A 72,089-nucleotide genomic window follows, 5' to 3' on the forward strand; every position below is an offset into this window, starting at 1 on the left:
CAAATGTAATCATGTGAAATATCATTATCAAAATTCAAAATCAAGTATATACAATTATGTACACCAACTAAACAAGTCGGGTTAGTGCACCAATCATTGTTCATGGAACATTGGGCCCAAAATGCATGGGCGAGGCCCACACATGATACCTGACTCCAAACGGAGAGAACACTGGAGGGACATCAGATAGAAAATAAACAGGTACCTCACGGGGAGGGGGAGGGGGGGCACCTCAGCCTGATGAACGCACGACGCCACTGCTCCATGAGGGGGCTCCATGCCCACTGCTTTATCTGGGGGAGTGCAAAGCCACAGTCTCTCAAGTCTTTCCAGTGGGTGGTTTGCCCACTGCTTTATCCTGGGGAGTACAAAGCCACAGTCTCTCAAGTCTTTTCAGTGGGTGGTTTGCCCACTGCTTTATCCTGGGGAGTGCAAAGCCACAGTCTCTCAAGTCTTTCCAGTGGGTGGTTTGCCCACTGCTTTATCCTGGGGAGTGCAAAGCCACAGTCTCTCAAGTCTTTCCAGTGGGTGGTTTGCCCACTGCTTTATCCTGGGGAGTGCAAAGCTACAGTCTCTCAAGTAGATAACAGTCTCCACTAGTTCTGGAGGGGGCATGGTGCCCAGAGTGCTTCATCCTGCCAAGGACTGAGGTAGTGGATGTATTTCTCCACTGGTTCTGGAGGGGGCTTTGTGCCCAGAGTGCTTCATCCTGCCAAGGACTGAGGTAGTGGATGTGATACTCCACTGGTTCTGGAGGGGGCTATGTGCCCAGAGTGCTTCATCCTGCCAAGAACTCAGGTAGTGGATGTGATACTCCACTGGATCTGGAGTTGGCTTTGTGCCCAGAGTGCTTCATCCTGCCAAGGACTGAGGTAGTAGATGTGATACTCCACTGGTTCTGGAGGGGGTTTTGTGCCCAGAGTGCTTCATCCTGCCAAGGACTGAGGTAGTGGATGTATTTCTCCACTGGTTCTGGAGGAGGCTTTGTGCCCAGAGTGCTCCACGTACAGTGTGGCGGGAACAATACACTCGCCTGGGTGTGTGTGCCACAAGATTGCCGAGGTACAGGTATCATGATACGCCATGGAGGCAGAGACATACCCCACACTGCTGTGGCTTCGCATTCCATATGCAGGTGACAACTGTGATGACAGTGATGCTTCATAGAAGCTGCCCAGGGTCCTGGAACTCACCACCAGAACACCAGCCGCAGACGACTGACCACTGGGGATGGTAGCGATGTCTGCGGTGGTCCTCTGTCTGAGGATGTCGCGGGGCCACTGGCGGTGCTTGAGGCGGTGTCAGTCACGGCGGTGCTTGGGGCGGGGTCTGTGGAGGTGGTGCTGGCTGCGGGGTCTGTGGCGGCGGTGCTGGCTGCCGGGTCTGTGGCGGCGGTGCTGGCGGCAGGGTCTGTGGTGGCGGTGCTGTCGGCAGGGTATGTGGGGATGCAGGTGGCGGTGCAGGTAGAGGTGCAGGTGGCAGTGCAGGTGGCGGTGTTCTCCGCCATACAGGTTGGCGTGGATGTGGACAGAAGGTATGACACTGGTCCCTCAGTCGGTGCCACCATGCCCTCTCCTGACCTGCCCTTCAGTTTTTGGCCCTTCCCCACCTTTGATGGTGGCGCAGCTGTCTTGCCACTATCCCCTTTCGTTTTCCCTGATCCCTTGGTGGCAGGTGTTTTCGGCTTCTCCCTCCGGGATGGGGCTATTTTTCAGCTTGGTAGGTGGTGGAATGTCCTTGCCCTCGCTCCGTGGCAGACTGACAGCCCTGACGGTTGGCGCATACCATGACTCCGCAGTTCCTGGCACCACTGTGCCTGGGGATGTGGTGGCTGAGGTGCTGGGCTGGGACCTGGAAAGCCTGGCCCTAGGGGAAGGACAGGGGGGGGGGTGTAGGGAAGAGGTCAATGTTAGCCAGGAAAAGTTTTTTAGACACACTGGGACGGGTAGATGGAGGGGGTTTGTGAGTGAAGGAAGAGGCAGTGGTTGTAGGAGGTATACGTCTGCTGATTTTCGGTGAAGTTGCATGGGCTGGAGGCTGTTGTGAGGTGGATGGCTGTTGGGTGGGTGTGTGCCTGTGTTTGTGTAATTTGGGAGGAGGGCTCACTGACACACTGGGAGAAGGCACTGGGGATGTGTGAATGGTAGTGGGGGTGGTGAGTGCATGTGAGCGGTGTGTGGTGATGGGCGTGCTGGTGATGGAGGTAGTGGCTGAGGATGTAGTGCATGCAGGTGAAAGTGGAGACAAGACTGGGAGGGAGGAGGGAGACGTAGAGGAGGGGAACACAGTGGGGGAAGTGGATGTTGGTATGCATGCATGGCTATGATGCTTGTGTGAGTGCCTGTGGGATGTGTGGTGCTTATGTTTGCCTGAGCCACTCTTATGTGTTGAAGTGTGTGCATGCTGGTCTGATGGTGTGCTTCAGATAGGCTGAGGTACAGGGGATTGTGTCTGGGTGGAGGAGTTTGGAGGGGGGAGGCTGGACTCAGGGACAATAACTGCCATCAGTGCTGAGGCCAGACCCTGAAATGCTCTCTGTTGGGCTGACTGGCAGAATGAATGCCCTCCAGATATGCATTTGTTTGTTGCAAATGCCTCTCAACACCCTGGATGGCATTCAGAATGGTAGACTGCCCAACAGTGAGGGATCCCAGGAGGTCAATAGCCTCCTCACTGAGGGCATGCAGGGCTGACTGGGGCAGGGCCTGAGGTGCCTGGGGCGAAGGAGATGCCCACCCTTCTGGGTGAGCGGGCACAGGACACACGCTGAGGGGCTGCTGGGAGAGCGGAGCTGGTAGGGAGGGTGGCGGCTGTACCTGTTGATGCAGGGGGCACAGAGGGGCCTGCCACCACAAGTGAGCTCCCATCAGAGGAGGAGTCGCTGTCGCTGGTCTCTGCTCCTGTCCCCGCCGTGGAGCTCCCCTCGCCCTCCTTCCCACTGTGGCTTCAGGCTCCATTGTTTTGCCCTCCAGGGCCAAGTAGGATGCAGCTCTCCTGCTCTGGTGCCAATGCTCCTCAGCCTGATGATGCTATTGCAGACAAGAACAGGGAGACCACAAAAAGGGGGGGGGAGACAGGAGAAAGACATGTTCCGTGCATTCAACACCACTACTGTTGTCGGACACACCAGACACATCAGCCCTCTCCACTATGCCATGCACTTATAGTTCCTGGATTAATCACATGCCCATGGGGTACAAGACCTAAGCCCGATTGCTGCACACTTGGAAGTCACAGGAGCCTGACTAGGTGTAGATGGCACTAACCTCTAGTGGGGTTGGGGTGCCAAAGAGCCTGCCTCACAAGGGACCTTGCCTACCAAGATCGTCCTGGCCTAGGGGAACCCACTTCCCACCTCCCCCACCCAGACACCTCGTAATGCGTGCAGAGTCAGCTGAATGAGACTGTACTCACCCCCTTGTGGCTGCTGTGATGCCCTCAAGCTCCCATCCAACTCTGGATACGCCACCGACAGGATCAGGAACATCAGGGGAGTCATGGTGCGATGGGCACATGGGCACCCCTCCCACGTTGGGAGGCCATCCCCAGCTGGGCCTCCTCCGTCTTCTTGCTCCAGCGGCGCAGGTCCTCCCATAGTTTACGGAAGTGGGTGCTCCGTCTGTGGTGGACCTCCAGGGTCCAGTCGTCCTTGGCGATGGCACACCAAATAGCATTCTTCTGGTGGGCGCTGACCTAGAGGAATAGTACAGGGTGAAAGGTAATTATTTACCCGTTCGACCATCATACTCATTGGCCCACGTTCCCACCCTTGCCCTGACGCACATACACTCACCGTCTGCACATGCAGGCCTCAGCGCCCCCCATTTATCTTCCATCCACACCACTCAAAACAGGCATTGCCCATGCAGCATGCTCACAGTGTACTCACCTGTTTGTCTGGAGGAGCGTACATTTGTGTGTACTGGGGGAGGACCCCATCCACCAGTTTCTCCAACTCCTCCGAAGTGAAGGCAGGGGCCCTTTCCCCAGACACTGTAGCCTTTGTCGCTTCCAGACTGAGGTCACAGCAGCACTTGCAGTGTAGGTCCTCTCCTGTTGAAGGTCAGGTATCAAGTGAGTGAACAGACAGAAAATGGCGATCACATCCGCGCCAGTGCGTACCATCACCGCCAGTGTACATCATCATTAGCTCCTCGGACACATAGGGTCCAATGTTAACCAAAGCTCGAATGCGCCACGTTCTTCGACCGCCCACCGCAATGGTAAACAATGCCAGCGCAGTTACCTCATATCCCCTTGTCCCACCTTACAAGTCAGGCTGCCGCCATTTCAGGGGGCCACATGGCATTAATATTAACTGCGTCACATCAAAGTAAGCCTTAAATACACACAGTCACAGGCACATTGAGGATTAATAAATGTGTGCAAATTACATTTTGTGATACCTCAGTGTTGGCTGACTCTCTGCTCGCTGTTCTCCTCCATAGTGCACGTCTGCTGGGGCAGTTGATGAGATGTCGGCATCTTCCGTTGTACAGACCGCTGGTGGAACTGTTGACAATGGAAGAGACACACATATTAGTCACCTACAGACTTGATCGTGCAACAATCCATGAACTGTGTGCCCAGTTCGAGCTAGACCTGATGTCAGCTATCCGCCATCCTACAGGGATACCCCCTCTAGTGCAGGTCCTGTCAGTACTCCATTTCCTGGTAAGTGGTTCCTTTCAAACAACAGTGGCCATTGCATCAGGGATGTCCCAGCCAATGTTCTCTAACGTGTTATCCAGAGTGTTGTCTGCCCTGCTGAAACACAGCTACATCGTATTCCCTCAGGTGGAGGATTTGCCCACAGTGAAAGGTGACTTCTATGCCCTGGGACGTATCCCCAACATCATTGGTGCCATTGATGGGACACATGTGGCATTGGTACCCCCCACAGGAGTGAACAGGTGTACAGAAACCGGAAGAGCTACCATTCTATGAATGTGCAGATGGTGTGTTTGGCAGACCAGTACATCTCCCATGTGAATGCCAAATTTCCTGGCTCAGTGCATGACGCTTACATTTTGAGGAATAGCAGCATCCCTTATGTGATGGGGCAACTCCAGAGGCACAGTGTGTGGCTAATAGGTGAGGACAAGGACCCTATACAGTGTGAATAGGTGTCTGGTATGTGGTTGTCCCTATGGGTTAGTGTGTGTCTAACAGTTGTCCCTCCATATTTGCAGGTGACTCTGGTCACCCCAACCTGTCGTGGCTACTGACCCCAGCGAGAAATCCCAGGACAAGGGCAGAGGAACGCTACAAAGAGGTACATGGGCGAACTAGGAGGGTGATTGAATGAACCTTCGGCCTCCTGAAGGCCAGATTCCGGTGCCTCTATATGACAGGTGGTTCTCTCTACTACTCACCAAAGAAGGTGTGCCAGATCATCGTGGCCTGCTATATGCTGCACAACCTGGCTTTGCAACGCCAGGTGCCTTTTCTGCAGGAGGATGGGCCAGATGGTGGTCTTGTGGCAGCTGTGGAGCCTGTGGACAGTGAAGAGGAGGAGGCAGAAGAAGAGGATATCGACAACAGAAACAACATAATCATGCAATACTTCCAGTGAGACACAGGTAAGAAGATGTCACTGCCTCCCATATCTCATACTATTATTGGAGCTAGGATGAGTCTGTCATTTTCACTCAATGTATGGACCCTGACTTGTCACTTTGCATTTCCATTTCACAGTTGTGGGTCCCACTTTGTGTCTTCTGCTAAATTTCCTCCAGGCCTACAGCTGTGTTACATTGATATGTGCACATGTAAATTGACATTACTATATTTCATGGTTATTGCAATTTCACGTTTGTGAAAGCACAGACTGACTCCAGATTGTTTTGTGATTCAAGTGTGTTTATTTCTGTGCAAACAAGTGGAGGGGGTTGTAAAATGGGCAGGAGGGATGGTGGAGGAATGTCCATGGCAGAGTCCAGTCTATTTGTTTCACAGGTGCTTTGTCCAAAGGGACTTCGGAAGTGGAGCAATGGCAGTTGAAGGATGGACAGGGTGACAAAGTGGGACAGAAGGGTGACATTCAGGGGGGTCTCATTTACTGGCGGGGGTCTTGGCAATGTTCTCTGTCTTGTTCCTGGATCTCAGGGACTGTTTGCGGGTGGTTCTCCATCTGCAGGGGGTGGGGTGCTGGTGTCGTGTTCTTGTGGCGTTGCCTCCTGTCCACTAGCGTCGGCGGAGGTGGAGGACTGGTCATCGTCTAGGCTAGTGTCAGGGGCCCCTTGTTGTGCCACAGTGTCCCTCCTGGTGTTGACAAGGTCTTGCAGCATCCCTGCAATGGTGACCAGGGTGTTGTTCATGGACTTCAGGTCCTCCCTGATCCCCAGATAGTGTTCCTGCTGCAGCCGCTGGGCCTCCTGAAACTTGTCCAGTACCGTTGCCATCGTCTCCTGGGAATGATGGTAAGCTCCCATGATGTTGGAGAGGGCCTCGTGGAGAGTGGGTTCCCTGGGCCTGTCCTCCTCCTGTTGCACAGCAGTCCTCCCAGCTTCCCTGTTTTCCTTAGCCTCTGTCCCCTGAACCCGTGTGCCCACTGCCACTGCCCCCAGGTCCCTGATTTTCTTGGGTTGGTGGGTTTGCCTGGGTTCCCTGTAGTGGTGGACACACTGCTGATTGACGTGTCCTGGGGACAGAGGGATGGGCCCGCTGGGTGGGTGCTGTGCTGGTGTTTCCTGAGGGGGAAGGCTCTGTGGTGGCTTGGGCCAGTGTCAGGGGAACCGACTGTCCCTAGGTACCTGCTGGGCCAGGCTGGTCATCTTGATCCAGTTATGCAGAGCTGCTGTCATCACTGTGGGTCTCTTCTGTGGGGGGACTGGATATGTCTGGTACCTCCTGTCCGGTGATGTTTGGTTGGGGTCATGCAGGGGTGTAAAGGCATGATTATTGCATCTGTGTGTGCCATTGTGTGCAAAGGGTGAGTGACCCTGTACTCCAGTGCTTGCATTCTTGTCTTGGTCCTTGTGTGATATTTGGTTTGGGGTCCGTGTTGGTATCTGTAGTGGACATACTTTGGTGATGGGTGTCCATGCTTTGGTGTTGCATGCAGGGCTTGGTATTGGGATGGGTGGGTTGTGATAGTGGGGCATATGTGAGGTGTTGGAGTGATGGGGGTGAGGGTGGGAGTATGTGATGGCATGCAGGTAGGGTGGGGGGATAAGGTAGTAAAGATTTGACTTACCAGAGACCAATCCTCCTGCTACTCCTGCGAGGTCCTCAGGATGCAGTGTTGCCAAGACTTGCTCCTTCCATGTTGTTAGTTGTGGGAGAGGAGGTGGGGGTTCAACGCCAGTCCTCTGTACAGCAATCTGGTGTCTGGAGACCACGGAACGCACCTTCCCCCGTAGGTCGTTCCACCTCTACCTGATGTCATCCCTAGTTCTTTGATGCTGTCCCACTGCGTTGACCCTGTCAACAATTCTGCACCATAGCTCCATTTTCCTTGCAATGGAGGGGTGCTGCGCCTGTGATCCGAATAGCTGTGGCTCTACCCGGATGATTTCCTCCACCATGACCCTGAGCTCCTCCTCAGAGAACCTGGGATGTCGTTGAGGTGCCATGATGTGGTGTGGGTGATGTGTAAGGTGGTGTGTGTTGTGATGTGTGAGAGGATGTGTTGTTGTGTGTTGTTTGAGGTGCGTGGATGTTGTGTAAGTGATGGTGTTGTGTGTCTGTGGATGCTGGTGTTGTTTATGGTGGTGTCTCTCTCTGGCGTGGTTTCAGAATTCTGGTAGTAAGGGTTTGTAGGTGTGTACTTTATATTGGATTGGGTGTGTGGGTGTGGTGTGTGTATGTGTATCAGGTGTGTGTATTTTGAATTGTCCAATGTGGTTGTGTTTTGTATATGTGTGTGTATTTTGAGGGCAGCGGTGTGTACCGCCAATGGATTACCACGGTTGAAAGACCGCTGCGTTGATTTGTGGGTCATGATAGTGTGGGCGTATTCCTGTTGGCGTGACGGTGTTGGTTTTGTTATCGCCAGTTTATCACTGACCTTTGGTGTGGCGGACTTGTGTGGGTGCCTGTATTATGGCGGATTCCGAGCTGTGGGTCGTAATAGCTGTCGCGGAATTTCCAGGCCGCAGCGGTATGTTGGCAGTCTTCTGCACGGCAGTAAGCGGCATTTACCACCAGGGTTGTAATGAGGGCCAATGTCTGATTATAGTGTAATAGTACAACTATTACATTTTAAAATATTTATTTTACATTTGTTCTTGACATACAAAGTTGTGTTTTTTTCCTGATTTATTTGTGTGTTCCTGCTAGTATTTTCTGTTTTTGTTTTTAGGTTTTCTGTTGGGATTTTTGTAAAGTTGGTCAGGTGACTCCTTTTATTTTGGGGAAAAATAATGTAGTTTTCGATTTTGCCAAACATTCGTTTGTAGTTAGCTAGTGTGAGCTGAAGGAGTTTGATTTCGTTTTTAGGGTTTTAGGGTGAGTTGGTCTTTAGAAATATTTTGTATTTACTTTTAGTGCGCTGTTTATCAGGTATGTGATTTCTGTACTTTTCAGTAGATCAGTAGTTTCTTGATGGTGTAATAATTGTAATTGTTTTGTAGCAGCTACAGTTTAAGAAAAAAAGAGATTTTGTTAATTATTTATTATTTTACTTTTTAAAATTAAATAATATATGTTAGTTTATGTACTTACTTCAGAAAGTAGCTGTTTTCAGATTGTCTTTGGCAAATCCAACAGCGTATCGTTGGCCTGCAGCTTTCATAGTTTTTGGTGAAGTAAATTGTCACATTTTGTGTTTTTATATTGTCAGTTTAATCGACAATATAGTGCTATTGGTTACTTTGCTTTTGTGATTTGTTTTTATCGGTTAGTGGTTGTTTAGTTTGAACTCTTTTTAAGTTATTGCCTTTTATGGTGAATGCTTATTAGTGTTTATTTATAATTTTGAAAATGTATTTCTAGTTTTTGTGTAATTTTGGATATATTATTTATGTATATATTTAATTTTGTTTTGTTTACTAGTTCATATATGGCACTGTTGTAAACATATGTTTAATTTCATTTTGGTGCATTCAAGTGAGCTTTTTGGGGGGATCACTTAGGTTTGTTTTAGTGATAAAATTGTTAAACTGTTGTTAGAATATTTATCTTTTTATTTTTTGGTTATTGTAAAATCCTGTTAATTTTATGGTTAGTAATGAAATGTTTATTCTTTCAGGTGATATCAATGTAGTTGATATTGTGTGTTGCAATTTGTATGTCAATTTATATGTTTATATAAAGATGACAATATGTTTGAAACTGATGTTTTTATAATCAACATAAGCAAAAATTGTTTTTTAACTCCAATATTTTGCTTGTTGATATTTGTGTTTTTAAGAAGGCAATAGAATAATATTTATTTTCTGATATTTTTGTGAACTGGTATCTTTGTTATTGACTTTGGGTCAATGATCCTTTAAAACTACCATGGTCATTTGCTCACCCCATCCTCGGTATACTGCCTGGGAGCCTTGTAAATCACTTAGTCCATGGCTTCCATTTGGCTATCAATGGGCCACCAGGCATTTTTCAGGATCTGCTTCCCCATCCATCAGTCATTGATTGCTAAATAAAAATAAAAAAATAAAAAAGTCAGAGCAACTAAGGTGTTACCTATAAAAGCAGCAGTGACTGACCAGACACTTTTTTTGTTGTTACAGCCTCTCATAAAACTTTATTTTTCAAGATTAAACCCCCTTTCCCCATAGTGGAAGTTTATTGTTTTAAAAAAATCAGTGTCACAGCCTTGCAGGGAGTTTTGTTCCTTTTTGTGTAGGCCATTGAATTATTGCACTGCAAAGGACCATCATGCCTGAAAGGATGGTGCCAACTGACCCTTCACTAGTGTACCACTGAAAAGTAATATAATTTATAAATTAAATTCTAAAATTTGAAAAATGTTAATAATCTACATGAATTTAAAATAATTGTGTTTGCATACAAAATAAAAATGTAGCTTTGTGTAATCAGTATTTCAATTATAGCACACCCTGAACATCAACATCATAAATTACAGCTATATTTATGAGGAACAAAAAATGGCTTTTAGGTGTGCAACAGAGTTATTTCTCCTTCCATTTCTGCTCTCTTAAATGCCTCTGAATGGGGCAATACCTTTCCCGAATTTCCCAGAGTTGCAAACTACTGAGATAATAGCCAACTTTCCAGACCACAAATGTATCGGAAAGTTAATAAAACCTGCTTTTTCACAGGCTCCTCAAGATGAAAGAGAGAGGCAGGTGAGGGCCAGGCATGATGTAGGAGGATTCAGGAACATTAAGAGGATCAGGGATAGAAAGATGGAGACTTCAAAGATGGGTCATTCAAAAATATGTTAGAAGAGAGGAGTAAACAAGTAGACGTCCACTAGTGAGGTGTAGATCAAAGATTATACCAAAAGAAAGGATTCTGTCCCAGTAACATATCCTGTGAGAACAAGTGACTAGGATCCAATAACTACCTAAGAGGAAGCAACAGGACACAGCTCCCTCTTTAAATGGGTGCTGAGTCCTTGATTATGTTATAAGAATGTCTTGGACACCAGGTATTAGTTGTTTTAATATATATTGAATTGATAAACTAGTGGTGTTCTGCTTATCTCTAATTCTTATAAAGCGTGCCTCCATGTGGCAGCTGTCATAAGTGACAATTCTGACAATTAAGTGCCAGTGCTAATCACCAGAAACCACTAGTTCAAATTAAGAAATGTCCCATCAGAATTTAACCTCGTTCTCCCTCTTCACACCAAGGGAGAGAGAAAACACGAAGAAAATGCAAATAGAGATAATGGCGTTCCCAATTTGAAGTTAACTAGATCTTTAACCAAAACCATAAAGTAAACTGCATTTAAAGTCAAACAAAACAATTTGCTACAGGTGAGCCATATGTTGGAGTCCAATTGTATTCAGTTTCATTAAAATAGTTTACTAGTTATTGGTAGAGTCATACATTTCTGAAGCACTCTTTTTGATTTTTTTATATTTGTCCATGTTTTATTCGTTCAAAATAAATTGTTTTTTTAATAATTAATTCAGTAGAGATTATCGTATTTCTTTTAAAATTGTAATTTGCTTGAGGTACTTCCAACGTTCACCTGTAGTTTTTAATACATGAGTTCCAAAGACGTGTGTTTTGTAAAGTAAAAAATATTGCCCCAAACTGAATGAATATGCACAAATTCATCAAGAGAGAGTGAAGATTGACATGTTTTAATAGGCATGTAAACATACTGTTTCTGTGCTTGTATTTTAGTTTCAGATTTACTTAATAGTATGTAAAAAATATGTTGTACTTCCCCAAATGAAAACAAAATTCCATCTAACAAGGTAATATTTCTTATACATACAGAAATCCCAATGTAAAGCACTTATCTCATATATTGCCTGATAAAATTCACTCCACAAATGATTACTTTACTCAATTCCTTGATTGGATAATTTTAACATCAAAGAACCGTCCATTTAATTTAAGTAGTAAAATTGTATTTTGATGTATTAACTCTCGATCAATAAACAAGCAGTTTGGAAATGTAATCAGGAAATGCTTCCTATTGGCTGACAATGTATCAAAGGCAGCGCTTCAAGGCAACAGCATGCTGTAACAAGCAATGTATTACCAGTAGCTCTTACTGACATTAGTCAAAACCAAGAAAGATAAAATGGAATAAGAAATGTAATGCTGGAAGAGCCTTGGGCGCTGTGTTCGCTCCTTCCTTTTAAAAACTGCAAGTCTGTCTTTGATATGATAACAAATATAAACTGTTTAAGAACACCGAATGCAGGGAAACGAAGTCAAGCCTGTCATGAAGTTAATCCATTCTCGAGTGACACACAAATAGGATGAATATCCAGCGGATATATGTTATGGAAATATTTAGAATTGAATTTACATGTATGGAGCAAATTGGAACTTTGATTTTGTGATATCTTGTAAGAGGCATGATCTTGTATTAGCCTACTGTAATCCCATTTAAAGATAGGGATACCCAACAAACTCTACATTGTTAGACTACGTGTAAACTTGTTTGGCCCCAACACTTTTCGAAACGGAAATTACCAAAAGAACACTCAGTCAAGAAGAGAGCTTCTAGGGAAACCATTTATGTGTTTTTCACCAGGCAACTGTACTGCCCCGACTTTCTGCAGCTGTTGCCTTTACAGTGTTAATGCACTCAGCCCATTTCCTTTCAGAATGTACTTGTGTGCACTACTGTCCCAGCCGTGACACTAACAATGAAATATGCCGATTTAATGAAAATGACATAAATGAATATATTGGTAATTGTTAGATCATTGTTTCAGATCATTACTAGAAAGTAATGCCGTGATTCATCTATAAGCATCCATTTAGTATAAGCAAATAGAAAAAATATAAATACTCTCAATTGTTTACAATTTGAGCAATAACTGAATTGAGTGAATTTAGGTTTAAAACATAAACAAAATCATTATTCATTTTATCTTATGAACAAAACGTACATAAACATTTTCAGAATCATACCAGGATCAAAAGCTAACTGAAATATATAGGTGTCTGTGTGTGTGTGTGTGTGTGTCTGTGTGTGTGTGTTTATTTATTTTAAATTGTACTTTTTACTTTCTTGGTGGGAACATCCCAACCCCCACCACTTTTTAAAGTATTACTAACCTGCCTTTACCACTACCCACAAATATATCCTAAACCCATACCTCCCTTTATTACTACCCACGCTAAAGCTTACAATTAATATTTCATTTAACTTTTCTATAAATGAAGAATAGGAACAGCCAATATTTGTGAGATTTTTTAGGACCTAAACCTGTCAAAATATTTTGAGGAGATTCATACTAAGGTGGCTTATTTTTACCATTTATTTATTTAATTGTTATTAGCCTATCCGGCCTTAACAATAATCACACAATAGATATCAATCCCTCGAACTCAATAAAAATCACATTAAATAAAACATCTCAATAAAAGGAACTATGCTTGAATTTGATTTAACATGTGCCAAAATGTATCCAATTTACCATGCATTATCGTAAAACCTGATTTGACCATAATTTACATAAAAACTTAACTTATTCTAGAAAAACATAATGAGTCTAATATTTAAAATGTCTTATTATGGGACGAGTCATTTGGGGCCTTGCGTTGCCTTCCAGCCATTTAATAAAAGCCCGAGGCCTAACCCAGTTTACACTACCCTGCACCGATTTCCCAAGCTAAATAGGTACGGGATAACATAGGCTATTGTGCCTGTGCCAACTGTAGGTGCATTGATAGACGTAATTTCCATGCTTCCAAGATATAGGTTGAGACCTTTGTCACAATGTATTTCTCATCTGAACGCATACATAGCGCTTCCGCCTCCTTGCACTTCCTAACTCCGGAAGTTCTGAAAAGTGGGCGAAGGTACAATTTACGGAGTCTGAGCGTAAAGTGGCATAGTAAAAGGAAGTGGGAAAGTGTTTCCGGACCACCATGAAGGCATGGACAACATTCTAAACTACTCGGAGGAGCGGATTGCCATCTGTTGACCACCGCTGTCACTGGTAGTGTGCCCATACGGAATTTAAAGTAGAGAGCCCTTTTTTCCTCCGGATAAATACTGTCTATGAATGATGCTGGTTTAAGCTCTTGGTTAAACAAAATATACCGCTTGAATAAAGGGCTAAATGACTCGCACATAATCTCTGTCTTTCGCTCCCAATATGCCTTTTTTATGACAGCTAGACTAGGCCTTCCGATTTTTTCTGGATGGAGCCAAAAGTCATCCTGGCCGATAGCAGTCAGGATAGTTGAGATATGTTTGAACCAGGGCAGTTTCCGATGGTTTGGCAGCTTCATGATATCCTTAAGTACATCTCTGAATGGTTTAAGAGTCTCTTTTGTCCAAATACGGATCCAGTATCTTACTGGAGCCAGAGCGATGTAGTCCTCAACCTTTCTCATCTGTAGATCAATTCTTATTGCGTTCATTGGTGTAGCATTACCTAGACAAAGTAATTGGCGTAAAAATTTGTTCTCGGTTACTTGTATTGATGGAATCTTTCTGAATCCCCAGATCTCTGCGCTGTAAAGTGCTGCGGCTCTTGCTTTTGTTTTGTATGCAAGCAGTGCAGAGCTCACGGAGTGATTGCCTGTAGCCTTGGCAAATCTGAGTACTGCTCCGGCTTGTTGGGCCAAGGAAATTCTGCTTTTGTAGATTTGTGGTTTCCATGTCTGTTTTTCATCTAATCTGCAGCCCAGGTAATCATAGGTGGCCACTCGGGCCAGAGGCTTATTATTTACCCTAAAAGTCGATTGCAACGTCTGTTTTTGGTTGAGAATCATAAACTTTGTTTTCCCCTCATTGATTACCATGCTCCTTGAGGTACAGAAAGATTCAAAGCCCCTAAGTAGACCATGCATTGCTATCTCTGTTCTTGCCAGTAATACGGCGTCATCAGCAAAGAGCAAGATAGGTATACTTTCATTGGCTAGTTTTGGCACGTCCAGATTTAATTCCTTCAAAACTTGACTTACTTTATTTATATAACAATTGAATAAGGTTGGGGCCAAAACACAGCCTTGTTTTACACCTCGCTCAATTGGAATTTTGGCCGTATAATCATTTCTCGTAGAGTATCTGACCCTGGCAGTGTTTCCTGTATGCAATAGAATTAACAGCCTTAAGATTTTTCCCTGTATGCCCATGTCCGACAATAGCTGCCATAATGTTTGGCGATTTACGCTGTCGAAGGCTGTTTGGAGATCCACAAAGACCAGGTATAATGGACTGTTTTTAAGGGTGGTGTATTTAGCACAGATCATGTTTAGCTTAAAAGTTGATCTGTTGTACTTTGGCCTCTCCTAAAACCAGCTTGGTGTGTTGATATTAAATCTCGTCCTCTAGCCATTGGTCTAGACGCGACTGAATCAATTTGGTAAAGATCTTTCCAACACTATCAAGCAGTGAGATAGGTCTATAATTGCTCACCATGTCCCGAGGCCCTTTTTTGTGAATTGGAACGATTATAGATTCCTTCCAAGAAGGAGGGATTGCCTCATAATGCCAAACACTGTTGAATAGACGGGCTAGAGCAGGTAACCATAACGTTAGCTGGTTACGGTAAGCATCTGAAGGGATGCCATCTGGGCCTGCAGCCTTATGCGGCTTTTGAAGGAGGATGACTTGTTTAATCTCTTTTTCACTGAATTCCGGTATTAACTTCATTGCACGTGGAATGACGTGGGCTACTTGCGTGGAATTTGTGCTGGAAAATTCGTTAGAGACTAGTGCATTCTGGATTCCGTTTACCGATCTAAAAAGACAATTTGAAGATGCTGCGTGGGTCTTTTGAAGAGGAAATACTTTGCTTAATCTTTGATTTCTGCCTCCCAGCCCTTGAGTGAGGATGTTTGGGTTAGTGGCCATCCCTGGTTCTGTTTTGGCCACTTCCTGATACAAGGCAGTAAAGTGCTTTACCCAAAGTTGAGGGTTAATATTCAGTTCTAGGTTTTTCGGGGGGCCTTCGCATCCCCACCTGACTATCTCCCAAAACTTTTTGGGGTTCCCTGCCGTTATTGCTTGCAGTAAAGTTTTCCAAAGTTTATGTGGAAATATCTTCCTTTTGTATCTTAATAATATTTTGTACTGTTGCCTACATCCATGAAAATGTTGCTCGTTGGAATCATTCAAGTGCCAGTTCTTCAGTGCTTGTGATAAGGTCTTTTTTAGCTTTAAACACTCTTCATCGAACCAGCCCTCCATCATTTTAGGATTGATTTGAGGATGCTTGATCTTTTCCTTTTTTGTTTGCAGTAGCAGATTATTAAAGTTATGCAGGAGGGGTATAGCGTCATTATCTGATGGGTTTAAGAACGTGCTAAGTAATGACAACCAGGTTTGGCTGGGAACACTCATATAAGGTTCATCCTCATTTGACCTTAATATGTTTTTCCTGTTTGGTCTCATAGTTATTGTTAGGCTATTTCCGTTGAATGGAGACTCCGCCTTCCCTGGGCTCGCGTCCGGATGGACTATCTCCATTAGCAGTGGGTCGTGATCACTCTCGATTCTGTCCCTTATTTCCATATCGATGACATAATGCCAGGCTTCGATGTTTATTGCCATATAGTCAATTATGCTTTGCCTTTTTCCAGTTCGAAAGGTAGATTTAAAGGTTTTATCTGACTTTGTTCTCCCATTTAATGTGCGAAGTCCTCCTTCTATTAATGCTTCAAAGATTAATTCTCCTTTCTTGGAGTCATTACAGCGTTGGATAAGAGGCGTTGGGATATTCCAAGCATAATCTTCCTCTGCTACTTGTTCGTCCCAGAGGATAGAATGAGGTTTAGTGTTCTAGGTGGCTTATTACAGAATGGAACTTTCTGGAAACATCTGCAGTTCTCCCTGACCCTAAAGGCTATCCAGAAAATGAATAATTTAACTGGCTTTCAGTAAACCGATTTCCTTATCTGTTCCAAAAAATGAAAATGCACTTAATAGCATATTTATGAGAGGCTTGGCATAAACCTTTCAACCATATTTAAGGTGCCCTTTCCTGCACAAAAACAAACCTGCATGCAACAAAGGCACCCTTGCACCATGTTGCAATGGTGCCTGTGTTGTCTTTAGGCTCCCAAAAAGGCACCAGCACAGGGGGAAAGGACAGGAATTTGCTGTATGCCATAGATACAGTGCACTCCTGCCCTTTCAGTTGACACAGGGCAACACAGCAAGGTGACTTGCAGTGCTGCCATCAGCCAAATCCCCATAAATCTGGGCCTTAGGACAGGAGAGCAGACTTATATTTTAACCAGCTATAATGTAGTTTGTTCAGATTTGCTCCAGGTTCAATATTTTGTTCACTATTGGCTATCTTAGAAATCTTATAAATCTGCACATTTGTACTACTTGTCAATCTCTTACTCTGGTGGGTGTAATGGAAGCTGGTAATATTAGAAAGACTTGCTCTGATGTGCAGTAATGCAGAAAATAGAGACTATGATATTGGGTTAAATACAATACCTTTGCTGCTTTGCATGGGTGGCTTTGTGGTTCAGAGTAGATCTGGAATTATCAATGATGAGGTTATTAATTGCCCAGAAGTCACACCCACAATTGATGAATGGTCTCAAACGTAATTTGGTAATGGAACTTGACATGTTATATTAGAGCTGCTTTGGTTAAGTGCTTTAAAAAGAATATGGGTCTTGGGTGTTCCACAGTTTGAGTGAGTGAAGGATCTGAGAACATATATGATAGTTAATGAAACGTGTATATAATTATGCAACTCATTATTATAATCTATACCTGAGACTAATATATTTCTAGATGCAATTTACAATTTTGAACATGTCCCCGGGTAAATATGGACTTTGATGTTGGATGCACTCCTGTTGTCCTTTCCTTTAGCTGTCAGATAATGCATTCTCTAAACAAGCTATTGTGATTGGAAGAGATACTGGGTGCTAACTGAAATGATGAAGTCTATATATTCCTGAAATGAACTTTCAGAAGTAAAAATGTTTAGAGAGCAAAACTGTTAGCAACTGCAGAAATTATTATGAAAAATAAGGCTGTTTAAGTAATTTCACTATTTATTCAATGTGGAAAGCAATCAACCTTGACTGGAACACAGATTATTTTCATGTGTGACAACTAAAATCTGAGTTGATTATAATGTTGCAGAATAGAAATTAATATTGCCAATCTGTCTTCAATATGCAAAGTATGTCTATGCATATCTATTACTTTCCAAATCTGCCTCATTGAAATGTGTGTCCAATGAATCGGATTGCATCAGTGCAATTTGGGTATGGAGATTATTGCCCTTATTTATAGGCAATTGGCGTAGGGCAGAGCCACAAGTCAATGTAAAAGGGCAAGAATGCAGTGTATGTCTGAAATATGGTGCATTCCTGTCCTTTCCCTCTGTGCAGGTGCAATATTTGATGCCTAGTGACAATGCAGGACTCTGGGGTAAGTGTGCCAGCATTGCATGCAGAACTGCTTTTGAGCGGGAAAGAACACCTTCCTGCACAAAAACAATCCAGAGAGGCATTTACCTCTATGTGTGCTGCAGAATGCAGCAAAGATAGATTAAGGAAAAAACAAAGAAAAATAAAAATATTTCTCCTTGTTATGCCATCCCTGGGGAGGTGTAAGGTTTTGGCGCTGTCCTAGCTTTAAGTCATTAAGTAAATCTGGGGCAGCGTCAAAATCCATTGGTTTTCGATGGAAAACCCTTCTCCAACACCCATGGAATGCCCCCCTGGTGCAGAGTAAGGCAATGCAGCAACTTGCGCTGCTTTGCATTACTCCATATCTATGAGGCCATGAAAAGCCACTCAAAATGTCTTTGCATGGCCTCATAGATACGGTTGAGAGACTTGCACCACCAGAGCATCACAAAAGGGACCTATGAGTCATATAATTTGGCACTGCATACATTTGCATTGGTTTTAGACAAATGTGTTTCAAAAAAGTAAAGTACTGGCAAAAAGCCCAAAACAATCCAAAATCTCTTTAGAGAAAAACAGATGAGCAGATAGCATTTAGCTGCCAACTAATGACCTATGCTCGAATTACAAAATATACCAAAATTAAATGTATGGGTAGGGCAATTAGTTTGAAGCAGGATGTTTTTGTACACATTCAGTGTGAAATGTGAATTCACCTGAAATTCAAGGAGGCCTTGGTGCCACTGTAATTCATATTTATGAACATCGAACGAAGAGTAGGGAAGTGCAGAGTATAAGGCAGTGCTGCTTGAAAAGGAGGATGACAGAATGTAAGAAGTAGTGCAGAATACACACATAGAGTGAAAAAATGGAGCACTGAGTTCAAGCTTTATAGGCAGACTTCAGAGTGCCTACACTGCTTATACTCTCCCAAATTACATAATTCATGACATGTTTGATGCCAGCATTGATAATATTAGTGTTGACATCTGAAGTAACATCATTTGCGACAACACTGAGCCTGGCGGAGGCATAAGTGATAGTTACTTCATGGGACTAGTTATAATTACGTCTGTTGATAAACTGATGAATTTTAGTGGGTATTTTTTGGTTTAAAATGGTATGTTACAACTGACATTGTCACCTAACAATAACATAACGTCAACTTTTGTTTTTAGTGAAACAAAATCTATCTATCTATCTATCTATCTATCTATCTATCTATCTATCTATCTATCTATCTATCTATCTATCTATCTATCTATCTATCTATTTTGTAAGCTACAAGATAGTAGCACCCCGAGGGGATTAATGACTGTTTATTGTTGATTCACAATACAGCTAATGTGTTTCTACTAACACAGTCTTGATCACAGCTGTTAATCCTTTTTAATCGTCATCTTTTATAGTTCCTTTACCACAACAATGTATTCTGGTACCTATAGCTTGACCCAACCACCTTAAGAACTAATGTTATCCCAACCTTATTTCCAAAAATGAATTGACAAATAGAACTCAATTTTTATACACAATTCATCACTTCCAAATCTGTATTCATATGGCATATTAACCAATTTTATCTTTATTTGACAATACCTCTACAGCCTTTAAGTGAGGAAATATTAGAGAAAATAAAAATTGGACTACTATGTTCCTTCAGTGGGAGCCCAATCTACATAGTCCTCAGATGCCTATCATTTATATGTCAGTGTCAGTACAATTATATCAACCTTTGCGAACACATTAATTTTCAATCATTATATATTTACAAAAAGTTCTTCACATCATAATACAGGCCATTCAGGCTTTTTGCTTGAGTCTAATAATGTATCTATCTCTATATATGTATCACTCTAGGTAGTTATAGTTAGGACCTAGTTTCTGTAGAAAAAACATTTTTTTACTTATCCATATCTTTGGCGCCGCTTGATGAAATCTACACAAAACCTTCCAACAATATTGACAGTCAGGTCAGCTGTAGTCTGGAATGTTTCAGGTTGATCCATCCTTGGGGCAGAGACAAAGGGGGGCTCCCAAAACACATTTTTCACATTCATTATTCCATAGAGATTTTGAATAGCGATAGCTCCAAAACTACTGGATGGAATTACACCAAATTTGGCAGAAAGGTAGGCCCTGGTCCAGAAGGAAACCCTTGTTTTGTTTTGGTGTGAGTTTGTTCAGCAGTGTTTGAGAAATTAAGGGTAAATCAATTTATATACCTAGGGATGCAAAGAATGTGCAACCCCTCCCAATCTCGTGCTGAGATCTGATTGGCTGACAACTCTTCATCAAGGAAGTGTTGTCCGCCATCTTGGGACTCGGCAGCCGATTCTTTTTTAAAAATATTTGCTACGATTCACAGCAGATCTGGCAAAAAAAAATAATAATTAAGTGCCGGCTTACATCAGTCTTTTTTTTAAGCCCTTGGGTGGGCCACGTCCCAGGGGCATTTGTTTTTCAGAGTGCAAAGGGGCTGCTTGGCCCCCCTAAGCACTGGGAATCACCACCTCCCTGGGGCTAAATCAAACTGGTGTGGGGGAGCCCCGTTATCCTCCCCCACTGCCCCGGGAACCACCACCTCCAGGGCAAATAATGTACTATGAGAAGGGGTCCGTGTGGGCCTCCCACGGCCTGGGGACCACCATCCCTGGGGCAAAAATGGATTGTAACATGGGGGAGGCCCAATGGCCTCCCGCACAGCCCCAGGGATCACCACCTCCCGAGGCATTTGTGCTCTTGTGTGCAGGGGGGCCACAAGGCCCAATGGCCTCCTGCACAGCCCCAAGGACCACCCCCTCCCCGAGGCATTTGTGCTCTTGTGTGCAGGGGGGCCACAAGGCTCCCCTCCTCCCCTGGGCACATAATAATGACAATAATGTATCATTCCCTAAGGCTATGCACGTTGGACACGGTCCGCACTGCCCTCCTCATGGAGCCACAGATGGCCCTGGGGGTGCCAACTCCTGGGACATAGCTGTTTGTGGTGGCTTAGCTGCAGTTTTGCAGCTACAGTCAAGTAACCGCAAACACTTTGGTTTTTGACAGCAGGACCTGTCAATCAGGTCCCGTTGTCAAAAACCAAAGCTTTCGTCTCTCTTCCCTGCATGTGTGAAGGGACCAGAGATGAAATGCTTCAGCAAGCAGGGAGCTGCTGTTAAATGGGGGTGAGCAGGAGTTATCTTAGCTGTGTGGCTCCCTTTCCCTGACTAAAGTGAGGGTCCCTACTTGGACAGGGTACAAACCACTGCCAAATTGAGACCCCATTCATATATATATATATATATATATATATATATATATATATATATATATATAACATAATTGGGCTGGGACCTGGGAGTTGGGATTCCCGGGGCCAAGATCGACCTGGGGAGGAGGGGCGTGCGGCCCACCCCAAAATAAAAAAATAAATGTATAGGCTGTCCCCTGAGAAATGGGGTTCCTGGGGCTGAGATCAGCCCTGGGGAGGGTGGGCACTGGGGGATGGGGTCACCCCGGGGTATGGGGTTCCCGGGGCTGAGATCGGCCTGGGGAGAGGGCCCATGTGGTATTGGGTTGTTATAGGGCTTGGCTTCAGGGAGTCTGAGGCCAAACATCGGCACTCATAACCAAAGACTGTGCACGGTGTTGGTTGGATTAACGTATAGTAATGAAAAGTACTTTACTATAAAATAATTCACTGAAAAAAACAAAGGTGATAGGGACATTATAGTTAGGAAATAGAATTAAAAACCTTAGACATTCACTGCAAAAAACAAAAGTTACAGGGACGTTATAGTTTGGTTCTGAATTTACTCGTACAAAATGATAGAAATTCAGCAGTTATAGTTAGAGTTCTTTCAAGCAACTATAACTCACACCCTAAGTAACTATAATTTGCGCCATGCACTGCTAATTTCCCCAATATGTTACAGCACTCATGACAGCTGCTATAACATCATTTAAAATATAAATAAAACATTATCACTCATATTATTGAAGAAGAAACTTTGGCCCTTATGATGACCCTGCCGGTCCACTGACCGCCAGGGCCAGTGTGGCAGTCTCACTGCCGACAGGCTGGCAGTGAAGACCGTTACATTTTGAGTGTGGCAGGTTGGCCTCTGCCATCCCGCCACATCTCTGTTCAGACAACCAGGGTGGTCGAACCTGCTGGGCCGCAGATGTGCATCTCCGACCCGGCAGTCCACAGAAGACCGCCGGCAGTATTAGGAGCGGGCTTGACACCAGGGTTTCCGTGACAGTAGCACTGCCACGAAAACCCTGGCAGAAAGGCTATAGGTGAAAGGGAATTTCTTCCCTGTCACCGGTAGACAATTCCCCAACCCCCCCAGCAAGCACAATACCCCCGCCCCCTTCCAGGTACAGCGCACAACTACCCCCACCCCTCACACCCCCTACCAGGTACAGCGGCCACCTCTCCTTACCCCACACCCCCCTCCAGGTACAGTACCCCCCACCACCCTCCAAGTATAGTGCCCTCTCCCTGCATACATTCACATGCACACACACACAGATACCCACATGCACCCCTCATACACTCATTCACCAACACTGACATACACTCATCCATCCATACACGCATTCACCACAACACTCATACTCGCGTTCACCACAACACTCATTCATTGCAACATTCATACACACATACACACACACTTACATTCATACACACACTTACTTCAACATTCATACATGCATTCAACCACACATACACAGACTCATGCACACATGCATACATACATGCGTGCACACACACATACACACACCCATGCACACACACAGACAACACCCACTCACACATGAACACATGCATACACACATATATGCACACATGCAGATAACACCCACTCACGCACGCACGCACACACAATAGCCCACACCCTCTCTCTCCCCTCCCTTGTATGATGCCTGACTTACCTCGTCTGGTGATGAGGTTGTCCGGAAGGGAAGGGGCACTTCCACTGCTGGCAGCGCTTCACCATCAGGATACCACCAGGCCATATTGCAGGTTGTAATATGGCTGGCGGAGTCCTTTTGGCGGGCTGGGCCGGTGGTGAAACCGCTCCTGCATCTCCGCCCACCAGCATGACTACTGCTGGATTTCCACTAAAAATGTGGCGGGAATCGAGCAGTACTCGTAATATAGTGGGCGGAAGACCGCCAGCACTGGCAGATTTCTGGTGCCCGTGGCTTTGGCGGCCTTGCAAAAAGACCACCAAAGTCATAATGAGGGCATTTGTGACGAATCATCCAATAGCACCAATGATATAGACAAGTCAAAAAACACTTTTTCAGTAGCTACCTACTGGTGACCACCGGCAGTACGCAATATGTATAAAATATAAATATATATATATGTATATATATATACATATATATATACACATATACACACAGACACACACTCACATACATTTTTTAAGCACCTTGTTATATGAGAAAAGCCCTGGTACATTCTACCATATTTCCGTCGATGCTCAGACTTAGCGATATGAGTATGTTGCTCCAGTAGTTGCCTTGGACAGACATGATAGTGACACTAGTCCTTTTTAAATATCACCCAAACATTGTACTGTAAGTTGATCTCTGACACTTTTGATCAAATGGTTCCTGTAGTTGTCTCAAAGGAAGAAATATTAAGTGATGTTGAATAAGACTGAGTGTAGCATACTGGTTATTATAATGTGTTTTTAGTTTTTTTGAGATATAAGCACAGACACTTTACAGTAAATCTGACCAAATAGAGGTAATATGCACCTGTGCAAAGTAATTAGGTACTCTAACATTTAATTAGATGATCGTGGTCCACGGTGAAGAGCAATACCATGGACATGTAAGAATTATTGTAATGCCACCACTTGTTATGCTACAAAAGTGACTCCTCAATAAACATTTGGTTTGGTCATCTAAAGAAGTTCATTTCTGGTAATTCTAAATAAAACTGAAAATTTAAGAAATGTTCTTTAAGACAGGAGTATAAGCACTTTATGGTACCTTTGGGGCAATAAAAACAATGTGTAAAAAATAGATTCTTTACCTCCTAAGATTTCTTCTTGCTAGAAATGGAAATGTTTTACAATTCCTTTGACGGTTATATGTAAACTCCTTTTAGGAAGCAATGAAAGTGGAAAAATTGTTGAAGAATTAAAAGAGTTGGTATTGCATTGATTGTCAGTCTGCCACGTGCCACCATATTATTATGGATGCCTGTACCAATAATCAATATATTGCATAATGATACATGCCACTTCTCAAGATTAAAAATACAATGTTTACCTCAAGTGCAGGGATTCCTCTGATAAACGAATCAGAATGACAAAAATATTATGAACTTTAACAAATGGAATTCTCACAGTAATGGTTCCAATGTTAAAACAGCAATGTTTGAAAGGTTAGCGGTCTATTTGATTTTAGAAGGTGTAGTAGATTGGATAATTTCACTTTTAAAAGACACTCTATACTGTGAAACGATATGGCCAATTGAAGGCTCCAGCTGTAATGTGTTGCCATGGTTGCTGCCACCTGGTATTTGTTAATGGAACGTCACCCAGAGGATTGGTTGGGAGTTAAGGTGGGGAAGTTATGTTTTGCCTAATACATACATATATATATATATATATATATATATATATATATATATATATACATATGTACATGTGTGTGTCTGTGTTAGTGTGTGAGTTAAACTCCTGCAAAAGCCCTTATGTACCCACCACTCACATACAGTGACTCAGTCACACATGCATAAAACCATTCATACACCCATTTACTCACCTATACATCCACCAACATTGTCATTTACACACCTATGCAGACACTCTCACACCTACTCACGCACCTATACAGCTATTCATGTGCTCAGAACTCAGTCAGTTATGCACACACTTACACACCCATACACGCAGTCACCCACCCATACATCCACTCACATACCTATTCACAAAACCATAGAGCCACTCACACACCCAGTCAGACAGTGACAGAGGAACACACATACACTCACAAATCCCACAGCACTTATGCATCCACCACTAACAGAGCCACTTTCACACACAGTTACACACCAAAACACCCAGCAAAGTCCCAGGAGAAGGGGAAGAGGGAGCACAAGTGTTGCTTTAGGAAGGAGGAACATGACTTCCTGGTCAGAGAGGTGACGGAGCACTAACACCAGCTCTTTGTCACCTCTAAATTGCCAGTCGGTAGGAGATACGCAATATGGCATGCAATAGTAGACAAAGTCAACAGCGTGGCAGAGGTGAAGAGGACTATCACTGATTGCAAAAAGAACTGGCATGATTGAAGGCAGGACTAAGGAGAAACTACCCAGGAACTGAAAGGAAGCACTGCTCACCACTGAAGGACTTAGATGAGCTGGAGGAGATGGTTCCAGAGGTCATCCCGGAGGAGCTGGTCACTCAAATCACAAGACAGGGCAGTGCAGACTACCAAGAACTACCACAAATGCAGGGTGAGTTGCTGGGAGGTAGTATCTGGAATTCCACAAATGGCAGAAGGGGGAGGTACATAGGACATACTCAATGCATGCTAGGGGGTTGAATCGGGACGCTTTCACCCTGAATGAAGATGCTTCATCCCAACCCAAGTCACATATGTACTGATGCTGTGGTTGTGCAATGCACTCCAACAAATACACAACTTGGACATGAGCCACTCACTATGCCTATAGTCCAGTATGTAAATATGCAGCACATTTCCTGGAAGCGACGTCCAATAGTGTGGCTATGGCTGTACCAGGAAAACACTCATTGTATATTTTCAAAGCATCTGATACTACACAACTTGTACATCAGAGACTAGGACTGAAGTCAATACCACCCCAGGGGTGGTGTCTGGGTGGTGTAAGAGGCCAAAATGCTTCCCTTCCTCCTTGTCTCATTGCCCTTCTCATGTGTGCTACATTTTCCAGTACACATTGAAATGCCACCATAGCAAAAATAGCTTGTACATGTGTAGGAAAGGATACCTCTCTGCCCATAAACAGATTATCCCCTCAAGGCAAGCACCTCTTCCTCATGCTGCAACAAAGCCTGTGTTGGTGCAGGGAGAACAAATCTGTGCAGGCTCAGGGCATATTGCAGGGGTGTACCGTATTCCAGTAAACATGGCACATCCCTGCATTTCTAAACAGGTGCAGCGTCATCCAACACATATTGCTGCTTCACTGATCTGTGCCACTTGAGAAAAATCAGGACTAAAGGGTACAACCTGTGGCAAGCAAACCACACAGGGTGAACCCACAACAACTCACGCACAAAACCATGCACAATATGGGAATCGCCACATAATACAGCACATATAACACATGGAGCATGTCTGTGTACATCATGTGTGCAGCTGTACAAGTAGCTGCAATCTCACCATCCGACAAGAAAGAGGTGGTCATTACAACATTGGCGGTAAAAGCCGCTTACCGCCATGCAGAAGACCGCCAACAAACCGCCGATGCCGCGGAATTCCGCCACAGCTATTATGACCCACAGCTCAGAATCCACCAAAATTCAGACACCCACACAAGTCTGCCACACCAAAGGTCAGTGATACACTGGTGATAACAAAACCTCCACCGTCACGCCAACAGAAATACGCCCACACTATCACGACCCACGAATCCACGCGGAAGTCTTTCAACCACGGTATTCCATTGGCGGTACACACCGCCGCGCTTAAAATACACACACATTTACAAAACAAAGCCACATTGGACAATTCGAAATACACACACCTGATACACATACACACACCACTCCCACACGCCCAATACAATATAAAACACACACCCACATCACCCACAAACCCTTACGACAACAAATCACGAACGAAGGCCAGAGAGAGATACCACCATCAACAACACTAGCCTCCACAGGCACACAACACCATCACCCACCTAACTACCACGCACCGCACACTACACACCACTAAATATCATCACACTTATCACCCCACACACCACCCTGCACATCACCTACACCACCCCATGGCATGGCAAAGATACCCCAGGTTCTCGGAGGAGGAGCTCAGGGTCATGGTGGAGGAAATAGTCGGGGTAGAGCCACAGCTATTCGGAGCACAGGTGCAGCACACCTCAATTGCAAGGAAGATGGAGCTATGGTGAAGAATAGTGGACAGGGTCAATGCAGTGGGACAGCACCCAAGAAATCGGGAGGACATCTGGAAGAGGTAGAACAACCTAAGGGGGAAGGTGCATTCCGTGGTCTCAAGACACCACCTGGCGGTTCAGCGGACTGGCGGCGGACCCCCACCTCCTCCCCCACAACTAACAACATGGGAGGATCAGGTCTTGGTGATTCTGCATCCTGAGGGCCTCGCAGGAGTAGGTGGAGGAATGGACTCTGGTAAGTCAAATCTTAACTATTACATCCCCCACCCTACCTGCATGCCATCACATACCCCACCCTCACCCCCATCACTCTAACTCCTCACAAATGTCCCAACATCACAAACCACACATCCCAACACCAAGCCCTGCATGCAACAACAAAGCATGGACACCCATCACTAAAGCATGGCCACTGCACATACCCATACACCCCCCTAAACCATCATCACACAAGGTCCCACACAGGAATGCAAGCACTGGGGTACACGGTCACCCACCCATTGCACACCATGACACACACAGATGTAATAACCATCCTTTTGTACCCCTGCAGGACCCCTACCCAATGTCACCGGACAGGAGGGTCCACACATGTCCACACCACCAACAGAAGAGGCCCATAGTGATGACAGCACCTCTGTCCAACTGGATCTAGATGACCAGCCCGGCCCATCGGAGACCTCTGGACAGTCGGTTCCCCTCACACAGTCACAGGCCACCACAGACCTTCACCCTCTGGAAACACCAGCACAGCACCCACCCAGTGGGCCCATACCTCCGTCCCCAGGACACGTCAATCTGCTGTGTGTCCACCACTACAGGGAACCCAGGCTAACCCACCACCCGAACAACAACAGGGACCTGGGGGCAGTGGTAGTGGGTACACGGTCCAGGGGACGGAGGCCCAGGAACACAGGGGAACTGGGAGGGCTGCTGTGTTACAGGGGGCGGACAGGCCCATGGAACCCACTCTCCACGCGGCCCTCTCCTCCAACATGGGACCCTACCACCACTCCCAGGAGACGATGGCAAAGGTACTGGCCAAGTATCAGGAGACCAAGCACCTGCAGGAGGAACAGTATTTGGGCTTCAGGGAGGAACTCAGAACAATCAATTCCACCCTGGACACCCTCGTAGGGGTGCTGAAGGAAGTACTCAACACCAGGAGGGACACTGTGGCACTACAAGGGGCCCCTGACACGAGCTTGGATGATGAACTGCCCACCATCTCTGCCGGCGCTAGTGGACAGGATGCCCCGCCACAGGACCACCACACCAGCACCCCACCCCCTGCAGAGGGAGAACCACCTCGCAAACGGTCCCTGAGATCCAGGACAAAGACAGAGAACGATGCAAAGACCCCCGCCATGAAATGAGACCACCCTGATTGTCATCCTACTGTCCCAGTTTGTCACCCTGTCCATTCTTAAACTGCCCCAGCTCCACTTCCTATGCCCATATGGGCAATGCACCTGTGAGACTAATAGACTTGACTCTGCCATGGACATTCCTCCACCATCACCCCTCACCATTTTACAACCCCCTCCAAAATTGAGCATTTCAATAAACACCCTTAAAGCACAAAACAATCTGGAGTGTGTCTGTGATTTCGGAATACTGTATTAGCAATAACTGTGGCAAAAAGCTTTTTCATTGGTAATGTCAACATACCTATGCCACACAGCTCTAGTACATGAGGAATCAAAGCAGATGTCACACAGTGGGACCCAACTGTGACAACTCAGTGACCATACACTGGGTGAAAACGACAAACAGTAGAGAGGCAGTAGTGTTTTAGTACAAGTAGTAGGCAGGTCTGTATTCTTACCTGTGTGTTACTGGAAATATTGCTGGATCACTGAGTCCCTGTTGTCTATGTCTTCTTCCTCTGCTTCCTCGTCTTCACTGTCCACAGGCTCCACAGCTGCCACAACACCGCCATCTGGACCATCCTCCTGCAGAAAAGGCACCTGTCGTCGTAAAGCCAAATTGTGAAGCATACAGCAGGCCACGATGATCTGGCACACCTTCTTTGGTGAGTAGAATAGGGATCCACCTGTCATATGGAGGCACCGGAACCTGGCCTTCAGGAGGCCGAAGGTCCGCTCGATCACCCTCCTAGTTCGCCCATGGGCCTCATTGTAGCGTTCCTCTGCCCTTGTCCTGGGATTCCTCACTGGGGTCAGTAGTCATGACAGGTTGGGGTAACCAGAGTCACCTGCAAATGGCGAGGGACAACTGTTAGACACACACTAACCTGGAGGGATATCCCCAGACAACCATTCCCACTGACTAGCTTCCAGGTGCTCACCTAATAGCCACACACGGTGCCTCTGGAGTTGACCCATCACATAAGGGATGCTGCTATTCCGCAGGATGTAGGCATCATGCACTGAGCCAGGGAACATGGCATTCACATGGGAGATGTACTGGTCTGCCAAACATACCATCTGTACATTCATAGAGTGATAACTCTTCCGGTTTCTGTACACCTGTTGACTCCTGTGGGGGGGTACCAAAGCCACATGTGTCCCATCAATGGCACCTATGATGTTGGGGATATGTCCCAGGGCATAGAAATCACCGTTCACTGTAGGAAAATCCTCCACCTGAGGGAAAACTCTGCATGTGTTTCAGCAGGGCAGACAACACTCTGGACAACACATTGGAAAACATAGGCTGGGACATCCCTGATGCTATGGCCACTGTTGTTTGAAATTACCCATTTGCAAGGAAAAGGAGTACTGACAGCACCTGCACTTGAGGGGGGATTCCTGTGGGATTGCGGATAGCTGACATCAGGTCTGGCTCCAACTGGGCACACAGTTCCTGGATTGTGGCACGGTCAAGCCTGTATGTGATTATCACATGTCTTTCCTCCATTGTCGAAAGGTCCACCAATGGTCGGTACACCGGAGGATGCCGCCATCTCCTCATATGTCCCAGCGGACGGTGCTCATGAAGGACAACAGCGAGCACAGAGTCAAACAACTCCGAGGTACATACTCACAGCATACACAGAACACCATTCATAATCTTAAGAGTGGCCTGTATGTGTGTTGAGTCTAGGCCTAGGTATGTGTGACGCAGTTGAAATTGTAGGCATGTGGGCCCATGAAATGGCAGCTGTCTGACCTTTAAAGTGGGACAATGGGATGTCAGGTAACTGCGCTGGAGTTGTACACCGTCGCAGAAGGTGGTCGAAGACCTTGGCGCAATGCTGCATTGATTAACATTGGACCCTATGGGTCCCAGGAGCCAATGACGATGTACGCCGGCGGTGACGGTATGCACCGCCACGGACGTGACCACCATTTTCTATCTGTTCAATCATTCGATACCTGATCTTCGACAGGAGATGACCTACACTGCAAGTGCTGCTGTGACCTCGGTCTGGAAGAGACAATGGCTCGAGTGTCGGGGGAAAGGGCCCCTGCCTTCACATCGGAGGAGTTGGAGAAACTTGTGGATGGGGTCCTCCCCCAGTACACGCTACTCTACGGTCCTCCAGACAAACAGGTAAGTACACTGGGAGCATGATGTATGGGCTATGCCTGTGTGGAGAGGGGCGGATGTAAGAAGGAAGGGGGGAGAGTGCGGCATGCATGAAACAACGGTGAGTGCATGTGCCCTTTGGCAAAGGTAGGGATGGGGGCCAATCACTTTGACATTGCAGTTGGTAATAACTTTCTCTTCCCCATGTGCAAATCATGTAGGTCAGCGCCCACCAGAAAAAACATATTTGGCGTGCCATCGCCAAGGATGTCCGGACCCTGGGGGTCTACCACAGACGGAGCACCCACTGCCGTAAAAGATGGGAAGACATTCGCCGCTGGAGCAAGAAGACGGCGGAGGCTCAGCTGGGGATGGCCTCCCAGTGTGGGAGGGATGCCCGTCGCACCATGACCTCCCCTGATGTTCAGGAGCCTGGCGGTGGTGTACCCGGAGTTGGATGGGCGCTTGAGGCCATCACAGCAGCCACAAGGGGGTGAGTACACTCGCATTCTGCTGATTTAGTGCGCAGTGGAGGTGTCTGGGTGGGGGAGGTGGGCTGTGGGTTCCCCTAGGCCAGGGCGAGTTCCGTAGGCAAGGTCCCTCCGTAAGGCAGGCCATGTGGCACCCCACCGCACCTCTGTAGAGTGCCAACTACACCTAGTCATGCCCCTGTGTCATCCATGTGTGCAGATGTCGTCCATAGCCTAGTAGGCCATTTCCCAGGAATTGAACAGTGGAGCCCAAGAGCGCGGCGTAGTGCAGGGGGCTTCTGTGTCTGTCGTGTCTGCCAATGGTAGCGGTACTGCATGCAATCAAATATCTTTCTTCTGTCTCCCCCCCCCTTTTTGTGGTCTCCTTGTTCTTGTGTGCATTAGCATCATCAGGCGGAGGAGCAGTGGCACCGGAGCACGAGGGGGCTGCATCCCACATGACCATAGAGGGCCACACTATGGAATCAGACTTCATCAGTGGGACAGAGGGTGAGGGGAGCGCCACGGCGGGGATAGGAGCTTAGACCAGCGACACGGACTCGTCCTCTGATGGTAGCTCCCTTGTGGTGGCGGCAACATCTGTGCCCCCCATCTACAGGTACAGCCGCCACCCCCACTACCAGTACCGCCCTCACAGCAGCCCCTCAGCCTTCGCTCTGTGCCCGCTCACCCGGGAGGGTGGGCATCACCTTCGCCCCAGGCACCTCAGGCCCTGCCCCAGTCAGGAGGCCATTGACCTCCTCAGGGCCCTCACTGTTGGGCAGTCTACTATTTTGAATGCCATCCAGGGTGTAGAAAGGCAGTTGCAACAAACCAATGCATTCCTGGAGGGCATTCATTCTGGTCAGGCGGCCCTTCAGCGAGCTTTTCAGACTCTGGCCTCAGCACTGATGGCAGCCATTGTCCCTGTGTCTAGCCTCCCCCCTCCAACTTCCTCCACCCAGGCCCAATCCCCTGCACCTCAGCCTAACCCAAGCACACCTACAGACCAGCATGCACACACGTCAACACACAAGGGTAGCTCAGGCAAACATAAGCACCACACATCCCACAGGCACTCACGCAAGCATCACACACATGCAGACACACCAACATCCACTGCCTCCACTGTGTCCCCTCCTCCTCGTCTCCCTCCTCCCTCCCAGTCTCGTCTACACTCACACCTGCATGCACTACCTCTACAGCCACTACTACACCAGCACACCCACCAGCACACCCCGCTCACGTGCAGTCACCACCCCCTCTACCATTCACACATCCCCTGTGTCCTCTCCCAGTGTGTCTGTGACGCCCCCTCCCAAGATACGCAAACGCAGGCACACACCCACCCAACAGCCATCCACCTCACGACAGCCTCCAGCGCATGCACCTTCACCCAAAGTCAGCAAACAAACACCTCCTACAACCACAACCTCTTCCTCCACTCCCAAACCCCCTCCAGCTACCCATCCCAGTGTTCCCAAAAAACTTTTCCTGTCCAACCTTGACCTCTTTCCCACACCTCCCCCACCCCGTCCGTCTCCTAGGTCCCGAACTAGCACCTCAGCCACAACATCTCTGGGACCAGTGATGCCTGTAGTCACCGGAATCTGGAGTGCACCGGCCACCAGGGCAGCCAGTGTGGCATGGAGCCACAGCACACACAGTCCCCCACCTGTCAAGCACCAGAAGTTGGCCAGTGCCCGACGGGAGAGGGGGAAGACTCCAGCCACCAAAGCCGCTCCCAGGGGTACAGGTGGGAGTGTGGATTCAACTGCGACACCGCCAGCACAAGCCCAGCTGCCCAGGAGGCCACCGCCAGCAAAAGCCCCGATGGGCCATGAAGGACCGCCAGCAGCTGAGTCACTGCAATGGAGACCGCCGCTCCAAGCACCGCTGAACAGGGCACCGCCGTCTCATGCACCGCTGAACAGGGCACCGCCGACTCAACAACCGCTAAACAGGGCACCTCCGCCTCAAGCACCGCTGGCTCATGAGCACCAAGGGCACTGACGCTACTAAGTCCGTCAGGGGCAGGATGAAGCACTCTGGTCACCATGCCCCCCCAGAACCAGTGGAGATATCCATCCACTACCTCTGTCCTTAGCAGGATGAAATTCTCTGGGCACCATACCCCCTCCAGAACCAGTGGAGAGATCCATCCATTACCTCTGTCCATAGAAGGATGAAGCACTCTGGGCACCATGCCCCCTTCAGAACCAGTGGAGACTATTATTCACTTGAGAGACTGTGGCTTTGCACTCCCCAGGATTGAACAGTGGGCAACCCACCCACTGTAGAGACTTGAGAGACTGTGGCTTTGCACTCCCCAGGATTGAAAAGTGGGCAACCAACCCACTGTATAGACTAGAGAGACTGTAGCTTTGCACTCCCCAGGATTGAACAGTGGGCAACCCACCCACTGTAGAGACTTGAGAGACTGTGGCTTTGCACTCCCCAGGAATGAACAGTGGGCAACCCACCCAGTGTAGAGACTTGAGAGACTGTGTCTATGCACTCCCCAGGATTGAACAGTGGGCATGTGGCCCTCTCGTGCATTTGGCGTCGTGCACTCAACTGGCTGAGGTGCCCCCCCTTTCCCTCCCCCTGAGGTGCCCTTTTTCTTGCTCTCTGATGCCCCTGCAGTGTTCTCTCCGTCATGGTCAGGGATCTTGTATGGGCCTCGCCCATACCGTGTGGGCCCAGTGTTCATCGGACTTAATTGGAACACTACCTGGACTACTATGCTTGGTATATATTTTGTACATGGTGTATATATATATTTTTGCCTACTTGATTTTAATATATTACAATGGTTATACTCATTTTCTGTTGTCTTTGCATTCTTCCGGGGGGGTTGAGGGGGTAACTGTGATGTATCAATATGCATTAGCGTGTGTGTTGTAGTGGATGAGGGTGGGGGTGGGGTTGTTGCGTGTGTGTGTCACTCTCTTTTCCCCCCTCCCCTGTGTCGTAGGTGCAGTACTCACCGTGGTCTTCGCCGCCGGCGTTCGTGCTCCTGGTAGAGGAGCAGGAAGACTATCGCAGGGAGAATTTGGAGTTCCGGGTCCATGGTGTCCTGGTTCCTCATGGGGTGTGTAGAGGTGAGAGTTTTCCCTTCGGAATCCTGTTTCTGCCATGTTTTTATCAGCGGTGAATCCGCCCCGGAAAAGGTGGCGGATTGGTGAGTTGTAATAGTGTGTGCGGTACATTGTCCTCAGCCTGTCTGTTGGCGGTGACAGCCGCGCTGCTTGTTTGTACCGCCGTAATTGCAAAATTTTTACCACCGGCCTGTTGGCGGTCTTGCCGCCGCTTTAACACCATCCGCCAGGGTTGTAATGACCACCAGAGTGTCTTGTATGAAAGGTAGGTCTACTACTTAATGATACAATCAACATGCATGAGAACTGGCACAAGTGGCATTAGTGTTGCACTACCGGCACAATGTCACTAGCCTGTAATGGCACTGTATCATCAATCAAATAATAGCTGATGTGGAACTAAGCTGTACATTCCCCTCGTGCCACATCTACAAAGTCACAAAATGCATGCATTGATCCACATTCAACATCCTTACACCATCACATGCCTGTTGCTGATATCTTGTATGCAAGAAAATGTTCCAAATCTACGGAGGTACAATCGAATGGGGCAGAAAATCCATAATGGTTGCACTGTCCCTTCCAATTAGCACATGTGTGGGGCCTGCTACAGGCTGATGAGAATGGATCTATCTGTGCTATGCTGCACTAGTCCCATCATTCATGGTGCCAATGCATCATTGCACCAAAATAGTGACAGCACACATTACACTACTGTGGCAATGTTCACCATGGTGACTTGGAAGTCTAATTACATGCCACTATTGTGTTGGTGGCAGGGACATGGAGTCTGCAAGGAAGTAGGTGGTGTGAGTTAAAATCACGAAGGCCCAGATGTATTAGGAAATGATGGTGTGCCACACTACCCCAAATTTAGCAGTGTCACTCACTGTCGTTTTCAAAATTCACTGATGACCAGTATTCACTAGAATAGGGGCACCCCTGGTTCACTCCCTGTGTCAGGGATTAATTAGCTGACCTGGGCCAATGTAGCAAGCCTTGCACCTTAGTGCAAGGACTTCTGTGTTGAGGGGGAGATTGCTTTTTGTGTAGGAAGGAACACCTTTCTGCACAAAAACATTCTTAAAAGGCCATTAGCTCTGTATATGTATGCTGCTAAATGCAGCACACATGGAACAAGTTCAAAATGAGGAGAAAACATGATATTTACTATCATTGCACCATGCCAATGCCACCTCTGGGGAGCTGTGATATTTTGGCAAGGACTCTGTTTTATAAAAAACTGAGACACTGTCAAAAAGCAATGGGTGGCACACCTACAGCAGCACCCACTGCACGCCCCTACCACGCAAAGTGTTGCGTCTGACGGGGTCTTTCTTTCAAAAGGGCCCTTAGCCACAATAAGTCACTTAGCACCACACAGTAAAACCATCACAGGGCATTGCGCAACCCGGGCGTCAACTAAAAGAAATGCTCAGGTGGCACTAGGGTCACCTAAATATGCCCCAAAATACCTTGTGCGCTTGACCCATGTGGAATGCACAATGCTACACATTATATTCAAGTACAACCTTGGGTCAGTAACACGTCACTGAGCCTCCAGTAGCAAGTAAATGATGTGCCATGTCAACAGCCACCACAATCCAAGATTGACTTTTTGCTATCTCATTGTAGAGAATGATGGCGTACCTCCTGCCGACCTGCCTGTCCTGGATTTTACCAATGACATGGATGACCAGCTGCTGACCATCAATGAAGTGACTCTCTAGGATGTCCTAGGATCCCTCCAGACACCACCTCCAGTCACAGGGAGGACACTCAGGCCCATATTTATACTTTTTTAATGCTGCATTTGCGCCGCTTATGTATTTTGTAAGTTTGTGCCACTTTTATGTCAAAAGGTGGTGCAAATGTGGTGCTAAACAAGTATAAATATGGGCCTCAGTGTTAGGGATCTCCACATGACCCACCCATCAACCAACACACACCATTAGCCTGTACTGACACAGCCATGGACTCCAAAGACCCAGACATCACCTTCCAGAGGACAGTGGTAGGAGTCCAGTGGGAGGTGGCCAAGCAAGTGCAGGTGGGGATGAAGACCATGGCAGGCAGGCTAGAGGGAGTGCAGAGGTGCCCCAATACAATTAAGGACAACTCAGCTGCCATCAGAGGCACCCACTCCCTGCGATGGGGACTCCAGCAGTCCTGGCCTACATAGCTGCTGTCAGGAGGCAGAGGCTTCAACAATTGCCCTCACGAATGTGGCAGCAGCATGATAGACAACAGGATGGGGACTTTACAGAATACCCTGGAGTTCATACAGGGGGAAGCGGCCTCCCTCATGGAAAACATGGCTGCCTTCCACTGTGATGTTAGTGCAGTGTTGAAAAATCAACAGTTCCTCCTTGCTGCAGTGATGCTTTATGTGTTCCCACAAATGGCAGCTGCCGGGACCTTTGACTCCACATCTTATCTCCAGGTGTGTGTGTGGCCTCCTCAACCTCAACAACAGCACTACCTATGGCACATTAATGCACCACACACAGTACAGGATGAAGATGTGGAAGGAACAGCATTCACAAGGAAAACCACCCGGTGGCACCAGTCTGTACCACATGGACAGTATCTCCTTAGTTCTGGGCTTAAGATGATGCCAGTGTTGTGACTGTAGGAAATGTGCTTTCTTCACTTAACCACTGTTGACTTGTCTGCTATGTACTGTCATTGTCTCTATTCTTACATATTGGCAATTTGAAACCTCCTCACTAATATGCACTTCTCATAACCATGTCTCCTGACATGTCCCTCACACCTGGACTCTGATTGTACTACAAATGGCTAAGGTTCTCTCATGGGTCTGTGAACTGGACATTGTATAGCATTTGAAATTACACTTGCACCTGTAAATAAAGCACTTTGATTACATATAACATTTCTACGTTTACTGTGACCCGTCAACTAAGCTAAATGATTGCATTGTGTGAATCCATGTCAATGAGTACAGAACATCATTACATGAGTTCATTACTGTCAGACCCAATGCCACATACTAGGATCTTAACATGAGAAAGGTGAATTAAGTATTCTATACATATATTGAACAGAAATTCTTGGAAGTTGACACACAGCATGTGGGTGGGGTCAGAACCAACTGGGCAACTTACCCAGATGGGAGTACTAGTACAACTAATATGTGTGGTACAGAAGAGGCTAACCTTATCTGTGATGGGCACCTGTCAGTGTTGCATGGTACAGTGCCAAATGTTCCTGTTGTCATATGTGCCACACTTGCCAACAATGATACTGCAAGACCGCACCAATGACCGCTGAAGTTTCATACTTACCTGTACAAGATAACATATACATACACAATGTGAATGGCTGGAACAGTGGGTGGCAAATGTATGGACTACTTGATGTTATTTAGCAGCCAATCTGACAGCTTCTTGGTCATAGAGGATGCACATGGTAATCCATGGAAATCAAGACAGTAATCATACCCTTAGGCATTCTTCCAACTTTGCTAGTGCACACATGACAACACCCAGACACTCAATCAACATGGCAAAAACAAATAGTCTTCTTCTAACAAGATTTATTTTAAAATAATTAAAACTACATACCTAAACCTATCCTAAGAACTATCCTATGCTAAACTAACCTAAACTAACGACCTCCATCTATACTTACTCTAACCTATGCCTACCCTAAACTATTTCGCTATTTCGCTAACCTAACACCACCCACCGAAAGCCCAACCTAAAAAATGTATCAACTGTAAAAGGGAGATGTGACACTGTTCTGTTCCTACATTACTTAAACACCACTTGATAACAGCCCCTCCTTATGTATACCCACCTTGCATACATCCTGCCAAGCTTGGTGATGATGTGGGGAAAGGGCTAGGAACTATCACTTTGCCCACTTGATGGCACACTATATGTTGTGGTGCAATGATCTAGGCCTTCAAGAGTCAAATGCCCATGAGTTACGTGACACTGATTTGTGACCTGGAGGCAGTAGACCATATTACATCATAAACTATCTTGCTACCATACTGGTAACTGCTGTGTTTCTTTCCTGCTCTCTGAGGTTTAAGTTACATTCCAATGGTATATGTCAAGGAGAATGAGTAGATAATGGAGATTCAGGTGCAAAGTGTTTTATTGGTGTTATTTAGAAAGTGATAATAATTGTACAGTGACTGTGTAAAAGTTCTTTACAATGTGTAGTTTCCTGCAAACTCCTGCAGCAGTGTTTTGTATTTCCCCCTCCAAATTTGCTTCACTATTGTCATCCACCTCCTTGTTAGGGAATCTACTTGTTCGCCCCAGGGAACATTGGTCCGTATACATATATTATGCAGGATTACACATAACAGTATGATCTTACATTCCAATGGTAGAGCATACAACAGGCTTCCTTCGGTCATGGCCAGGCACCTGAACCTTGACTTCAGAAGCCCAAATGTCCTCTCCACCAATGCCCGCCCTTCCATCATTGTGGGATTGCCAAATGGAATCATGACCCATGGCGGTATGCCTTAACCTTGATCAGCTGCAAAGAAATGAGAGAAGATGTGTTGTAAAGCTTGATAGTGGTTTGGTCTATACCATGGGAGTTAGTTGTAGGTGGAATAGTGACTCAGTCTTGCTTCTGGTATAGTCTATGTACCTGTTTTGTGAAATAGTTTCATAGGTCTGTGTTGAGGGACATGATAATTTTGGGTTGTGGCTCAGAGACTTGGGGATTGTAATATTCTATACAAACAGATGGTTCTGCCCTTGCGAATATGTGTTGTGTCGGCCCTAATTTTGTCAGTGTCCTATTATTGATGGATCCTTCCACCTCCTTGCACCACACTGGTGTCATATGTAGAAACACCATGGTAGCCCCACAAAGCCAAACTCTGGCTGTGTCACTATGCATGAAGTGTAACACATAGTGACCCTTTGTGGCAGTTGGTTGAAATGCCAGCCATCAAGTGTACTAGGGTGTGAATCACATATTTGTACGATGATCAAAATTAGGTACACTGGAATCCATAAAATTCCCATACGTGATTTATGACTGACTCTTTCAAAACACATGCACAGTGCAGGGATTGGAAGGAGGCACACCATTCTTTTACATTGATCCCTATGCACGGTGCATGAAAGGTCAGATATGTCCACTATACTCCTACGAGGTCCAACAATAGCATCCATGAGCTTTACAGTATTCCACAAACTCTGTGCCGTGGTGGGCTGTTTCTTGTATACAACACCCACATGGTGGCTTTAGGGGGCGCATGTGAGGTGGCACTGGACTAGGTTTTGCACAACTTTTTGTCATTCTGCCCTGTGGTCTTTAATGGCAGGTAATCTTGTATTCCTATGTGTGTGTGTGTGTCACAATGCAGCAGACCGGTGAATGTGCACACTACATGTATGCCAGGTATGTGTAGGTGATATTTAGTTGGTCATGGCAACAGTTGGGTGGCATGTGATATTGTTGCCCCCAGATGCTTGTACCCCATGGCTGATGTGGGCTTGTGCCTATGTGTGACTTTGTTAACATTGACATGGCTATGCCATTCACATTGCTGAGCTAAACATTGTTAGATGTAATGTGTGTGGGATCTGTATTTAGTTGTCAACCAGTGGACACTTGTAGTGGTTTGTGTCCAGCTTCTGTATGCAAAGGGAACATAGCTCCACCTGTCCTCATGTGGTGTGTCAGTCAGGTTTTGGCTATATTATGTACATGTGAATGAATATTTATGTGTGATGTGTAATGATTGTGGTGTAGTGTGGCATGTGACATATGTGTTCTTGCCTGGACATCTGTGTTTCCCTGCCTATGTGTGTCTAGTGTGGTGTATGTCTTGTTTGTCCTACATGGTGGGTGTGCTGTCTGTGTACTGTTTGGTATGGTGGCTTACCAACGAGTAGGCCATTGCCATATGGGCCATCCTGGAACCACTCACTGAAGGTGAGTATGTATGCTGCCGGGGTATTGTGCAAGGAAGTTTGAGAAGAACCCATGGTGGTCCAAAATGGCCTGCACATTTATGGAATGGGTGTGCTTGCAGTTCCTGAATAGGTGTTTGGTTGCTGCAGTTGGCACCAGTTGGACATGGGTGCAGTCCATTGCACCCAGAACATGCGGGAACCCAGAAGTTCAATAGAAAACCTTCTTGGTCTCCTCCTGCAGTTGCTGGGTGTTGGGGAAGCAGATGTGGTGGGGTCTGAGGCACATGGTTGCGTCCAGAACCTTTGGAAAGAAGACTGAGAAGGATGGGTGGGAGATACCAGACAATTGTACACCCGTTGTCTGAAAGGATCCAGACACCCGCATATGGAGGACAGCAAGAGGTTTGGTCATTGGTGGTATGTTTGTTGGAGTTGCCACCCTTGCAGCGATGTCTGGCACAATGTGGTGCAGCAGGTGTACAATTGACTCCCAGTTCAGATGGAAAGTCCTGATGACATCTGGTTCCCTAGTTCAAGGATGGTTTTACGCTGTTGAAAGATCCTCTCCCACCTTCTGTGCTACCTTTGTGGCTGTTGTGGTGGTGTTTTGATTTGCCGCAGTGGTGGTGGAGGGACCTGTTGTCATCGCTGACATCTGCGGCGTGTGCAAAGCTGGAGCAGTAACACTTCCATGTTGTCCTGGAGGTTGCAAATGCTCCTACTGTGTGTTTTCCTTAAGTGGTGGTGTGTGGGCCTCTTTTTAATTCCTGATATGACCAGGTGTAAAAATTTGACGCGAATCAACCTTTGCATCATTTTTTGGTTCCGCTTCTCTAGTGGGCGTCATTTTTGCATTGGGAGGTAAATATGGTGCTGGAGGGCTAGTGCCATTTTTTGGAAGGAAACACCTACCTTGTTAATCATTGTCACAATACGATGTAAGGTGGGTTAGCGCTCCCAAAAAATGATGCTTACTTGGTTATTTTGACGCTACATGGGTCTAGTGTCAACATTTAATATGGTCTTTTGTGTAAAAAAATGACGCAAAGGTGGCACAAACTTTTCCTAAATATGATCCTTAAACTTTAATGCATACTTCTTTTGAAGAAAAGGCAGAAAAGTGATGGAGCGTCTCCAGAGAGATGTGAAACCCAAATAACTGATTTTGGATGTGGTTTCCAATGTGCGTGGGTAGAGACTTGGGGGCATATTCGTCAGAGGCTTGGTCTGCAATTGTGTCACTTTTAGTGATGCAGTAGTGACACAAACCTCTAAACCATATCTATGGGGCCACACAAACTTTGATTTTATTTGATTTGATTAGGCAAAGCAGCGCAAGTGGTAAAGTTGCCTTACTTTGCGCTAGGGAGGCATTCCATGTGAATTAGGGTGGGTTTCCCCACTCAGCTCTTCAGGGCTTTGACGCATTCCCAGATATATAAGGAATGTAAACTTGGGAATGTTTCAAAACCTTATGCCTCCCAAGAGCAGGTATAAAATCTAGAAATATTTGTACTTTGTATTTTCCTCTTTCCATGTGTGCTGCATTCTAGAAAGAGGAAACCACCTCTATGGATTTTATCTGTGCACGAAAGTGACTTTTTCTGTACAAAAAAAAATCCTGCCGATAACTCAGGCACCCTTCCACCATGGTGCAAGGGTGCCTGTGTTGGCACTAGGCTGCCAGAATGGTCTCAGCACAGGGGAAAAGGATAGGAATGCAACCAATTGCATAAATTTGGTACATTCCTGCCCTTTCAGTTTGGTGTAGGGCCGGGCAGCAAGGTGACCTGCTGTGCTGTCCTCCTCTAAATTCCCATGAATATACCCAAGAATGTATCCAATGAGAGGTTGAATTTGGGTGTACTCCTGGAATTGTGGCAGATTTGTGGTGGCATTGTGGCAGATCCGTAGATCCATAAAATAAATACAAAAAAGAGAAAGACTGGTTGTATTGCATTTATGGAAAGTTTAGGTTTTAGATTTGTTAATTGTTACTTATAAATGTTACTTTTAAAATGTATAATCATAATAAGTGTGTTGATTAATGTATTTATAAACTTGTGAAAATGTATATTACTGAATTGAAAGTAAGGGTGAACTTGTAGCACAACTGTTAAATTGACTACAAAAACTAAGATTAGAGGGACTTTATAGTTAGGAAATAGAATTTAAAAAACCTTAGAAATTCACTGAAAAAACAAAGGTTACAGGGACGTTATAGTTAAGTTCATATTTGTTCACAGAAAACCATGGAAATTCAGTGGTTATGGTTACCTATTCTAACTATAACTTAATCCCCCACAGTGCAATACTTATGATCTCACATATTACATCACTTATGACAATGTCTGTGACATCACTGATGACACCTTAAATGAAATCACTGATAACATCTTAAATGACATCACTGATTACATCACTGATGACATCTTAAAGGACATCAATGATGACATCATCCAGCAAAGTAAACTTCAAAATACGTGATCAAATACCATTTAAATTAAAAAAAGATAAGACTCAGGTGAGATACGTATAGCACAGAGATACGTATAGCTCACTGTAACCTTATCAACCACTACACTCACTTATCCCCTAAGAGACAGTTCTCAGCGGATGGTGCTGATACTTCTGAACCACTACTCTAAACACTAATGACCAAAGTAAAGTGTCTAACATTATAGGCTAGTCTATTGCAAACCACAACAACACCATTCATTAAGCTGGAAAGACGTTAAAGTGCAAATGTCAGATTTACACAGCCCACTACACCATTACCACTAGAGACGTCTTAGCAAACAGGCCACTGTGTCACAAACCACTAGTAACATTTTTCTTCACCTTGGAAAAAGATATAAGCAATCAATTAATCAACAAGCAACATCTATAGAGCACAACGTATCACCCATAGGGTTTCATGGCACTACCAGGGCATGTGGGTTAGTCAAAGAGCCAGATCTTGAGGTCCTTCCTAAACTGAGCCAACAATGGGGACTTCCTGAGGTAGAGAGGAATTGTGTTCAAGAACTGCGCCATAAGGGAGGAGAAGGATTTTCCTCCAGCCGTGTTCTTCCGGATCCTGGGTATGGTAGCGAGGGCCAGTTGTGATGAATGGAGTTGCCTGGAAGGGGTGTAGAAGGAGAGGCGGTGGCTAAGGTAGGCAGGTCTGACGTTGTGGAGGGCCTTGTATGCGTGGGTCAGGAGTTTGAAGGTGATGCGTTTGTTGACGGGGAGCCAGTGTAGGTCTCACAGGTGGGAGGAGATGTGGCAGTTGCTGGGGATGTCCTGGATCAGCCTAGCTGTGGCGTTCTGAATTCTCTGGATTCTTGCCCTGAGTTTTTTGTTGATTCCAGCATAGAACACATTGCTGCAGTCAAGCTTACTGCTGATGAGTGCTTGGGTGACTGTTCTACTGTATAAAGGAATTCACTTGAAGATCTTCCAGAGCAGGCAAAGGGTGTGGAAGCATGAAGGGGAGACGGCGTTGACTTGGCAGGCCATGGACAGTGATGTGTCAAGGATGATGCAAGGTTGCGTGTGTGGTTGGTCAGACTTGGGGCAGTTCTGAGGCAACTGGGCTACCAGGAGTCATCCCAAGAGGAAGTGGCGGGCCCCAGGATAAGGATCTCAGTCTTGTCAGAGTTGCGCTTGAGGCAGCTGCCCCTTATCCAGTCTTAGTAGTTGATGGTCAATTGGTGAGGGAGAGAATGAGCTGTATGTCGTAGGCCTATGAGACGATGGTGAGCCTGTGGTGTCTGACGATCCTGGCGAGCGGGCCATGTAGATGTTAAAGTAGATGGGACTCAGGGAGGAACCCTGGGGAACTCTGCAACTGGTTTCTGTCGGCTTTGAGGTGAAAGGTGGGAGTCTGACTCCCTGGGTTCCACCGGTGAGGTAGGAGCAGATCCATTCCAGGGCGTTGGCATGGATGCTGGCGTTGTGTAGTGTAGTGCACAGGATGGTGTGGGAGACGGTGTCAAAGGTGGCAGAGAGGTCAAGGAGGATGAGGACAGCTGTCTTGCCATGGTCCAGTAGGGTGGGGATGTCATCTGTGGCTGCTAGGAGTGCGGTTTCAGTGCTAAGGTTGCTCCTGAATCTTGATTGGGAGAGGTCAATGATGTGGTTGGCTTTGATGGACTCAGTGAGCTGGGCGTTGATCACTTTTTTGATGACCTTGGCTGGAAAAGGAAGGAGTGGGATGGGTCTGCAGATTTTCAGCTCCATAGGGACCGCAGAAGGTTTCTTTAGGAGGACCTTTTTCTCTGCATGTTTGCAGGCGTCCGGGAAGGTGTTTGCTCTGATGGAGCAGTTGATGGCGCAGCATAGTTTGGGAACGATGATGGTGCTGGCTCGATTAAAGATGTGGTGGGGTCATGGGTCAGAGGATGCCCTAAAGTGAGTGGTATTCATGAGTTCGAGGGTGTCCTCCAGGGTGAGAGGGGGTCCAGTGCTCTAAGATCAGTTGGTGATGTGTCTGTGGTGTTGGTGGGTGGGGGGTGGTCCTCTGCTTGCAAATCCTTCATAGATGTCCTGGATTGTCCAGTGGAAGAAGGAGGCGAGGCTGTCTCAGAAGTCTTAGGAGGAAGGGATGTCCGTGGTGTCCGTGTCGGAATTTGTGAATTCCTTGACTATGATGAAAAGTTCCTTGCTGTTATTTGCATTGGTGTTGAGCCTCTCCAGAATGGCTGATTTTCTGGTTGAACTGATTATCTGGTGGTGGGATGTGACAGCATCTTTGAAGGCCTTGTGGTCTGTAGCGCTCTTGCTGCTTCTTCACTTTCTCTCAAGTTGTCTTGAACTCCTAGAGGTTGGGGGAGAACCAGCTAGGTTTCATGTGGTGATGATTGCTGGTAGGTTTCCTTAGGGGGAACGAGGGTGTTGGTGCAGTCGGCAATCCATTGGCGGAAGATTTGGGCAGAGGTGTTGACGTCTGCGGTGCCTGGGGTGGTGAGTGATGGAGCACTGTGGTGAGCTGGGCTTCTGTGACCTTGGTCCAGTTCCTGCCTGGGGGGTGGTGGGCTTGGTGAAGTTTGACCATCTTAGTGAAGGAGAAGTGGAGGCAGTGGTGGTCAGTCCAGTGGAGTTGAAGAGGTGTTTGAGAAGGAGATGTGGCTTCTAGCAGAGAAGACAGGGTTGAGGGTATGACCTGATGGGGAGATTTACCAGTACTTAAGTCCTAGTGTGGCGAGATTCTCCATGAGGGTGGCCGTGTTGGGTCACTGTGGTTGTTGATGTGAAAGTTAAGGTCGCAGAGGAATATATAGTCCATTGAGGTGAGGGCATGGGGGCAATGAAGTCCACCAGTGCTCTGCTAAAGGGTGGGCAGGGTCCAAGGGGTCTGTAAATGAACATTCCTCAGAGGGTGGTATTTGGATTAGTCTGGATCTTAAAGTGAAAATGTTCAGTATTGGTGGTCTGGATATTGATGCAGGTTGAGAGGTGGAGTGATTTTTTTGTGGACGATGGTGACACCTCCTCCAGGCCGGTTGACACGGTCTTGATGTATGATCTTGACGCCATCAGGGATGGTGGTGGCAATGTCCGGAACTGAGGGGGTGGTGATCCAGGTCTCTGTGAAGAAGGCAACGCTGGGGGTGATAGAGTCGAGAAGGCTCCAAACTTCTATTGTATGTTTGATGAGGGAGGTCAGCCTGTAGTAAATGTCTACTACACTGAGTCATCACTCTAGAGAAACGTCTTAGTGAACAGATTAATTTATTGCAATCTACTGCTACAGTCACTCATCACAAAGGAGAGTGGTCTAAAGAACCTGGTGAGTAAGGCATGAAACAGAACTATACTCAGCTATCGCTGTGCAGTGAAGTCTTAATGAACAGCAAAGACTGTTGAAAAGTGCTACCATACACATACACATTCATAAGCAGGGGACATGTCTCAGTGTACAGGCAAAACACCTTTTATATAATACACCCACTTGAAAAACTGGATTATAGATCAGATGACATATGTAACAAATAGTTTCACTCATTAGCAGTAGAGAAAGAATAGTAATATAACTTATGCAGAGGCTTAGTAGATATCTGTAAGATTTTTATGAAACACGCTCACTGGGTGTTTTCATCAGTGATATCATTTGGGTTGTCATTAGTGATGTTATTGGTGTTGTCACTGATCATGTCATGAATGATGTACGATATGCGGTCATAAGCAGTGCATTGCGGGGCGTAAGTTATTATTAGGTCAGGTTACTCTAACTGCTGAATTTCAATTGTTTTCTGTGTAAAATATGAGCCTATGAATTACATCCCAGTAACCTTTGCAGTGAAAATAAAAATAAATACAAAACACACAAACACAGGGATGCACACGCAGGCGCATGCATATTCACACACACATTCGCACAGACACACATCAAAACAATTCCCTTTCAGGGTTAGGGTGCTGTTTACATTATGCAAAACAGAGGCAGGGAACCCTGGGTAGTTCCCAAGGTTAGGTGGAGAGCAGCCCCAGTATAGAACACCGTCAACACCAGCGACACTCTGCGTCTGCTGACCTCAAAAGTTTCTTTTTCTAGCAAACTCATTAAGCACTGGATTCGCACAGTGCTATCTAAGCCAAGCTAGAAAGGAACAAAGGGGCTTATTTACAAGCCCCTTGTGTTGCCAGTGCGTAATTTTATACAATGCTCTGGTGGTGCAGATGCATATATACATAAAGCCACGTTGTGTGGTCTTTCATGGCCTTATAGATATCATGTATGGCAACGCAGTGCACAAGGTCCTGTTGACCCGCTTTGCCAAGCACGTTACAGAGTACCTGTCATCTTTTGAGAAGGAGGGAAGACTGGAGGAACTCAGAGATTCAGAGGCGCGGTGGCATGGTGCCATTGGATGCACCTTTGGCAGTTTGGATAGGACCGGAAAACGAGTGGAGATGTGTGTGTGTGGTGTTCGAAAATTACACCAAATTTAGCAGAAATCTAGATTTTGTTCCACAGAGTGTTCTTTTCATTATTTGGTGTAAATATATTCAGTAATTGTTGAGAAATGTAGGGAAATTCAAGTTTGTATATCCAGGGCATCAGTTCAACCGCTACAACTTCACAAAGAATAACAAGCTTGTGCAGGGAAATGAAGAGCTTTGATTGGGTACTAACACTTCAACCAGGGAGTGTTTGCAGCCATCTTGGGACTTAGCTTCAGGGGAGTCCAACAGAAAATGGAAAAAAAGAAAGGGGGGCAGGGTAGGAATACCCTGACCCCGAGCAAGGGGAAGAAAGCATTTTTATTTTAATTTGCTGCGAGAATTTTTGCAAATTCATGGCAAACAATAAATAAATGAAAATAAAAATAATAGAAATAAAAATAAAAAAACAACTGTGGGCACCTGTGATTGTTTAATTGTAGCTCCTGTGTGGGCCATGTCCAAGGGGCATGCGAGGTTTGAAAAAAAATGGAGGGGTTCACGGGGCCCACCTCCAAGGGTTTATAAATGCCCCATGTACCACTAACTCTCTGGGACTAATTTTAATAGTAACGGGGGGACCTTTCACACCCTCTCAGGCCCTGGGGACGACCACCTCCCCAGGGCTACATATTTAAAGTGCTATGGGGGCCAGGCAGACCACCCCAAGGTGTGTGGACCACCACCTCCCCAGGCGTACAAAAATAAATGCTTAGGAGGGCCTCTACGGGGCTAAAAATAAATTGAGTTTGGGGGATAAGTTAAATATGGAGTGGAGGGGCATGCAGACCCCCCTTATGCCCTAGAAACCACCACACCCCTTGACTTTCTTTTTTGTTTAAAAAAGGAGGGGGTCACGCAGCCCCCTCCCACGCCATTGTAAGCCCCGGAGACCATCACCTCGCAGAGGTGACCCATGCCGATAGGAGGAGGGGGTCCGCAAGGCCACCCTTCTGGAGTCAAAAATGGTCCTGGTGACCACCGTCCCTAAGAGCTGGCTCCTGCAATGTCCCAGTGATGCCTACCTCTGGGCCATAGCTGATGCGTTTGCTTAGCAGGAGCTTTTGACAGCTCCCACCAAGCAAAAGCAAACACTCCAGTTCCAGCAGGCAAGAGCTGTCAAAGTTCACCCACTCTCTGGAAGCTTAAGTTTCATCTCTTTCTCTAACTGCAGAGATACGAGCAGGGAAAGAGATTAAATGATTGCTCTTTCACATAGGGAGCTGCATGTTTTACAGCTCCCCAGGTGTGATTGCAATGCCAGATCTTGATGGAGGCAGAGAACCGGTTTGGATCGCGGGGCCTTGTACATACCCCACCAGTCCCATAACATACAAGGGACATACAGCCAGGCCCGGCATGATGGGGACCCTGGGGCATAAATCAGCCTGGGGGTGGCATGGCCACCCTCCCCACTGAATTGTGGTGGGCCCCTGGGATGGGGTCGCAGGGGCTGAAATCAGCCAGTGAATTATGAGGGGGGCTTCCTTTCTAATAATTGGGCAGGCTTCCCTGCCAACCTTAGAAGAATGCATATCTCTTGCCACCTTTTGCCAGGATGATGTACATCATACCAACAGGGCCCCTGATGCATTTCCCACCGATTTTATGGTGCGTTCTTGATGCTGAGGAATATGAGGACATCTCCACAAAACAAAGAAGCACTTTTGTTGTAAAGCTAGGAGCAAGGACCCTGATTTGGTGGAGATTTATGTCTTTATAGCCCATTGTCCTCTCTATAGGAGGATTCATGCTACTTTGAATTCTAGAGAAAAACACATGAGGAACAATCACATTGGCAAACACACACAAGGTTGCTGGAGACATTTCCTCATGGTCTAGTACGCAGCTGTAGTGTAGAGTACACACTTGACATTTAGCCATATGAGAAGACAGTCTGGTATTCTCAGTAAAACATGTACTTCCAACAGGAACAGCCTGTCAGTTGATTCCCTTGTATTCTACTGCAGCCTCCAAGAGTGTTCTAAAGAACAATTCGAGCACTAACAGTCTTACTTATGACAAAAGTGTGGCACAACTGAAGTCATCTTGATTGGATCAAACTTGTAAAACTTAAATCATTACATTTAGAAAGGAACACAATGAGAGGGTTAATTTTGTCGTAGAAAGCATGATAAGAGCTGTAGAAAGAAAGGATAGAGCACGTTTTAAGTGAGTTCTCAATTGTCTTGCTCTTCTATTTCATTAAAACATTCTGATATGTAGACTGAAACATGCAGTTTTAACATGAGCAGCAGACTGCCATTTAACTGCCTGGTGATCAGCAGTATACTCCAGTGTTCTAATGAGCAACTAGAGTGCCTACATTCTGAATTTATGCCAAAAGTTTGCCACATCTGAAAGCCATCTTGATGGATTCAAGGTGGAAAACTGAAAACAGTTTCTACTGAGAACACTGCATTAAATGAGGAGATTAGAGAGCTTCTAAGGAAATAACTTTCCCAAGACAGCCACCTGAAAAAAGCACCCAAACATAGCACAAATATCACCCAAATATAGCCCAAGTATAGCCCAAAGAGAGAAGTGTGCAAAATACTTTTTAACGTTTTTTGCAGTTTTATATAGCTCAGACTTTACCCGGAGTGCTTTACATGAGTATCGTTTCATTATACAAGGACACATTCCTTTAGGGCTTTAGGCATGGGGAGATTAATTGATTTGCCCAGAATCACAGGATGTCGAGCTGACGCTGAAAGTCAAACCTGATTCCACAGTTACAAAGTCTGCAGCTCAGGCCCTAATGTGACATTCTCACCCTTAAGTGTAACATATAATCAAGCAATCAACTGGATAGAAAACATCAAGTTAGTAAATACTTTAAAAGTGCTTTGTCGCTATTTGAGAAGTCAGAAAATATGTTGTCATTTTAGTTTTTTATTGCACTAACCATAATTTCTATGAGAATAAGGCCTTCTCATTTTTATAATTTCTGAAATAAAATGCTTTAGTTATCATAGTGTTGATTACATCAGATGATGTCAGGCATACCACTCTTTTGTAACAAATATAGAATGTTACAATCTAGTTGTTCTTTAGAATACTGTGGGGGGGCAGATGTCTGGGGCACTGACTTGGATAATTGAGGCAGGGAGAAGGGTACAGAGGCAGCAAGTTGACCACCCTGGGAGGGAGACGCAGTGGCAGCACAATTGACCATGGTGGGCAGGTGAAAGGGGGGCATGGGCAACAAAGCATCCATGCATGACAGGCAAGAGAGTCTGTGACAATATAACAGACCACTGTGGACAGAAGGAAGTGGCAGTAGCAGTACCACTATATATGCCAACAGAGCTGATTCAGGCAGAAGAATCCTGAAAGGGTTTTGTTGTATCTGTCTCTGGCCTAAAATCTTCTCCTTTTCAGTGTAAGCCAATGGGAAAATCAATTCCCCAGGTTTTTTCAAAATTTTCAAAATCTCACTCTTGCCAAGTTTAAAATGTTGGAAAATATGGTAAATTAGATCTGTAAGGGCAGGACGAATGGAATAGGGACATGGACTTTGATAACAGAGGGAAGGAGGCAGATGAGCAGGCACACCAAACTTACCTTACAGGGCAGATATCAGGGGTTGCAGCAGTACAATACACCACAGATGGCAAGCTGGACAGCAGCGAAGCACAACAGATCATTGAAAGCAATAGGGAGGGGCCAGGGCCATGCACATGGACAACAGAGAGCAGAGGGGAAAGTGGCAAGGTTAGCAAACTGACCATATTGGACAGTCAGAAGGGACAGTTGCAGCATAAGAGATAATGTACGGCAGGAGGGAAGGGGCAGACTCATGACAACAGACCAGACAAGGCAGGAGGGAGGGGACGGAGTTCTGCACATGTAAAATGGAGAACAGGGGCAAATGTGTGGGCCTGGAGCAGCAAGCTGATCATGGAAGGCAGGTGGCATGGTCACTGGAAGCACGATACACCAGAGAGGGCAACAGTAAGACTATAATGGCATACACACAGACAACGGAGGGAAGGTGGGGGGTCAGGGCAGCAAAGCTTGCCCCACAGGGAAGGTCGGAGAGGCTGTGGCAGCACAAAATGCTATGCATGGCAAGAGTGAGGTTTAGAGACAGCACAACAGCCATGGTGTGTGGGAGGGAGGGGCATGCACAAAGGACCATGAAGGACAGAAGGGATGAGTAGGGGCTGGATACAGATAAGAGAGGGCAGGGGAAGAAGCTTCACAACAGGCCATGTGGGGTAGGCATGAGGAGCATTTTCAGCACATGGAGGGCAGACGGAAGTTGCAGTGAAATGGACCACGGAGGACAAGGGGAAGGCAATGGGGCATGGATCTCAGGCAGGGTGGAGGTGGCAGGGACAGAGGGCAGTCATCTGAACATGCTAGGTAGATGGGAGTGTCAATGTCAGTTCAACAGAACACTCATAGTAGATAGAGGGGCAGTAGCAGGTCCATTGAACATGGTGGGCCAAAAGAAGGGAGCAGGGGCAAGCACACAGACATCTAAAGGTGGTGGAAGCATGGAAGGGGCAGCAAGCTAAGCACAGAGGCTAAGCGGGAGGGCAATAATGGGGCATACAATTGGGCAACAATGGGCAGGAGGATTGGGCAAATTAATCAAGCTAAGTGGGTACAATTGACTGGAAACATAGAGTGAAATGAACTACATTGCCAAAACAGAAACATAGAGCAGCACCAAGTACTACAGATTTTTTTTATTACAGCAGTTTACAACTGTTCTAATTATAGGGAGTAAAGGCATCTATGATGGCTCAAAGATTGATTAATGTACTATTAGTATGTTGCAAGGCACGTTATTTATTTACCTAATCGATTTATTACTCTATTTGGATTAAAGTCGATAGAATGTTTTAAACGAAACATAATATTTATTAATTACAGACAAAATACGAGAATAGATTATTATGACATGGGACTGTACGAAGAGAGAAAAAAATGAGCATTGAAACTTTAAAATATTAGAACATTTGAATAACGGATTTGTGTATGCTGTGATCCACGTGGGCTGAGCAGGGGAAGAATCTAGTTTAGCTATTGTCAGAAGTGATGGGATTTGCACTAAACATTTGATTTCAGTAAAAATACGAGGATGTTTCAGTATGACATAGAACTGTAGGAAGAAAGTGAAAAGAAACATTTAAAATAATAAAATCATAGAAAATGTGATTATCAGGTTTGTATATGCCAGGGTTTAGTTAGCTGAGGTGCGCAAATGGATATAATTTAGGAGCTGTATGAAAATTTGGGCCATTAAATATTTTCTGAATGTGCAGATATAGGTGAGTTTCCTCAAATTCAGCAGTGGAGTTATCTTGCGCGACAGCTCACCCGCTGAAAAATGTTTTTGTGCTATAGAATATATGGAATTGGGTATTTTTAAGTGAAGTGACTGTCTACTTCCAAGCCCTCTAACATTCCTGTAGGTGATTAGTAGTTCAACTAGACTGCTACTATGGTATAAATTATGACGTTTGCTACTGTGCGAGGGCATTGCTGATAGTGGAAATCTTTCTAGATTTAGAGCTTTTAGTATGGATGAATAAATAATGTTGTTGTTGAAGCCGACATGAGAAATTCTGCCTTATTTGGATTCAAAATGAGGAAGTTGTCATTCATTTTTGAAGGTTTTTTCGAAACTCCTAAGAACGGCTAAATCGTTTACAGCTGAAGTTTTTGAATGCAGTGATGACATCAGAATACCGATGCACTTCAATGCCCGTGTTTCCCATGATCCACCCTATTCGTATCACATAAGCATGGAAGTGTGGGGGACGCGGGGGATATGTCCCCCCCAGATTTTGGAGTGGGGGGGACACGGGGGACAAGGGTGGGGGGGACGAGGGGACAGAAGAATTTTCCCTTCTGTTCTGTAATTCGCAGGGCCATTAGCGCCTCGTGAAGCGCTACCTATACTGGCCCTGCACTTGACCTGTGACCTGCCTCCAGGACACTTGCCCTCTGCCCTTTTGTTGTGCTGCAGCACACAAGGGATTCCTTCTCACCTTGCCGCCACAGCTGCCTGCAGTCTGTACTTCTGAGAACAAAGGGAGACGAGAGGCCCTTTGTTGATTGCTGTCTGCATCCCATCCCTCCTGAGCCCTACCCTTCCCTTCCCTTGAAAATCGAACCCTGAAGACAGCAGCAAGATTTGAGAAGGTAAAGAGGTTTTGTTAATTAAATAAAGTACTGCCAAGTAACTCCCTTTCTTTTTAAATCCAGTGCTGTGTTGCAGAGTATCTCCCTTTCTAAAAACAGTGTTGTTGAGTTACTGTGAGATATAAGCTGGGCAGGCTTTAGCGCGCTGGTGGCACACTGTGCAGCAATGTTTGTTAGGGCACCCGTTTCTGTCACCTCTCTCTCACTCTCTTCTCTCCTCTGTCTCCAGCTTGCCTGCCCCAGAGCTAATTATTGTCCCCTAAGTTGACATCCTGCCTCCCCAACATTTCGGTCCCCTGTCTCCCCCTCAGCCTTCCTGGTATTTGTGAAAGCCCACTCTAAAGGCCAAGGGCTGCCTGTAAATCTCATTTCCTGCCAATGGCCTGTGGATGGAAGCCAGCACTGGGGCAGCTCACAGGCTTTGCAGGACTTCACAGGCTGTGGTGGTACAGAGCCTGGCACTGCTGGATAGACGGCAGAGAGACTAGCACACAGCACGGGGCCCAGGAAGAACCAGATGGCCTGAGAGATGGACAGGGCTAGGTAAGGCAGCAGGGCCGGCTCTAGGGCGATGCAACCGGTGCCGCTGCACCGGGTGCTGACTTAGGATGGGGGTGCTGTGATTGCAAGTATATTCTGACTTTAAAAGCACCTGCTGGGTGTTCCTTGCCATCAACAGTTTTCAGGCAACAATAAAAATCTCAAGATAATTCCGGTGATTAATGGTCTTCCTGAAGAGAGATTTAAGTTTTGTCTAGTCGGAGTTTTGACTCATCATAACGTACAGGGTTACTATGCCTGCTACAAAGAACGTCTACATGCAGATCACAAAGTCTATATAATGTGAATAGGTCAGTGGGTTACTGCTTTTGTCAGATGAAGGAAAGTACCCTCTTTTTGGCATGGTTACCCCACTTTTGACTGTGTTCACTGGGATCCTGCTAACCAGGACCCCAGTGCTCTCTCCCATTAAATTTGGTTGTTTGGACCATACACACCCCACATTTGGCGTACTGGTGCCCCTTATAAGTCCCTAGTATATGGTACCCAGGGCATTGGGGGATCAGGGGTTCCCCATGGGCTGCAGCATGTATTATGCCACCCATAGGAGCCCATGTAAACCATGTCTGGAGGCCTGCCATTGCAGCCTGCGTGAAAAGGTGCATGCACCCCTTTCACTTCAGGTCACTGGACCAGGTCACTCTAAGTCACCTCTATGGCAGGCCCTCCTAGCCAGAGGGCAGGGTGCAAGTACCTGTGTGTGAGGGCAAAACTGGAGGAGCGGAGGTGCCCCCACGAACTCCAGCTACATTTTCCTGGGCCTCGTGAGTGCGGGGACGCCATTTTACGAGTGTACTGGACATAGGTCACTCCCTCTGTCCAGCTACATAATGGCAACTCAGAACCTGGGCATGTTTGGTAACAAACATGTCAGAATCATACCCCAATCCTATTGTCAGTATTGTTTGTATGATTCCATGCACTTTGGGGGCTCCTTAGAGGATCCCCAGCATTGCTCCTATCAGCTTTCTAGGGTTTTCCGGGCAGCCCATGCTGCTGCCACCCCTCAGACAGATTTCTGCCCTCCTTCTGCTGCTTGAGCAGCTCATGCCCAGGAAGGCAGAACAAAGGATTTCCTTTGGAAGAGGGAGGCAACACCCTCTCCATTTGGAAATAGGTGTTACAAGGGTTGGGAGGGGTACACTCGCCAAGCTAATGGTATGCTCTGAAGGGCCCTCCTTGCATAAACCAGTCTGTACCAGTTTAGGGACCTCAGCCCCTACTCTGGTGCGAAACTGGACAATGGAAATGGGTGTAACCACTCCCCTGTCCATCACCACCCCAGGGGTGGTGCCTGGAGCTCCTCCAGGTGGCCACTTGATTCTGCCATCTTGAATCCAAGGTGGGCAGAGGCCTCTGTGAGCATCTGAGTGGCCAGGTCAGGCAGGTGACGTCACAGCCCCCTCCTAGGTGGTCACACTGCTAGGTGACCAATCCCCCTTTCTGGGCTATTTAGGGTTTGCCTCTTGGGTGGGTCCTCAGATTCAATGTGCAAGATTCCAGCAGGACTCCTCTGCAACGTTTACTTTGACTTCTGGCCACTGGAACTGCAACTGGACTTCACAGGAACCTACAATCTGCAGCTCCAGCAGCGACTTCACCCTGCAGCATTGTTTCTCCGGCTCCTTCCAGCAACTGCAACATCAGCCCGGCTGTGCTTCCTCTGAGGGCAGCAAGTCTTCAGTCTGCATGAGAAGAAAGAAGGAAAATTCCTTGCAGTGAAGGAGTCACTTACCTGCATCTGCAGGCACCAACTGCAACAACGACCGGCTGCGTGGATCTCCTCTGCTCCTGAGCTGCGTGGATCCTGCATCAGGGGGTGATAGTCTGGAGTGGTCTCCTTGGTCCTCTCTACCAGCTGTCCAACTTTGGAGTAGGTACGTCCTTGCCTTCCCATGCAGGACAGTACCCCCATGCACCGCGTCTCTTGCAGCTACCAAGGCCTGTTGTTATCTCCTCCAAGGGATCTTCAGGCTCCATGTAGCCCCAGTCCCCAGCACTCTTCTCTGTGAAGCACAGCCCTCAACGTGCTTCGCCTGCGACATGGGACCTCTCTTCAGGTGTGCTGCGTGGGCCTCTCTGCAGCTCCTGGGTTCCTTGCCTGTAGGTCTTCTGTGGGGGCTGCCTCTCCTTCTCCAGACTCTCTGCCTTGCTGAGGGTCACCTGGGACTCCCCTCCATGGGTTAAGTCCCCCTGGACCTTGCTGGTCCCCGGCAGCTCCACTTTTGCCCTACTGCGACATTTGCCTTTGCCAAGGCTTGCTGGTTGGTTTTCCACACCACAGACTGACTGCAATTCTTCATCCCGCATAGGACGTTGACTGCATCACCTAGGAACGCTTCATCTGCTCCATGGCTGCACTGCTGACCGTCTTCATCTCCCGGCCGAGCAACTCCTGCATCCACAGATGGGTGGGTAGTGGCTCCTGCCACGACCGGACACTCCTACGTAAACTGGACTTGGTCCCCTTCTTTTCCAAGTCTTCCTCTTCCAGGATCCACCTCTAGCTTCTTGCAGTCTTGCCTGCGTTTTGCAATATCCTTCTCTGAAGTCCTTTTGGTGGATTGGGGAAAAACCAGTAACTTACCTCTTTTCTCCTGGTCACTGGAGGGCACTCTGGTACTTACCTTTGTGGTTTCCTAGTTCCTGCAGCTCCCCTCTACAGATTCCACTTCCTTGCGTGGGGACCCAGCTTTCGCATTCCACTTTTTTAGTATATGGTCTGGTCCCCCCTAGGCCTTCAGTACTGCCTATTGCTTTTCACTATTTTCTATTGCTTTTTATGCCAACTTCTGATTGCTGCTGTACATATGATAGTGTGCTACTTACATCCTATTGGGAGTATTGCCTATCTAGTGTTTTCGTGTTTGTGTTACTGTAATAAGGAACCTTTATTTTCATAACACATGTTTCTTTCATGTGTGTAAGTGCTGCGTGTCTACAGTGTTATTGCATGAGCTTTGCATGTCTCCTAGGTAAGTCTTGGCTGCTCATCCGCAGCTACCTCTAGAGAGCCCTGGCTTCTAGACACTGCCTACACCTCACTAATAAGGTGATACCTGGACCTCGTATAAGGTGATAATACCATAGGTACTCACCACACACCAGGCCAGCTTCCTACATCAGAGAGCTCCTTTTTTGTCCCCTGCAATTTATAAATTAAAACTGAATATAGAACAGTGAGCAATGAACTTATCAAAGAGCTGCATGCAAACATCAAGGTATAGATTAGAGCGTTATGATTTCCCCCCACTTTTTCATTAACTTAATGTTGCAAATCAAGTTAATTTGAGCGCAAATAAATTCATATTATTAAAGAAAGCCCCCAACCATGGTGTTCTGTTTTAAATTCTGAGTTTGCGCTTCTCCAGATCAAGCACTCTTAAACTATACCTGCTACCAGTATGGATGACCTATGACTCCTACACCTTGTCGTCCTCTGTCTTATGTAACATGTCATATACACTGATTTACACATATATGATGATTGTCTCTGCGTAATATCTGTGTGATGTAAAGTGCTTTGACACCCTAGACTGGTGTGAGGGCTGAATGATGGAACAACACATGTGTATATCATGCATGCCTTAACATCGCGGTCTCAACAACGACCGTGTCTTTACTACTCATGCCTTTACAACGAATTTCGCTGTACAAGAATGTTTGGTAAAGAAACATGCGTGGTAAATTCTCCCCGCCCTGCCCCCTTACACCTGATACCATGCTCCACCCTGCCCAATCAGTTAAAACTGCCCCTGCCCTAAGCCCTAGCCCCCCCCGCCCTGAGCCCTAAAAGTAACCCTGCCCTGTCCTAAAAACTACCCGCCCCCACTCTGAACCCTAAAACCTACCCTGAACTGCGCTAAAAACTACCTTGATGCCCCTGCCCCAAGGAACCCTAAAACCTACCCCACCATGTCCTAAAAACTACCCCGACCCTACCCTGTCCTAAAAATGAACCCGACCTCCCACCCTAAACGCGGCCACAGCCCTACTTACCTCTCTCTCCTCTGCTTCTTCCTGTTCCACCCGGACAGCTAGACCGCTCTCTATGCTGTAACCACGCATATGCGTGGTAAAGACATGTGTGGTAAAGGCATCCATGCTAGCCCCATATTTGTGGTAATGGCAGCATGGTCAATGCATTGCATTGCATTGATTGCGTTGTGAGGGAAATTTCCCAGTATGAGTGGTGGTATAAAACTAATGAAAATGTATCTGAGAGAGAGTGGTGATGGATAGTAGTGAGGAAATCCGTGGCAGAGGTGGTCACTGGGGGGTGCCAACAAACAATGTCACACAGGGCGCCACCAGCACTAAGGCCGGCCCTGTCAGACAGCACAGCAGTTCACAGGAAGGGGGCAGCACAGAGACTGCCACTTGACAGTCAGACAAGGACCTAGCAGCAATCATAGGCCTTACTGGCCTTCACAGGCAGGCAGGGGGGCCAGAGACTGACACAGCCTGACTAGAAAGAAAGCTCCCAACAGGCAGCACAGTGCATGGCAGGCAGCACAGGAATCGGCAGGAAGCACTGCGCCCAGCAGGCAGTACAGGCCTCTTAGGACTTTACACAGGCAAACTGCAGCACAGAGCTTGTCGCTGCCAAATAGGCAGCCAAGGGCCCAGCAGACAGGGAATTGCCGGTCTCACAGGACTCGACTGGAAGCGACCGCCTCCCCACCCATCACCCCCCCCCACGGCAACCCTTCTGGGTGCAAGCTTTGTGCAGGAGGCCCACCTCAAGGTTGTCCCTGTCCCCCCCAGAAATTTTGTGACTCCTACGCCCCTGCACATAAGGTTCAAATAGTATTGGGTTTAAAGTTGATAATTGCGTGACAGTATATATACAGAGCTTCCTGTATCAGACAGCTTATCTCCAATTTGTGATTGGTGTTTCCTTATTCCAGGAATAAAGATAAGCATTTCAAAACGTTGCTTCTGAAATCCAATTCATGATTCATTATTGTAAATAGCCTGCTCTGTTCATCGTATAAAAGGCTACTGACAGGTCCAGCATCAATCACATTTATGCATGCTTCAGCTTTTTATTTAGAATTTGTTGCACATGGTTCTGAGGTTTCAAGTTAACTGTTTCTATTGTGTATCCTGCACCGAAACAAGGCTGGTGTTCGTTCATCAGATATTGTTTTTTTTTTTTAATACGTTTGTTTGATGTTTTTAATATGCAAAGGTAAACACCTATACAGTAGCATCCGTATACTTATAAGGAAAAGAAAAATGTAACAAAATCGTGCCAGCGGGTTAGCAAAATTGCCTGACATAAAATACAGCTGAATTCCAGAATACACCCAGTAATGTTCAGCGTAAAATTATCCATATACAAATATAGGGTACCATAGAAAATATATTGTAATTAGTTGGTAAGGAAAATGTATTTTTTTATTCTTATTTGTTTACATGCTTTAACCTCTTAGGTGCGGGCGTCGGCCACTGGCCGACGCCTACACACCCTTCCTGGTGCGGGTCACGACCAGTGGCCGACACCAGGAAGGGTATTAATATATCCTCGGGTGCGTCGCACCCGAGGATTTTTTTTTTTCTTTTTTTAATCTCCCCCCGGGAGACACAGAAGCTTCCGTGTCTCCCCCCGCCCCCCCCCACCCGCCCCTTTGTGACGTCAGCGCGCCGCGAGGCACGCTGACGTTTCAAAGGTGTTTTCCCCATCAAAGCAGGAAGCAGCCTTGCGGCCGTTCCTGCTTTGATGGGGGAAAACGGCCTTTCCCACGTTCGGGAAGGCCTCGTAAGAAAGGGGAGACACTCTGCGATCGGGGGCCAGGAAACACTTTCAGGAAGGCCTCGTAAGAAAGGGGAGACACTCCCCTTTCTTACGAGGCCTTCCTGAAAGTGTTTCCTGGCCCCCAGTCGCAGCTGTGCTGCGATCGGGGGCCAGGAAACACCTTCAGGTTTCCTGGCCCCCCGATCGCAGCACAGCTGCGATCGGGGGGCCAGGAAACACTTTGAAAAGGCCTTGTAAGAAAGGGGAGACTCTCCCCTTTCTTACGAGGCCTTCTGAAACTGTTTCCTGGCCCCTGATCGCAGCACAGCTGAGATCGGGGGCCATGAAACACCATTAGACACCAGGGATTTCACTTTGGGGGGGCGGCCCCCCCGGAAAACGGGCCGCCCCCACCCGGCATAATTTTTCAAAAAAAAAAAAAGGTAGGTGCCCCCTGGGGGGGACGCGATCGCGCCCCCCGCCAGGGGATTTAAAAAAAAAAAAAAAAAAAAAAATACAAATAAAATAAAATGACAGGGGCAGGGTGACCCCCTGTGGGGGCAATATTTTTTTGTAGATGTTGTAGGGTTTCCCTGGGGGCCATTTTGGCCCCCAAGGAAACCATACAACAACTAAAAAAAAATAGATGTAGATATAGATCTATATATCTATGTAGATAGATATATCTAGGTACATGGATATTTCTATAGATATATCTATGTAGATAGATATATATATATAGAGGTAGATCTATATCAATTAAAGAGATTTATAAAGCACCGTACTCACCTCTGAAGGTCTCAAGGCGCTGGGGGGGGTGACGGGGGGAGGGAAAGGGGCTGGGAGGTTCACTGTTCGAAAAGCCAGGTTTTGAGGCCCTTCCTGAAAAGAAGTAGGTTTTGGGTCTTGCGAAGGTGGGTTGTGAGGGCGTTCCAGGTTTTGGGTGCAAGGTAGGAGAAGGATCTGCCCCCGGTGGTGGTGTGTTTGATGTGGGGGACAGAGGCGAGAGAGAGGTCAGCTGAGCGGACGTTTCGTGTGGGGGTGTGGAAGGTGACTCTCGTTGAGGTAGGCAGGTCCTGTGTTGTGGAGTGATTTGTGTGCGAGGATGAGGATCTTGAAGGTGATCCTTTTGTCAATGGGGAGCCAGTGGAGGGATTTGAGGTGTGGAGAGATGTGTTCGTGTCGGCGGAGGTTGAGGATGAGTCGTGCTGCTGAGTTCTGGATGCGTGTAGTTTGCGCTTGAGTTTTAGAGTGGTGCCGGCGTAGAGGGCGTTTCCGTAATGAAGCCTGCTGCTGATGAGTGCGTGAGTGACAGTTTTTCTGGTCTCTGTGGGGATCCATTTGAATGTTTTTCAGTATACAGAGTGTGTTGAAGCATGAGGAGGTAAGAGCGTTGATTTGTTGGGTCATCGAGAGGGAGGAGTCTAGGATGATGCTGAGGTTGTGCGCGTGGTTGGCTGGGGTGGGTGCAGGGCCTAGCATGGTGGGCCACCATGAGGGGTCCCAGGTGTTTTTGTGTGGGCCAAAGAGGATTATTTTGATTTTGCTTGAGTTGAGTTTCAGGTGGTTGGCTGTCATATATATATCACTTTTGTCAATATGTGTGTGGTTTCCCTGGGGGGAAAAGGCTCCGACTTGTCTAGTGGCAGTTTTAGTGCCATAAAGAAGCGCAGATGGTTTATATGCCTACTGCAAAGAGCAAATCTGTATTTTATGTAAATAGCTGAGTACATTAGTAAAGTCTATGGAGAGATGAAGGGCACTTTTGCTGGGTGGTAATGAGGGAATCCGAGGAGGAGGGAGTGGGAGCACAAATAATGATTGTTGGACTGGGCGCAGGAGGTGCTAAAGACTGTGATGAATGGTATGTGACAAGGTGTTTTTTGAGTGTCTTGAAAGTACGTGCTGATTGGGGGAAGAAGCGCAGGTAAGGTGGCCTCTACTGTTGCACGTATCTCACACACACCATCGATTTTGTGACTGTCTACGTAGGCTAGTGTTTTAGAGCAACAGTTTAGCCAATAGCAGAGATGGCATCTTGATGGATGACTGCTGCCTGCACTCGGGTTATAGAGGAACGCTCTGACATAGGATCAGAGACTGAGACATCAGATACTGAGACAGCATCTGAGGGATAGGACAATGGCGCAGACTCTGGGAGTGATTTTTCAGTCAGAGGAGTCCCATTCGATAACTCCTCTTCCAGTACATTATGAGGGAGGTGATGAGGACAGTCCTGCTGTCCCTTCGCAAGCTGTTCGTGCAACTGGGTAATAGTGGGTTAGGCCAACCCAGAGAGCAGGTGAATGCGGCGGCAAGCAGAGAGAGAGTGCTCTCTTGGGAGCTCCCCAATTTAGTTCAGCCCCAAATTCCACCACCCAAATCATATTGTGGAGACATCAAAATTGTCTATGGCAAAACAAACTGGTTTTGTAAGGCAGGCACCTGTGTTTTTGGTCCTGGATTCGGCGGCCATATAGAGAAACACACTAAACCCAAACATTTCTGGAAACTAGACATTCGGGGGAGTCCACAGAGGTGTGACTTGTGTGGATTCCCCAAAGTTTTCTTACCCAGAATACCCTGCAAAGCTGAAATGTTGATAAAAACTCAATTTTTCTCTCATTTCTGTCACACAAACTACAGGAATATGCTGGGATCCACAACATTCCTACCACCCAGTGACTCCTCACCTGTCCTGATAAAAACACTACCCCACTTGAGTGCCTACACCTAGTGCCTGTGTCAGGAATGGATCACCCCAGGGTCAACAGCTGCCTCACGTAAGGACCAACATTGACCGTTGTGTGATCTATTCCTGTCGCAGGCACCAGGCCTAACCACACAAGTGAGGTATCATATTTATCGGGAGACTTGGGGGAACGCTGGGTGGAAGGAAATATGTGGCTCCTCTCAGATTCCAGAACTTTCTGTCACCGAAATTTGAGGAAAACGTGTTATTTTAGCCACATTTTGAGGTTTGCAAAGGATTCTGGGTAACAGAACCTGGTCCGAGCCCCACAAGTCACCTCATCTTGGATTCCCCTGGGTTTCTAGTTTTCAAAAATGTGCTGGTTTGCTAGGTTTCCCCAGGTGCCGGCTGAGCTAGAGGCCAAAATCCACAGGTAGGCACTGTTTTCTATGAAAAAATGTGATGTGTCCACGTTGTGTTTTGGGGCATTTCCTGTCGCGGGCGCTAGGCCTACCCACACAAGTGAGGTATCATTTTTATCAGGAGACATGGGGGAACGCTGGGTGGAAGGAAATTTGTGGCTCCTCTCAGATTCCAGAACTTTCTGCCACAGAAATGTGAGGAACATGTGTTTTTTTAGCCACTTTTTGAGGTTTGCAAAGGATTCTGGGTAACAGAACCTGGTCCGAGCCCCGCAAGTCACCCCTCCTTGGATTCCCCTTGGTCTCTAGTTTTCAGAAATGCACAGGTTTGGTAGGTTTCCCTAGGTGCCGGCTGAGCTAGAGGCCAAAATCTACAGGTAGGCACTTCGCAAAAAACACCTCTGTTTTCTTCCAAAAATTTGGGATGTGTCCACGTTGCGCTTTGGGGCGTTTCCTGTCGCAGGCGCTAGGCCTACCCACACAAGTGAGGTATCATTTTTATCGGGAGACTTGGGGGAATGCTGGGTGGAAGGAAATTTGTGGCTCCTCTCAGATTCCAGAACTTTCTGTCACCGAAATGTGAGGAAAACTTGTTTTTTTAGCCACTTTTCGAGGTTTGCAAAGGATTCTGGGTAACAGAACCTGATCCGAGCCCCGCAAGTCACCCCTCCTTGGATTCCCCTAGGTCTCTAGTTTTTAGAAATGCACAGGTTTGGTAGGTTTACCTAGGTGCCGGCTGAGCTAGAGGCCAAAATCTACAGGTAGGCACTTCGCAAAAAACACCTCTGTTTTCTTCCAAAAATTTGGATGTGTCCACGTTGCGCTTTGGGGCGTTTCCTGTCGCAGGCGCTAAGCCTACCCACACAAGTGAGGTATCATTTTTATCGGGAGACTTGGGGGAACGCTGGGTGGAAGGAAATTTGTGGCGCCTCTCAGATTCCAGAACTTTCTGTCACCGAAATGTGAGGAAAACTTGTTTTTTTAGCCACTTTTTGAGGTTTGCAAAGGATTCTGGGTAACAGAACCTGGTCCGAGCACCGCAAGTCACCCCTCCTTGGATTCCTCTAGGTCTCTAGTTTTCAGAAATGCACAGGTTTGGTAGGTTTCCCTAGGTGCCGGCTGAGCTAGAGGCCAAAATCTACAGGTAGTCACTTTGCAAAAACACCTCTGTTTTCTTCCAAAAATTTGTATGTGTCCATGTTGTGTTTTGGGGCATTTCCTGTCGCGGGCACTAGGCCTACCCACACAAGTGAGGTATCATTTTTATCGGGAGACTTGGGGGAACATAGAATAGCAAAACAAGTGTTATTGCCCCTTATCTTTCTCTACATTTGTTCCTTCCAAATATAAGAGAGTGTGTAAAAAAGACGTCTATTTGAGAAATGCCCTGCAATTCACATGCTAGTATGGGCACCTCGGAATTCAGCGATGTGCAAATAACCACTGCTCCTCAAAACCTTATCTTGATCCCATTTTGGAAATGCAAAGTTGATACCTCTTTTTCACTCTTCACTTTTCACTCTTCATATTTCAGCAAATGAATTGCTGTATACCCAGGATAGAATGAAAACCAACTGCAGGGTGCAGCTCATTTATTGGCTCTGGGTACCTAGGGTTCTTGATGAACCTACAAGCCCTTTATATCCCCGCAACTAGAAGAGTCCAGCAGACAAAATGGTATATTGCTTTCAGACATCTGACATCGCAGGACAAAGTTATAGAGTAAAACATAAAGAAAAATGGCTGTTGTTTTCAGCTCAATTTAAATATTTTTTTATTTCAGCTGTTATTTTCTGTAGGAAAACCTTGTAGGATCTACACAAATGACCCCTTGCTGAATTCAGAATTTTGTCTAGTTTTCAGAAATGTTTAGCATAGGTTTCACACCCATTCCTGTCACTAACTGGAAGGAGGCTGAAAGCACCAAATATAGTAAAAATGGGGTATGTCCCAGTAAAATGCCAAATTTGTGTTGAAAAATGTGGTTTTCTGATTCAAGTCTGCCCGTTCCTGAAAGGTGGGAAGATATTGATTTCAGCACCAGAAACCCTTTGTTGATGGCATTTTCAGGGAAAAAACCACAAGCCTTCTTCGGCAGCCCTTTTTTCCCATTTTTTGGGAGAAAACTAAATTGTCACTGTATTTTGGCTATTTTCTTGGTCTCCTCCAGGGGAAACCACAAACTCTGGGTACCATTAGAATCCCTAGGATGTTGGAAAAAAAGGACGCAAATTTGGCGTGGTTAGCTTATGTGGACAAAAAGTTATGAAGCCCTAAGCGTGAACTACCCCAAATAGCCAAAAAAGGGCTCAGCACTGGGGGGGAAAAGGCCCAGCAGCTAAGGGGTTAATTCCTTATTTTCCTCATGGTCTCACCGCAGGTATACGCAGTTGTGTGACCACTCAAAAGCAGAATGCAGCACTCATAAAAAGAGGAGAAAACAGGGAGATATAAAATGATTTCTCCCCATTACATCACTCTTACGCCACCCTGATATGGGGTAGGAATCTAGGGCCAGATGTAGGAAGAAAAAATTTTGCGACTTGCAAATAGCGAGTCATAGCGACTCGCTATTTGCAACTCGCAAAATGTGATGCAGTACGGTGTCTCAGACACCGACTGCGACTCGCTATGGGGTCGCAATGACCCACCTCATGAATATTCATGAGGTGGGTCGCAAATTGCGGCCCCATAGCGAGTCAAGGCACTCGCAAACATGGAGGCCTGCTGTAGTCAGCAGACCTCCGTGTTCGTGACTGCTTTAAATAAAGCAGTTTTTTTTTTTTAAGTGTAGCCCGTTTTCCTTAAAGGAAAACGAGCTGCACTTAAAAAAAAAAACGAAACCTTTAGTTTCGGTATTTTTTCAGGGCAGGGAGTGGTCCCTTGGACCACTCCCTGCCCTGAAAAAATATTTTTGGGTCCATTCACAAAGTGGAAGGGGTCCCATGGGGACCCCTTCCAATTTGCGAGTGGGTTACCATCCACTTCAAGTGGATGGTAACTGCGACTCCATTTGCGACCGCGTACGCGGTCGCAAATGGAATTGCATCCCACTGCGAGTCGCAAATAGGAAGGGAACACCGCTTCCTATTTGCGAGTCGGAAATGCATTTTGCGAGTCGGATCCGACTCGCAAAATGCATTTCTGCATAGCAAAGAGGCTTTTGCGCCTCGCAAACGGCGTTTTTCGCTGTTTGCGAGGCGCAAACCCTTTGCTACATCTGGCCCCTAATGCATTCCCAGACTTGTAAATCTGGGAATGGATCAGATTCCTTTGGTTTCCATGGATGTTCCATGGGAACACCCCAAGCAACAGTCATGGAACACAGTGTTATGCGTGAAAGGGTTCTATATTTACAAGGTCAAGAAAAACCATGCACAGTGGCTTTGCTTGGGCTTGTAAATATGGGTTGGCACACTGCGCCACCATAGCATTAAAAAAATGACACTCCAGTGGTGCAGTGTGCCGCTAGGGCCTCGTCAATGAGACCCTAAGTGTCTAGGGTTGTCAGGCATCGTCTTTGGTGAGTTCAGTAATGTTGTGGTGAATTGCACTTGTTGGAAATGGACTTTCTGCAGGGTCACCCCCAAACTTTTTGCCTTCCTCCTTCTCTTTTTCTGACCTCATATTTGCTGGCTTTAGGACTCTGTGCACTTTACCACTGCTAATCAGTGCTAAAGTGCATGTGCTCTCTCCTTAAAACATGGTGACATTGGCTCATACCCAATTGGCTTATTTAATTTACTTGTAAGACCCTAGTCAAGAGCACTACATGTGCCCAGGGCCTGTAAATTCCATGCTACTAGTGGTTCTAAAACACTGGTTGTACCACCCACATAAGTAGCCCCCTAACCATGTCTCAGGCCTGCCTCTGCAAAGCCAGTGTGTGCAGTTTCACTGCCACTTCGACTTGGCATTTAAAAGTACTTGCCAACCCTTAAGCTCCCCTTTTTCTACATATAAGTCACCCGTAAGGTAGGCCCTATGTAGCCCATAGGGCAGGGTGCTATGTAAGTAAAAGGCAGGACATGAACATGTGTGCTCTATATGTCCTGGTAGTATAAAACTCCTAAATTCTTTTTTACACTGCTGTGAGGCCTGCTCCTTTCATAGGATAACATGAGGGTTACCCTCATATACTGTTTGTGTGGTAGATCCTGATCTGAAAGGAGTAGCCAGGTCATATTTAGTATGGCCAGAATGGTGATACAAAATCCAGCTTAATGGTGAAGTTGGATTTTATATGACTATTTTACAAATGCTTTTAGAAAGTACTACACTTATATCCTTCTGTGCCTTCCAACCAACGTCTTGCTAGGTTTAGTTGACAGCTCCATTGTGCTTTCACTCAGACAAACCCCAAACACATGATGCTCAGTCACATTTGCACACATCTGCATATTTAATGGGCCGAGGAAGACCTGACACTTACCTGTCAAAGGACAGTAGCCTGCCCTCACACAAAGGACTGCCACACACCCTACTGAGGCCCTGGCAGACAGGATGGAACTGAAAGGGGACCTTGTGCACTTCTATGCCACTCTTTGGAGTCTCCCCCCACTTCAAAGGCACGTTTGGGTATTCAAGCAGTGTCTCTGACCCTACCAACTTAGACACTTCTTGACAAGACACTCTTGTCACAGACACTTCCTAGAGAAGAGAACCTGAACCAGAACCTGCAACCTGCGAAGAAGAACTGCTTGGCTGCCCAAAGGACTTACCTGACTGCTTTCTGAGAAGGACTGCTGCCTTGCTGTTGCCCTGCTGCCTTGCTGCTCTCTGGCTGTACTGAGAAGTGTTCTCCAAGGGCTTGGATAGAGATTGCCTCCTGTTCCTGAAGTCTCAGGACCAAAAAGACTTAATTTCTGCAAGAAGAAAATTCCAGTATTCCTGAAACAACGCATAGCCTGCATTGTGGTGAGACTGCAAGGAGAAGATCGACACGCAAGGACACTCACTCTAGACAGGGTAAGTCATGCACAATCCAAAGCATCCTGTGCCCACCCTCTGGTAGCTTGACACTGACCAGTCAGGCTTAACTTACAAGGCAATGTATAAAGTATTTGTGCAATAAATCATGCAATAACACAATATAGCACCACAAAAATACACCACACAGTGTTTAGAAAAATATATAATATTTATCCGGATAAATGCAGGTCAAAACGATCAAAGATGCAATAAGTAAGTGTAGATATCACTGAAAAGTGATTTCAAGTGTTTTATGTTTTTTAGAAGCAAACAAAGTCTCTTTCAAGCACAAAGTACCTGGTTTGCGTGAAAAATCTCTACAAAGAGCTGCATAGTAGGAGATGCGTGAAAACAAAAGGGTGCGCATCGATTTCTCAGACCGCACACGGCGATGCATCGTTTAGTTTTCACGCGGGGACAGCTGAGTGTCGATTTCCGGCACTCAGTCGTGGATCCTCTTCGGGTTGCGGGGTTATCAGACGCCCTGAGATGATGCGTGGATTACCTGCTCTGGCAGGATGAAGTCACAGGAGCTGTGTCGATCCAGTGGGCGTTGCGTCAAATTTACTACAGCACGGCATGCACTGCGTCCATTCCTCTCTGGAAGTCGGGCTGTGTTGTTCTGGCACGGCTGTGTGGCGATTCGGTAGGCCATGCATCGAATTTCCGGTCACTATGCTGGCGCTGCGTCTATCTTCTCATTGCGAAGTCGGGCTGCAGAGAAATTTTCACTGAGGTGCAGGCTGTGCATTGTTTCTGGCAGGCTGTGCCTCGAATTTCACCGCACAAGGAGTCCTTCTTGAAGAGATAAAGACTTTTTGGTTCTGAGACTTCATGGAACAGGAGGCAAGCTCTATCTAAGCGCTTGGAGAGCACTTCTCCACCTCAGCCAGAGAGCAGCAAGGCAGCAGGGCAAAAGCAAGGCAGCAGTCCTTCACAGAAATCTTTCAGGTGAGTCCTTTGGGCAGCCAGGCAGTTCTTCTTGCCAGGATGCAGGTTCTGGTTGCAAGTTTCATCTCCAGGAAGTGTCTGAGTTGGTAGGGGCAGAGGCCCTGTTTATTTACCCAAATATGCCTTTGAAGTGGGGGAGGCTTCAAAGAGTGGCTTAGAAGTACACCGGGTCCAATTTCAGTTCAATCCTGTCTGCCAGGGTCCCAGTAGGGTGTGTGTCATTCCTTTGTGTGAGGGCAGGCCCTCCACCCTCCCAGCCCAGGAAGACCCATTCAAAATGCAGATGTATGCAAGTGAGGCTAAATATCCTGTGTTTGGGGTGTGTCTGAGTGAATGCACAAGCAGATGTCAACTAAACCCAGCCAGACATGGATTGTAAGGCACAGAAAGATTTAAGTGCAGAGAAACGCTCACTTTCTAAAAGAGGCATTTTAAAAATAGTAATATTAAATCCAACTTTACCAGTCAGCAGGATTTTACATCACCATTCTGGCCATACCAAATATGACCTTTCTATTCCTTTTAGATCATCAGCTACCACTCAAACAATGTATGAGGGCATCCCCAGTGTTAGCCTTTGAAGAGAGCCGGCCTCACAGCAGTATAAAAACAAATTTAGAAGTTTTACTCTAACAGGACATGTAAACTACCTAGGTACATGTCCTGACTCTTGCCTACACAGCACCCTGCCCTATGGGCTATTTAGGGCATACCCTAGGGGTGTCTTATATGTAGAAAAAGGGGAGTTTTAGGCTTGGCAAGTACTTTTAAATGCCAAGTCGAATTGGCAATGAAACTGCACACACAGGCCTTGCAATGGCAGGCCTGAGACAAGGGTTAATGGGTTTCTGAAGTGGGTGGCACAATCAGTGCTGCAGGCCCACTAGTAGCATTTAATCTACAGGCCCTGGGCACATATAGTGCACTGTATTAGTGACTTATAAGTGCATTAAATAGTCCAATTGGGTATGATCCAATGTTACCATATTTAAAGGAAGAAAGCATATGCACTTTAGCACTGATCAGCAGTGGTAAAGTGTGCAGAGTCAGAACACCAGCAATAACAGCATCTAAAGAGTGGAGGGAGGCAGGCAAAAAGTTAGGGGTGACCACCCTAAGGCTGTCAGGTCGAACAGGATCCGAATGTTCCAGTACCAAAATTAGAGCCTTCCGCTCCGTAAGTTGTGCAGTGCTGTCCCCTATGGTCTGCATGTAGGTATGTTGAGGGTAGAATGTACATCCCTCATTATTCCGCTAACAGCTGTGCAAGCAGCAGAGAAATCGTGTTTTGTATCTACAGCTAGTTGTGCTGAACCTTCAGTGTAAATGATTGTTCTATATTGATCAAGAGGCACGATGTTAGAAGGCACGGGGTACTTAAGTTTACATTGTCGAAATTCTTAGGTCTATAGTTTGAGGTCAAAAACATAATCAACATCACTAGCAGTCAGGGAGGTTGCTCAATAAATCTGGCTTGAATGTAATGCTTTCACATTTGGAACACTAGCTTTGGTAACTACTTTGAGGCAGGTTCCAGGGTAATGACAATAATGCATTTTCCTTGGGGAAATTGCCTCTCCTTAATGACAGCCATCTGTACAGCAGCTGGTACTTTTTCTGTTGGTACAAATTGTTGTTCTGCATTGGAATACTTGTGATTTGTATGCTATGGGTACCGTGTCACCCTCATTATATGTGACATAGGTGAGCCCGATGGGACCAGGAATTATTGTGATTACCAAATTTGTTTTGTTGTCATGTGTGTGTAAGTGTTGTGCTTCTAGCATGTTTTGTACTAGATCTCTGAGTATGTGTGTATGTTCTGGTGTTAAGTTTTTGCTTGAAAAAACAGGATGATTTAAAAAAGTGGTCTTATGCATTGTGCATAGTTAGGGATGTATCTTCTACTAAAATTAAAGAAGCCCAGTAATGACTGTAGCTTCCTGATGGTGTTTGGAGGTTGAAGTTGACCACACCTCAACTAGAAAGTGTGGGGCTAGGCTATTGCCCTCATCAGAGAGTTTGTGACTTAGAAATAGGACACTAGGGAAAGCAATTTAGTTTTTCCTGAAATTTAATTTGTAGCTTTGGGCAGTGAATCCTAAAACGATGCGATCCACCAGGGCCAAATATGCATTGTGGTCATCATCTATGAGGCAGATGTCAATAACAAAAGACAATGCCTGAGGATCAATATAATGCAATATTGTTGTCACAAGGACAGAAAATACCACCATTCTGCATTTATAACCTTGAGGTAAATAGCAAAAATGCCTTTAAGAGCCTAGCACACTGAAGGCGCCTAAATCCTAGCTTTAAGGTGCTAGATTTTGGCAGAAAAAACACATTGGAAATGTCATAGGTTGTTTTTTTTGTACTATATTGTTGATAAGTGTAGTGCTGTGTGCATCTTGGACTGCAAATGTGCGTGTATGACTGTTTAAGTTTCTGAAATCTGACACTATTCTATAGGTATGGTCTAGTTTTGTTACAGGGAATAATGGGTTATTCATTTCAGATACACAGGGTTCTATTACTCCCTGGTACTAAAGTTGTGTGAGAATCTCTCTAACGTGGGCTACAACTTCATGTTTAATAGGACATTGAGGCTGGATTTGTGGAGTTGATCTAATTGGTAACACATGGTAGGGGAATCTCTATCCCACCCTACATGGCTGTGGTACAGCATGGAAGTTTTTGCCAGGGCCCAATCAGCAGCAATGACTTTTTTTACTACGTCTGGAAATAGGACTAAGAAAAAAGGCAAAATTACATCTTCTCCTTGTGGGAGCATGCAGGCAAATTATGTGGCCAATCTTTTTCTGCCAATAAAATTTCATAATTTAATATTTGTCTTCTCCAGAAGATTACTTTATTAGGGTGCTCTATGTCTCCCTCAATCTGAATATTTAATCTGTATACACTGTCGGGTGGGGGGACTTGTCTGTCCGCTATTTCAAATCCAAGGAAGTTGTTAGTAAAGTTACATTCAGGAGATATATAAGATTCTAGTGATATATTGTGAGTGGCATCTTTGGATGAAATTACGGCCACCTTTTTCTTTATAAATGGGGATTTTGCTGTAAGGTTCATCTACTTTTTTTGTGAAAGTCTCTGAGGAACATTTTGGGTCTTTTTTCGGCGTAATGAAGTTCTGACCACCCTCCCCTCTCAAGCTGTTTATCTGGTATGTCCTGGAAGGAACAAGATTGGCAACTGTCAGTATATTGATATCTATCTGGTATGTTTTGGTGTTTTTCCTATTTCTAAGGTCATATCTTTTTTTTGAGGTCTCTGATGGAGGCGATTCTCCTATTTGTGTTCTTTTATCTTTACTTTGTTTTTGTTTATCCCAGCATTTTTAGAGCTCTCTTGTGCTTGCTTAGTACTATCCTTAGTGGAAGTACCCTGTAGTTGAGGTTTAGTTGGTCTGGCCCCCAGACTATCCCGACCTACACATAAGATTTGAAAATAATCATTGACATGTCCCTCTCCTGATCCCACTGAGGCACCTCCCAAAGCTTCTTGTAAATTGCCAGTGCTACTGCCTCCCCTGTAATTTTGCTTACAATTATTCAGGACACT

This window comes from Pleurodeles waltl, chromosome 4_1 (assembly GCF_031143425.1).
Source record: "Pleurodeles waltl isolate 20211129_DDA chromosome 4_1, aPleWal1.hap1.20221129, whole genome shotgun sequence".
In the NCBI taxonomy this organism is placed as follows: Eukaryota; Metazoa; Chordata; class Amphibia; order Caudata; family Salamandridae; genus Pleurodeles; species Pleurodeles waltl.